The sequence below is a fragment of the Dipodomys merriami genome, unplaced genomic scaffold, assembly GCF_024711535.1.
Source record: "Dipodomys merriami isolate MVZ:Mamm:240054 unplaced genomic scaffold, mDipMer1.0.p SCAF_91, whole genome shotgun sequence".
NCBI lineage: Eukaryota > Metazoa > Chordata > Mammalia > Rodentia > Heteromyidae > Dipodomys > Dipodomys merriami.
The window spans coordinates 969,568-1,041,430 of record NW_027206524.1 but is presented as its reverse complement, the minus strand read 5'-3'; the positions used below and the strand labels follow the sequence as shown (position 1 = coordinate 1,041,430).

General features: G+C 39.7%; 2 protein-coding genes across 4 annotated transcripts in view; one reads left to right on the top strand and one right to left on the bottom strand.

Moving 5' to 3' along the window:
• The window catches only part of LOC138821311 (hepatic and glial cell adhesion molecule-like), a 15,698-nt gene extending 11,853 nt beyond the window's left edge, over positions 1–3,845 (bottom strand). The window contains exon 1 of the mRNA XM_070013453.1: positions 3,508–3,845. Within this exon, the coding sequence (XP_069869554.1) occupies positions 3,508–3,592 (85 nt within the window). The 5' untranslated portion in view covers positions 3,593–3,845. The remainder of the gene's footprint in view (positions 1–3,507) is intronic.
• An 11,305-nt stretch (positions 3,846–15,150) lies between these two features.
• On the top strand, positions 15,151–65,683 carry LOC138821295 (coiled-coil domain-containing protein 15-like). Of its 3 annotated transcripts, XM_070013423.1 has the most exons (15): positions 15,151–15,716; positions 19,847–19,996; positions 20,762–20,941; positions 30,069–30,119; positions 34,454–34,576; positions 37,165–37,284; positions 38,964–39,554; positions 40,478–40,597; positions 41,253–41,375; positions 43,028–43,150; positions 45,929–46,021; positions 47,910–48,013; positions 59,082–59,255; positions 60,016–60,164; positions 63,059–65,683. In XM_070013423.1, exons 1-15 carry the CDS (start codon positions 15,537–15,539, stop codon positions 63,232–63,234), a joined length of 2,457 nt encoding a protein of 818 aa, XP_069869524.1. In that variant the 5' UTR covers positions 15,151–15,536; the 3' UTR covers positions 63,235–65,683. The 3 variants fall into 3 exon arrangements, with proteins under 3 accessions (XP_069869524.1, XP_069869525.1, XP_069869526.1); XM_070013424.1 differs by lacking the exon at positions 41,253–41,375 and having other exon boundaries at positions 15,153–15,716; positions 63,059–65,681; XM_070013425.1 differs by lacking the exon at positions 15,151–15,716 and having other exon boundaries at positions 19,911–19,996; positions 20,759–20,941.
• The last annotated feature ends 6,180 nt before the right edge of the window (positions 65,684–71,863 follow it).

Here is a 71,863-nt window from a genome sequence, read left to right as displayed (position 1 = left end):
GAAAAGAGCTTTGGGCTCCCTTTATAGCTTTTTCATTTAAAAACAAACCATCCAACCACTATCTACTCATATTTGCTGGGCAAATATTTCCCTTTTATAATACTCACCACAAATTTACCTTTCAAAAGTGTCAATGGGATCTGGTTTCAGTATTCTAATGCCAAGAACTGTAGCTATATCCCCTTTTACCAGAAACATTTTCTTTCTCCTTAAAGAAACCCCTCCATTTCTTCATCCATCATGGACACCCTTCCCTGGGATTTCTCCAGTTACATTCTTTGTGCGGGGAACTTGACCCACACATAACAAAGGACAGCATACAGCAATGTCTTCTAAAAGGAAAGACACATTGTTTTCTGCTTTGGCTCTTAGTTATCATTCCTAATGATACAACAGCCTCAACCCGTGCTGTTGCTATCTAGATGCATTACTTATCGTATAAATGTAGGGGCTATTGTGTTGTATTGTTATCCTGTTGAGGCCTAAGACTGTGAAATCATTTAAAGTACCAATCATTCAGGAATGGGAGAGAAAAACATCAGGAAACAGAAACTGTGAAGAAGGCCCTTGGAATACAGAAAGAGAAGACTCTAGAGATTTTTATATGGTCACAGATACCTAGCTGTATGAATTAAAAATAGCATGTAGACAAGATGTTTGTGAATTGAAACATTCACTGTTGTTAAGCTCTCCCAACTGACCTTCAATTTAATACAATACCACTGAAGACCCAGGAGGTTTCCTTTTTGATATTGGTACAAAATTAGCTCAATAGAGTAAAACAGGACATCCCAAAAATATGTCAGTGGGAGTACAAATCAATACAACTACTTTTTTGGGGGGGAGGGGGCGGTCATGGGGCTTGAACTTAGGGCCTGGATGCTGTTTCTGAGCTTTTCTGCCTATAGCTAGTGCTCTACGCACTTTGAGCCACACTTTACTTCCAGTTTTCTGGTGACTAATTGGTGATAAGAGTCTCATAGACTTCGAAGCTGGCTTCGGTCCATAATCCTCAAATCTCAACCTCCTGAGTAGCTAGAATTATAGGCATGAGCCACCAGCACCCAGCTTGATTCAATTACTTTTGAAAACAGATCATATCAAGGAAAGCTCAACATGTTGTGACTTGGATATGGTTTACTTGTGTCCTCCAAGGATTTATGTTTCTGAAGCTTGGTTCTCAACGTAGTAATTTTTAGAGGTGGTATATAGAACTTTTAAAGGCTGGAGCCTAGCAGAACTGCTTAGCACATTGGAAATGTGCCCTGGCAAGGGGTAAATGTAGTTTTCCTGGGACCCTAGTTAGTTTCTAGTAATGTTTTACCTTCCGGTATCACCCTGTGATCTCTTCCTCCTCTTTTCCATCTGTGATCATGTCCTTCATAGCTTTATGGATTGTATATGAAGTATCCTTCCAAAAGGCTGAGTTTCCAGCATGGATCTAATTGTTGAGAGGTGATTAGATCATGAGGGTGCTAATTTCATGAATGGGCTAATTCACCAATGAGTTCATATAAGTGGGCTATTAAGAGGTGGAGTCTGATTAGAAGAAGTAGGTCACTGTGAGATGTGTATATCTTGAAGAGTTTATCTTGCCCCATCTTCTTCCTGTCTCTCTTCCTATTATCCATGACAAGGTGAGACAGTTTCTCAACCACATACTCCAACCATCATGATGTTCTGCCTCACCATGCATTGGTCCAGAAGCAATGGAGCCAACTGACAATGGACTGAAACCTCTCAAAGCCAAAATACAACTTTCCTCCTTTAGGTTGTTTTCTCAGGTGTTTTGCAATAGCAAAATCTACCAGGATCAGGCTGATACCAGCACCATACTCTTGAATCTTTAGAACCATGAGCTAAATTAACCTCTTTATTTTACAAAGATATCAGGCCTAGAATATTTTGTCATACTAAAGAAAAATATACTAAGAGAATCTATAACTCAGCAATTCTATTCCAAGATATATTCACAGATGAAATTTGTATATATTGTATATATTTACTAAAAGTCATATACCAGAATATTTCAACAACTCTGTTCATAAAGCCTGAGTTGAAGATTGGTTTAGAAACAACCAGAGTATCTACCAAAATGGGAGAGATAAACTGTGGAATACCAAGCAATGAGACCAAATGACAATTATAATAACAATATACATAAACCTGGCAAACTGTTCAGCAAAGGAAGCTAGATACAAAAATGCATGCACATAATTTCAACTATAGTGTTCACAGACAAGCAAAATTAATATGTATTATCAATTAGGATGCTCCAGAAATCCTCAAGAGAGGGCAGTAGTAACTGAAATACTAAGGGGCTGATTTTGAGGCACTAAATATTTGATTTCTTTATATGGGGGATTAATATTTGGAGTTACTTTTTATAGGTTCATCAAATTATGATTCCCATCCCCATCATTGTTTCCAGGCTATATTTTGGATCTTCTGAATGTAGTTTACACTCAACTTCACAAGCTGAATGTAGTTTGCCTAACGCAACTCATACTTTCCTCCCCACCAATGATGAACTGCTGGTTCTGCCTAAACACATGAAGCTATTTCAAGCTAATGACTTTTGCCTTTTTCCTCAACTGTAGTGCCCATATATACTCCTACCATTTTTCTCATCCTTTAAAATTCAATGCAAATGGAAGTGGTGCTGTGGCTCAAGTGGTAGAGTGCTAGCCTTGAGCATAAAGAGGCTCAGGGACAGTACCCAGGGCCCCAAGTTCAAGCCACAGGACCGGCAAAAAAAAAAATTAATTCAAATATTCCTACTACAGGAAAGCTAACCTGAGATACTACCCCCATCCCATTCTGCTCTGATTCCTATATATTATTTGTGTCTAACTCATGGTAGTTTCTGTGTTTGTTCAAATGATCTCTTCACTCTATCATGCATTCCTAGTCTCTCCGTAACCTTTGTGTGTTTATACACAGAAAATACATCTACTGTATTTAAAGTAAGATCAGTTCTCCAAGAGGTCAGTAGGGGGCGCTACAGGAGGTAGGTGTCTATGACATGGAATGAATTACAGCTAGGTTAGTGTTCCTACCCTAAACCAGGAGGCTGGTTATCTTCCAGCTATCCCATCTCCCATGCAGTTTACACTCAGAAAAGCAGAGGAGGGGTTTAGGGAGGTGCAAAATCAAGATTTTTCCCTCCCTCTCCCTCCTAGCCCCATCATAATCCTTTGGGAAGAATGCTGGACTGGCCCACGCCAACAAGTCATCCCATAAGAAGTGGCATAGTGCCCTCCATCTAATGTACTGAATGCCGTGGGAGCTCCTTTTGGGGGACCGGGCCTGAGGCGGGGTGGGGGGGGGCAGGAGACTCATGGAATGAAGAGATACATTCAACACCAATGCTTGAATTGTTGCTTCCCACAGCCTGAGCTCTCTCCCCTCCTCCCACCCCAAAGGCATTCTGGCCTTCAAATCTTCCCCTCCCTCTCCCTTGAAAGTCCTTTCTCCAGATCTTTTCTTACCCTTTGAGTCTCCTACCTGGCTGGATCAGAAGCAGGTAGACCAAAGGAGTGAGGTGCAGGGCCCTGGAGGCTCTGGACAGGGCTCCCCTTTCTCTCTTCATTTTGGGTGGCGTTCTCCAGCTCTGCTGCAGACAATTAGCATGATTTCTCCACTCTGGGCACGTCCCTTTGTACCACTCGGAGTTTCTCTGCCCGAACACAGCTCTGCCAACTTCCCTCTGAATACACAGAGCTCTGTGTATTGCTGGGCTTGTGCTTTCCCCTCACTCAGACCTGGCATTTTCTAGTATCCAAGCCCTGCATCCCCAGTTGGGATGCGATTCTGCTTAAGAGATCATCTCCAATGTAGGTTCCATTGTGAGGGGTTGCTGGTGGGGGTGGGGGGGTTCTTCACTTGTCTGAGCTGAGACCCACTCCCAGAGCAGATGACAATCTGGGCTCAGTGAAGGTACAGCGCAGGGACACACTGAAGGAGACCTTCTGTCCCAACCCACCCTGTCTCCACCTCATACTCCTTGTTCCTGAGAAGGAAGGTTCCTGCCAATAAGCTCTGGAAAGAGAGAGAAAGGAACTTTTGAAAAGCTAGGAAATGAGGAACTCCACAGAATTTCCATGGAATTTCTAAAGAAATGGGAAAACTCCTGTTTTACCTCACAGGAAGAAGATTGGAAGATAGCTCAAGTTCTGTTGTTTTTATACCTTTCCTCACCCTGGCTGGCATTCTCCTGTCATAGAATCACGTAGATGCTGGGTACATGCTCTGTTCACTCCCCTGCCTTCAGCCACTATTCGAGAACATGTCAGAGCAAAGATTAAGGTAAGGTCACCAGCCAGTATCCCAGCACAACAGTCTAGTCGTGGCATCCTGTGTCAAGGCTGTACATCTAAGCTCTACCCTGATGCAGCTTGTGACCATATCTCCTCATGGTGGCTGCTAGTAGGCATTCTTAGAAACTGAGTGGTACTGGGATGGCTCACTATGTCTCTTTGAGCCTCTGATTTCACATCTGTAAAATGGGGAGAACAATAGCCTCTTTGGAAGAATTGTTGGAAGGATTGGTGTAAATATGGCACATGAGAATGACTAGCACATTTTTTGTTAGTGAGATGATACTTAATGCTGAGTGTGACAGTACCTCCTGGGATCCCAGCACTCAAGAAGCTGAGGTGTAGGACAATCTGGAGTTCAAGGCTGGCCTGAACTACCTGGGGAGACCCTGTCTCTAAAAAAACAAGCAAGCAAGCAAACCAACAGAAATGATATTTAAACCATGTCATTAAAAGTGCCTTTTCTTCTTTTGTTTTTCATTCCTACAGGGATATTTTATTTAGTGAGACTAGAGTTCACAACTCTACTCAGTTGCCTCTCCCTGATCTGATATAAATGCACCAATGATCTTACCGCTTCCTCTTTTTTTTTTTTTCATATTGAACCAAGCCCTACTAGGCTGTTTTAGAACTGAAGCTTCATTGTATAGTTCATCTGAAAATACAGAAAGATAATATAGAGGAAGAAGAACTGGGAAGCATTGGTGTTGAATTTCACAGAGGAACTCCAAAAGATATTTAAAAACCCACTTTTTCTCTCTTTTTTGGAAGGGGGGTGGTACTAGGATTTTAACTCAGTGCTCCATGCTTGCTAAGCAAGCACTCTACCTATTGAGTCATGACCCTAGCCTTTTCCTCCTTTTGTAGCTCAGTACCTGTGACTTTTTCCTACGCAATGTAAAGCACCTGTTTTTCTCTAAAAAGCTCTTATTCCCGCAGGTTTGCAAAAGAGAAGACAAATTCAGCACTCAGCTTTTGACATTTAGAAATTCACATGGAGTTAGTAGCAAAATAAAAAGCTTAAAAGTCAGTAGCAAAATAAAAGGCTTAAAAGTCAGTCTTTGCAAAGAACAAAAGGATATTCTAATTTCTTTCTATCCATCCCTTTTACATATCTGTTTGGCAGGTGGTGGACCAAATCACTGAGTTCTTCTATGGTATAAATAAATAGGCCATTTTGCCTGTGATAGCTTGGCCTTGAGGCTTATTGGATGGGAGGTAGAGGAGCATATGAAGTTCGGGAAATAGCCTGAAATCTGCTGCTGCCTCCTCCTCCTCCTCCTCCTCCACCCCCTCACCTCCTCTTCCTACTCCTCCTTCTCTTTCTTTTTGCATGAAGAACTGTGGAAAATAAAATGTGTGAGAGAGAAACCAAAGAGGCATCTAAATCCTTAACAGAGGGATGAGACTAAGGCTACTCTACTTGCACAGAATTTTCAAGTACTGCAAAGTGCCTACAAGCCCTTGGGAGATTGAGAGGTGCTGGGAGGGTAAAGATCAGACAGAAGCCAGGTGCTGGTGGCTCACGTCTATAATCCTAGCTACCCAGGAAGCTGTCTGGGCAGAAAAGTCTGTGAGACTCTTATCTCCAATTCACCACCAGAAAACCAAAAGTGGTGCTGTGGCTCAAAGTGGTAGAGCGCTAGCCTTGCGCAAAAGAGCTCAGGGACAGTGCCCAGGTCCTGAGTTCAAACCCCAAGACCGACCAAAAAAAAATGTACAGACATGAAGCAGAAGATAGAGCAAAGAGGCCAGAGTGTATAGGGACTTTGATATCTCTTCACCAAGAGGTGATAACTATGGGACTAGCAAGGCTGTATTGGGAGCCAGCATGTAACTCATTAGACCTGGGAGCACCGTAGTAGGATTCTGAGACTATAAAATGAGTCCACTTCATTCTCTACCCCTGTTGCAACAAGGTCACCTTAGCTAGGCCACCTATACTTGCTGCACCCATTCTCAGAGAGGAGCTGGGGTTAGGGGAGGAAATGGGAAATCTTGTTTGCACAATTGTCAAGTTGCCCAAGCATGGACCTAGTTACCTGAAGAAATAGTTAATGTGGTTACACTAAAGTGTGCGTAACAGTAACCTGAAGGTTAGATGCTCACGTGAAGGTCACAGCAACTGCAAAGACATAAGGGCACTCCTTGGTATATCTGAATGTATAACATGCAAATTTGCAATCCTGGCTGAGAGGAGCAGACCTGGAGAAGCTTAAAATTGACAGTTTACATGTCTTTCTCTCCTAACAGACAGAGAACTTCTCCACCCTGCACCCTCTGGGTACTGGGAATTGAACTCAGGGTTTCACCACTTCCTAGGCAAGCACTCTGACATTTGGACTATGACCTCAGCGCTTTGGCTAACTCACTAGGCTCTCACTAATTTTGCCCATATCAGCTTTGGACTTCAACCTCCTGCCTCTGCCTTCTGCATTGCTGGAATTACAGCCATGCCTCACCATTCCCAGTCCAAGAGGACTCTTTAATTTAAGGCCTGTTTGTGTCCATTGTCTAGGCTTCCCTTTGTGCTGTCCTTCCACGAATGCTTTGGAGTTTCTTGCTGGGTGTGTTTGTCTAATTGTTGATATGGCTAATTGTTTTTGTTGTTGTTGTTAATGTTACATTTCTTTTTTTTAATCTCAAATATATGTCCATACTTGTTAACCTGCATGTCCATCCAATTCTTGAGTGAGATATTGTCATCATTGTGAAGGTTCTCCTAGGTAGTGACTGTAACTCTTCACTGCCCTGGGTCTTCTTCTCAGCCTAGCTCTGAGCACTGTAAATTTGGCTGCTTGCTGGGTGCTGATAGCTCTTGCCTATAATCCTAGCTAGTCAGGAGGCTGAGATCTGAAGCCAGCCCAGGGAGAAGAGTTTGAGAGATGCTTATCTCTAATTAACCACCAAAAAGCCAGAAGCAGAGGTATGGTTCAAGTGGTAGAGTGCCAGCCTTGAATAAAAAAAATAAGGGTGAGCACTCTGGTCCTGAGTTCAAGTACTTGCACAAAAATAAAATTAAAAAAAGTCTGCTCCAACAGTGGGGTAAACTGCCTGTCTGACTGATGGCAGTCCGGCCCTGCTTAACTAAGGTTCTCAACCCTAGGTTTTCTAAGCACCCCAGCAGATTCATTTCCAACTGCACTGTCCTCTTCTCAGCTGGCCCAGTTCTCTTGGCCCCTGCATTCTGCATAGTTGTTTCTGGTTCTTCCTCCTTTGGCACCGTCTTTGGGGCCCTGAGATCAGACTGCTCACTCTTGTGGCAAAGGCAGTCCAGATATGCTGTGTTCAGAGAGCCCCTGCAGTAAAAGAGTCCCCCCAACTCCACCCCATACCCACGCTCACACCCACCAGGCGAAAGTCAGAAGTGTACACCTCTGGATCAGGAGAAAGGAGCAAGCAAGAGGTGTTAACCGAGTCACAACCTGAAATGGAATAAAGAAATGGAAAAAATGGGAAATGGAATAAAGAAAAACCAAACTAAGAAGCAGGGTGGGGAATTGTAAAAGGGAGCCAGTCTTCCTGAAGGTCTTGCAAGAGTGACAGGACAGGGCTGTCACTAGCATGCTTGGCTAGCATGCATGAAGCCCTGGGTTTGATTCCTCCATCTCACATAAGCAGAAAAAGCCAGATGTGGTGCTGTGGCTCGTGGTAGAGTGCTAGCCTTGAGCAAAAGAAGCTCAAGGACAGGACAGTGCCCAGGCCCTGAGTTCAAGCTCCAGGACTGGCAAACAACCAAACAAAACAACAACAAAACAACTTGTGAGCTCCACAGGTTGAAACAGATGTTGAAGCATTTGGATTTGGAGATTTGAGATGGGCAGTCTGTATGTTAGGGCAATGAGACATGGAAGGGAAAGAAGCCAATACAGGTAGTATTTCAAGCACATGACTATCATAGACAACTAGAACTTAATCTTTCTGAGAAATCAGTGAGATAGGGAGTCATTCCTCCCAGTTACATCTGAAGGCATGGGAGCTGGGACACGCATCTACCAACTGCCAACAGATATGGGCTGCTGAGAGCTGTTTCTTTTTCTTTCTTTGTGAGACCAGGACTTGAACACGGTACCTGATGCTTTGCTCATCCTCTGTTACTCTACCAGTTGAGCCATGCCACCAAGCCCTGAGAGTTGTTTCTATGGAGTAGGAGAAAATTAATGACAGAGACTTCTAATCTATCACATCGAGGTATCCTGCCCAAAACTTCTGTGTGTGTGTGTGTGTGTGTGTGTGTGTGTGTGTGTGTGTGTGTGTGTGTAGATTTCAGTGTCATTTTTTACTTAATTCTCCCAGCACCCATTTTAGACTGAGACTAAAATCCCATTTTACAAACAAGGTAACCTGAACTAGCAAGAGGTTAGCAACTTGCTAAAGTCACATAGTTACTAACTGGCAGGCATTATTATTGTTATTATTATTATTATTATCTTTAAATAGTTGTACAAAGGGGTTTCAACCCAACATGTCAGTTTATGAGTGCAATGCATCTTGATCCATGTTATCCCTCACATGGTTCTCCCACCACGTTAATCCCAGAAATCAGGTGGATCACCCACAATACTTAGACTTTTGTCTGTCCCCAGTCTCATCGTGTGCAGGAAGTCCCTGCTCTGTGTACTTAATCCTCAGTCCTATCCAACTTTGTACCCCCAGCACCTACTCTCTGACGAGCTCAGGATGTGAGGTGGCTTTCTCTGCTCACTCCTTGTGTCTCTATTACTAACGGTATTTTTTGGTTTTGTTTCTAGGCTATACATGAAATGGTGCTGGAGTTGTCCCTACTCGAAGTTCAGTTTTGTTTTGTTTTGTTTCTGATGGAGAAAGGGCTCAGGAGGCAAACAGCAGCCAGAGAGCTTGTAAAGCTGCTGGACATTGCCTAGGAAACAAGGAATTTGTGTGTGGCTTTGTGTTGCAAGGAGGCAGGGCCCAGCTCCTCTGAACAAGAGGCAGATTAACTAGCCCCCTGCAGAACAAAGTCAGCTTTTCTTATGGCCTGGACAGTGAGGAATGGCCTATCCTAAGGACTTAATTTTTCTTTGTACTTGAAATCACTTCTGAGAAACATCAGATACAAAGTGGAGATGAAGCCAGGCACTGGTGGCCCATACCTATAATCCTAGCTACTCAGGAGGCTGAGATCTGAGAATCACATTTCAAAACCAGCATGGGCAAGACTCTTGTATCTAATTAACCACCGGAAAACCAGAAGTAGAGCGGTGGCTCAAAGTGGTAAGATGCTAGTGTTGAGTGAAAGAGCTAAGGTATAGCACCCAGGCCATGAGTTCAAGCCCTATGACTGACCAAATAATAATAATAATAAAATTTTTAAAATGGAGATGGGGTTAAAAAGGGACCTTCTCTAGCACCTTCAACCTGACCATCCATTTGGGGTCCTGCAGAGTTCTAGAAATATGGAGAGTCACTCAGAGTAAAGAGTTCTGTGGAGGGCTGGGAAGGTGGCTCAGTGGTAGAGCGCTTGCCTTGCATGCTCGAGGCCCTGGGTTCGATTCCTCAGCACCACATAAGCAAAAAGAAAAAAGCCGGAAGTGGCACTGTGGCTCAAGTGGTAGAGCGCTAGCCTTGAGCTGAAGAGCTGAGGGACAGCGCCCAGGCCCAGAGTTCAGGCCCCACGACCGGACCCAAAAAAAAAAAAAAGAGTTCTGTGGAGATAGTTGTCTCGAAAAAGTGCAGGTATGTTTGGAGAAATACATGATCCTGGGGGAAAGGGCTGGTGTAGGATATTGAGCACATTTTGAGGGGGTAAGGAAGAGGGGATCTCATTTTCATCCTGGAAAATGAAAAAAAAAAGGGGGGGGGGGAAGAAAACCAAACATCAAAGCCTTTTATTCTGAGAGTCAATATTTGATTTCTGAATAGAATTCCCGCCCCCTCAGAAACTGAGAGGAACTCAGGCTTGTGGCCATGGTTGCTAAACGTGCCCTATTCAGCAACTCTCCAGAGGAACAAAGAGAAGAAATTAATTGGTTTTAAAGGGTGGGAGAGATCCAGCTTTTGCTGACCTATTTAAGATGCTACAAGGACAGTTCTAAAGAGCATCTCTGGGGTTGTGTTCTTGTAAAGCCTTCTGTACTTGTCAATGCAAACAGGTTGGGGAATCACAAAGAAGCCACCAATGACGCCCTGATCCTGAAAGACCCTATTGTTTCCCTTTTCCTGCTTCCTCAGATCGTGTCCACCCACCAACCACGTCCTAAGGAAGGATTTGCCTCACCCCCCTCCCACCCCCTTTACCCTCCTCTCAAAGAGAGAAGCACAGAAATGCAAATCAGCTGGCCACCATCCAATCATTGCCTGCTGTGTGGGGAGTACTCTGTGTTCCAGCCTTCGAGAACGGTAGGGATGTGGTAGAGGGGGGCCAGTGGCCGTATTCAAAAGCAACAGTTAGGCTGGGACTGTAGCTCAGTGATATATAGCCCCTGCCTAGACTGCTTGAGGTTCTGGGTTCAATCCCCAGCACCCAGAGTTTTTTTTTTTTGTTATTGTTTTTTTTTTTTTTTTAAATCAATAGTCAACCACATCCCTGCGTAGGAGTTTAAATATATTAGAAAGCCATATTTAAATCTGGAAGCACAATTTTGCTTAGTACATTCACATTGCCCTTCTCAAATTATTTTAGAAAATATTTGATTTTGTTTTGAAGAAGGAACACAAAGCTGAGAGAAATTAACTGCTTAAAGTTAATTTTTGTTTTTTTTTTTTTAAGTTATCACAGTCCAAACTCAACCTGTGCTTCTTCGTCTAGGGTTTATAGTACAGTACCACACTTCTGAAAGAGGCTGCCTTTAGCCAGGCCTAGGAGTAAATATGGGCAGAAAAAAAAAAGGTCTCTTGAGTAGATGTAAAAGAAAGGAGGATAAAGAAAGGAAGAGATGGGACTTAACAAGCAAAGCAAAAACAGGGAATGGGAAGTGGCGTTGTCGCTCAAGCGGAAGAGTGCTGGCCTTGAGCTGAAGAGCTGAGGGATAGTGCCCAAGCCCAGAGTTCAAGCCCCACGACCGACTAAAAAAAAAAAAAAAATCATGGAATGGTGCTGTGGCTCATGCCTGTAATCCCAGCTATTAGGGAAGTAGAGACCAGAGGATATAGATTTGATACCAGCCTTGGCAAAATAAATAAAATAAAAATAGTGAGACCCTCATCTCAGACAACAAAAAACTGGGCATAATAGGACACACCTGTCATCCCAGATACTCAGGAGGCCATAGGAAGATTGTGGTTCAAGACAGGCCGTTGGCAAAAATGAGAGACCATACCTGAAAAGAAACTAAAGAAAAAAGGGCTGGGAGGCATGGCTCAAGTAAATAGCTGTCTAGCCTCTAGTGAAGCCCTGGGTTCAAACCTCAGTATTTCCACCAAAAACAATAAACAAAGTAAAAGCCCAATTAGTAAGAGAATGATGAGCCTCCAATGGTAAGACCTGGGACACCAGTAAGACAACTTTATAATAAGTGGATCAATATAAAAAAAATGGTTTCTGCCAGGCACAGGTGGTTCATACCTGTAATCCTAGCTACTCCAGAGGCTGAGATCTGACAATTGTGGTTTGAAGCCAGCCTGGGCAAGAAAGACTGTGAGGTTATTATATAAAATAAACTACTCAGAAAAAGCCAGAAGTGGCATTGTGGTTCAAGGGCTAGAGTACTAGCCTTGAGCTCAAAAAGACTCAAGGAGAGTGCCCAGGCCCTGAGTTCAAGCCCCGGGACAGGCAAAATAAGCAAGGTTTCTTAGAAATAGGCCCTAGCTAAGCTGGCAAGGAAGGTGGTTTTGAAGATACCTATCTGAGAAATAACCTAAGGCAAAAAGGCTGGAAGTATGGTTTAAGTATGGTTTAAGTATAGTGCTTGCCTAGCAAGTGTGAGGCCCTGAGTTCAAGGCTCCAATACCACTAAATATAAAAACTAAAAAGATACAATGGCAAAGCTTCCACTGGAGGAAAAGCATGTTGCATAGATACATAGTAGCTGGCTATGGAATTGGAGAACATAAACATAAGCAGCTCCTAAACCAACCTTTGTAGGTAGATCGGACCCATTCTTCTTGTCTCCTCCATGCTTCTATATGTACTGATGGATTCCTCCATCTTGCTCATATTAGGGATCTCTATGTCACAAATAGTGCAAAAAGAAATAAAAATTGTCATCACAGAGATTTTTTTTGGTTCCTATATTTAAAAAGTCTACAGGTATCCTGATGGTGATAGCTCAACATCTAATCTAGCTATTCACGAGGCTGAGATCTGAGGATCTCAGTTTGAAGTCAGCCCAGGCAGGAAAATCTATGAGACTTTCATATTCAATTATCCAACAGAAAGCAGAAGTGAAGCTCCAAGTCAAGTGGTAGGGCACCAGCCTGAGTGGAAAAAACTAAGGGACAATGCCCAGGCCCCAAATTCAAGCACTAGTATCAGAAAGAAGAAGAAGAAAAAGCCTTAATGGAGAGATTCCTTCCTTCCTTCCTTCCTTCCTTCCTGGTTCTTCCTATGTAGCCCATGAATATTTTTTTTAAAATTCAAGTCATATAGAATACTTTTGTGTAAAATCCTCTAGTGGTTCCCCAGCTCAGCCTTTAAGGATGGCTTATGATGTTCTATGATTGCTCAGGACTTCAAAATTTTAACTCCTGTCTCAGCTCTTTGCTTCTCGTTTTGTTCTGATTATTACTAGCTTCCTAACTCTTTTCTAACCAGGTAATGTTCCTATCTTGGGACATTTGTACTTGCTGTTGACTCTATGTGGAACACTTTTACAAAAAGCCCTCCCTTTCAGGTACAGTAGCTGCCAGGTGCTGGTGGCTCATGCCTATAATCCTAGCTACTCAGGAGGCTGAAATCTGAGGATTGTGGTTCCAAGCCAGCTCCGGCAAAAAAGTCTCCGTGAGACTCTTATCTCCAATTAACTATTTGAAAACCAGAACTGGCACTGAAGTTCAAGCGGTAGATGGCTAGCTTTGACCACAAAGAAGCTTAGGGACAGTGTTCAGGCCTTGAGTTCAAGCCCCACAAACCAACAACAACAAAAATTTACAGTAACTTATTATATCATCTAAGTTTTTGCTCAAGTGGCTCAAGTGGTAGAGTACTCGCCTTAAACTGAAGTGCTCAGCGACAGCAACCAGGCCCAGAGTTCAAGCCCCAGGATCAACCAAAAAAAAAAAGAAAAGAAAAAAGAAAAACAAGTTATCTTAATAAATCTTGCAACATTCAATTTAGTATTTCATCTCCACACACATTCCCTGTCCTCTTTGTGTTTATTACACAGTATCAGTATTAGACATATTCATTTGTCTTATGTATTTGTTTTTGCTCTTCCCTCCATCACTATTGCCCCAGCAAGGAGTATTTGTTTTGTTCTCTATGTATCTCCAGTGCCTAGAAAAGTAGAGGCGCAGGAACTCAGTGTATTATTATATGTCTATAACCCCAGCTACAGAGGAGGCAAAGGCAGGAGGATAAATTGTTCAAAGCTAGCACAGGCACTTAGCAAGATCCTATCTCAAAAAAAACCAACAAAAACAAAATAAAAGCCAAGGTGTTGGTGGCTCATGCCTGTAATCCTAGTTACTCAGGAGGCTGAGATCTAAGGAATGAGGTTCAAAGTCAGCCTTGGTGGGAAAGTCTCTGAGACTCTTATCTCTAATTAAGCACCAGAAAAATGGAAGTGGTCCTTGGCTCAAAGTAGTAGAGCACTAGCCTTGAGACAAAAGAGCTCAGGCCCCCAGTTCAAGCCCCAGGACCAACAAAACAAATAAAAACAAAAAACCAAAGGGGCTGAGGGTATAACTTTCATGGTAGAGCATTCCCCAGCTCAGAAAAAAAGAAAAAAACAACATACCATATGGGTATATAGAAAGCTGTTGTGTGTTGGCTCAATGAGTAACCCACAGGGCTAATAGAATCCAATCACAGCTCTGGATTAGAGCAGGGCTTAGTGTGAAAAGGGTAACTGCTAATTAGGCTGAGATGTTCAAACAGAAGAATAAGTTTGAAATATTGTTGTACAGATATTGAGCCGTATGAAGAACTAGAAGGACACGCTATTGTGCACCTTAATTATACAAAATAATTAGTTAATTATACAAATTTGTTTCTTGAGGAAGCACTTGCCAGGACCGTCTATCCTTTTTCCCAAGTTTTTCTCTTCTACAGTGAACCCTGGCCCTGTCGGTCCATCAGCCTTAGCATCCTGTTTTTTGTTTTTGTCAGTTGTGGGGTTTGAACTCTGGGCCTGGGCGCTCAAGTGGTTTTCTGGGGTTAATTGGAGATAAGAGTCTCAAGGACTTTCAGACTGTGATCCTTAGGTCCTGAATAGTAGTGGCCTTTCTTTCTTTTTTTTCTTCCTCCCCCTCCTCCTCCTCCTCCTTTTTTTCCTCTTTTTTTTTTTTAAGTATTTTTTGTTTTTGTTTTGTACTGGTCCTGGGGCTTGTACTCGTTGCCTGGGCACTGTCCCTGAGCTTTTGTGGTTAAGGCTAACGCTCTACCACTTCAGCCACAGCTCCACTTCTGCTTTTTGGTGATTAATTTGGAGATGAGTTGCGAGCCTCAGTCTCCTGATTATAGTAGAAATAAGGGATTTGGAAACCTCCGGTCTCAACGATGGTTGGCTGAACCTCAGCTCAATCATTACCCATCAGCCCACCCCTTCCTTTCGTACACCCAATCATCTCCCTCCTCCGTCAACAGGCTACAAAGCGGAAGTGCCAGGACCACGGGTGCCCCAAATCCCGCCCCTTACACCTTCCCAGCCCTAGCAGTAGACGCGAATCCCGGAAGGGGCGGGCACAAGGCTACGCAGTGGGCGACGCAGCGGGGCGGGGCGTCCCGCTGCAAAGTGGCGGTTTACTTGAGGTGGTTGCCTCGGTATCCCTGCGTTGTTTGCCAGCTGCCGCGTACACGGCCCGGGGTTTTGTCTGTCTGGGAGCGTCCGGAGGTCCAGGCCTTCTCCCAGTGTTGGACTCCGATCACGTCCATGTTCGGACGCTGCCACACGGCCAGGTTTCCCCCCGCCCCGGCAGGCCTGCGCCCGTTCCTTCGGCCCCGGTTCTCTCCCGGTCCCCTCTCCCTCCAGAGCCGGGTCACCCTCTCCGGCCGCGCCGCTGCCTCCCCGGGGAGGCGGGGGCTTTGGCCGCGGTGGTTGGGGAGGTGTTAGGCGTTTCGGTTTTTGTTTTTGTTGTTTTCGCCCTCACCAGGAGCCACCGATGCCGGGACGTGTGGCCCCGCTCAAGAAGCCTCGGAGTGCCACAGCTTTGCCCCTGGCCCTAAACCCCAGGAAGAGCCAGGACGTGCTGGCCGTGTTGGCCGAGAGGAGCGAGGTCGTAGCGCCGGTTGGGGCGTGGGTGGAGCCGGCCTCCCCGCAGTGCAAGGAGATCCCGGCGCACGTGAGTGTCGGCCTGCCCCGGCTCCCCGGCCACTGCCTTCCCGATCAACTTACTTTGAACGTGATGCAGGAGTTTGAACTCAGTGTCTCCTGCTTCCAAGCGACATCCCCAGCCCCTCCCTCCCTCCCTTCCTCCCTTCCTCCCTTCCTCCCTTCCTTCCTTCCTTCCTTCCTTCCTTCCTTCCTTCCTTCCTGTCTTTCTGCTTTAGTTAATTTTCAGACTGGGCCTTGCATTTTTTCCCCTGCAGGGGCAAGTTTTTAGCAGTTGCCCTCTTGTGTAGCTGAGATCATAGGCGTGCACCATTATTACACTCAGTTTCTTGATTGAGATGAGGTTTTTGTGGAAAAAACTCCTCAAGCCACAGTCAATTGAAACTAAGAGTACAGGCAAGAGTGTCGTCATCCCGTTCCCCTCCACACCCCGCCCCGTCCCCCGTCCCCCATCTCACGTCCCACGTTCCCCCCCTCCACTGCAACACCTCTAGTGTTGTTTTTTTTTTTTTTGTCGGTCGTGGGGCTTGAACTCTGGGCCTGGGCATTGTCCCTTAGCTCTTCAGCTCAAGGCAAGCGCTCTACCACTTGAGCCACAGCGCCACTTCCGGTTTTCTGGTGGTTTTATTGGAGATAGGAGTCTCACGGTCTCTCCTGCCTGGGCTGGCTTTGAACCGCGATCCTCAGATCTCAGCCTCCTGAGTAGCTAGGATTACAGGCGTGAGCCACCAGCGCCCGGCTAGTGTTCTTTTTTTTTTTTTTTTTTTGTTTTGTGTTTTTATGTCAGTCGTGGGGCCTGCATGCTCTAGGCTACCTCTAGGCTAGCTATCACTTGAGCCACAGTGCCACTTCTGGCTTTTTCTGCTTATGTGGGTTGAGGAATCAAACCCAGTTCCCCCCCTCCACCGCAACACCTCTAGTGTTTTTTTGTTTCGTTTTGTGTTTTTCTGTCAGTGGTGGGGCCTGCATACTGCCCTAGGCTAGCGCTCTATCACTTGAGCCACAGCGCCACTTCTGGCTTTTTCTGCTTATGTGGGCTGAGGAATCAAACCCAGGGCCTCATGCATGCAAGGCAAGCACTCTACCACTGAGCCACCTTCTCAGCCCTGGCACCTCTAGTTTTTGATGCTTAATAATGGTTGGAAGATACTTGTTTCACCTTAGTCCTGCCCCCCCCCCCCCCCCCCCCCCCCCCCCCCCGCCGCCGCCAATCAATAGTATTGCAATACAATTATCTTCAGGCTTCTAAAAGTAGATTTGATCGGTTGATGTGAAAGGTTTAGTAGCGGCATAGTGGTTGACAGGATTATGAAAAATCAGGGTGGTGGGAAATTATAGGAAGTTTTGAAGAAAAGATTGACTTTATTGTTTTAATTTTTACAGGTAATTTCATGATCAAACTGCTTTTTACTTAGATTTTTTTGCTTCAACGTTTCAAAAAGGGAGAGGGCTGGGAAGGTGGCTCAGTGGCAGAGTGCTTGCCTTGCATGCATGAGGCCCTGGGTTCGATTCCTCAGCACCACATAAGCAGAAAAAGCTGGAAGTGGCGCTGTGGCTCAAGTGGTAGAGCGCTAGCCTTGAGCTGAAGAGCTGAGGGACAGAGCCCAGGCCCACAGTTCAGGCCCCATGTCCAGCAAAAAAAAAAAGTTAGGGAGAGATTGGATCCAAAGGTACAAGCTGGAATATAATTGTAACAATTAAGGCAGGAAGGATATTATTAAAATTTCTTTAGGTAAGAAATAGAGAGGAAAAACCTTGCAAAAGGGGGATCAAGAATCAGTAAGATTTGATACAAAAAGATATTTTCACATTTCAGTTATACATCTTTTTAAATCCTCAGATTTTGACATCTCTGTAATGTCAGTAGTATCAAACTGCCTACAATTTGACCCTGATCGTCATATTTTTTCTGTGCTGAATCTTAAATTGAATCTTAAGTTCCCACACATTAATTTAGAACATGTACAAACATTTCTCCTTTAACTTGTTTAAATCATTCTAGAACGCTTGCTTTAGCTTATTTACTCTGGATATCCACCTTTATTGACAGTTGTAGCACTGTCAAAGGAGATGTAAATAGTTACTTCTAAAGTTTGGCTAAGAATTATATTTATCCTAAAAGGGGACTCCTATTAATTTTTCTCCACAAAATACTGAGAGGCCATCAGGATTCCTAAAAATGCCATAGAGCCCCACTCCCTGACAGTTGAAAGCCTAGCATCAGAATCACTTATGTCTTATATTGCATATGGCTATTACCTTATTTTATTTTTTGTTCTGGTTGTCTTTTTTTTTTTTTTGGTCGTGGGGCTTGAACTCTGGGCCTGGGCGCTGTCCCTCAGCTTTTCAGCTCAAGGCGAGCGCTGTACCACTTGAGCTACAGCGCCACTTCCGGTTTTCTGGTGGTTTATTGGAGATAGAAGTCTCACAGTCTCTCCTGCCCGGGCTGGCTTTGAACCGCGATCCTCAGATCTCAGCCTCCTGAGTAGCTAGGATTACAGGCGTGAGCCACCAGCGCCCGGCTTGTTCTGGTTGTCTTGTTCTGTATAACAAATGACTCCAGAACCTAGGGGCATAAGGCAAATAATACTGTGTGTTAGGAATTTAAGAGGCTACAGTGGGAAGCTTTGCCTTTGCTCAACTTGGGTGTCTTAAATAGTTGGACATGACGTCTGGACAGCTTGAGTGGGTTTTAGCTATTGGTTGAATTCCTTGGTTCTTTGTCATATGGCACTATATAGGCTGTAGTGTCCAAGATGGCTTTCTTACTCACGTATCTGGCATTGAGTCTAGGATGATTAAAATGGCTGAGGGCTGGCTGGTATCTTTTTTTTTTTTTAATTGGTCATGGGTCTTGAACTTAGGGGCTGGGTGCTATCACTGAGCTTTCTGCTGAAGGCCAGCACTCTACCACTTGAGCCACCACTCCACTTCCCTTTTTCTAGTGGTTCATTGGAGGAGAGTCTTACAGATGTTCCTGCCTGTACTGGCTTTGAACTGAGATCCTCAGATCTCAGCCTTCTTAGTAGCTAGGATTACAGGTGTGAGCCACCAGTACTCAGCTGGCTGGTGTTTTTTTGTATTCCACATGGCCTGTTTGACTAGCCTGTGCTTCCTTGAAACATGGTAGTTGCAGAATAATCAGAATTCTTGTATGTTGTTGACTTCATCCAGAGAACATTCTAAGACCTCCAGGTAGACCTCCAGGTAGAAGTTGCTTCATGACCTTGCTTGAGAAGTCTCAGAGCCAACACCGTGCCTCATTCCTTTGGGCATACAAATTGAGATCACATTCATGTGTTCTTTCAATATTATATAAACACTCCATTCTGTTAATAGTATGTATAGTGTAGGAAGGCAATGAGGAGTTAGGTGTAGAATCAAAACATTAATATTGCCAACTGCTTTTATTTTGTTTACTATTAATATTCAGAGCACTTAGAGGAGATGACTGCAGACCAGGGACTGACATTGAAAGGTGTTCTAAGTCATTTAGAATACTTTGTGGAATTGCCCTCAGAGTTCATAATCTAGTGGGGCATTAATAAGTAATGTGTACAGTAACTTTAGTAAAATGAGAGGTTCCATAGCATAAAAGCTCAGAGGAAGTCAGTGTTTTAGGAGGTAGTGGGTGTGAATATTAGTCTTGTAAAGACTGTGTAGGCTATTACTGTGTGGAATTAAAAATAGATCATAATTCTGAGTGTGAAGACATTTTATAATAAGACGAATTTGGTAAGTAGTGAGCAGTCTGGTCTATTAATACTGTTCATTAATTTTAGACAATATGCAACCCAAGTGGATTTAATTGACTCACTAATGAAATCATGTTTAGTTTTAGTTTAATAAAAGAAAAAAAAAACACTAGGATTTGAATGTTCACACAGTTCCTATTTAGCTTGTGATTGGGTTGTGCTCTGCTTCTTGGCCCTTGCTTTCAGGCCTGGCCTAACTTCTTGATACTGACTAGCTATGTCTAGATCATTGGTTCTGAAGTTGATATCCTTACTTATAGTTTATAGTTTAAATTCTTCTGGGAGGTTTGGATTATAGGCTGAATTATTTTTTTAGGTCTGTGTTTATAGTAGCATTAATAAATAAAACTGCCCATTAAGTTCATTTTCTCTTTCATCTTTAAAGACTTCAGCATATATAATTGAAGAAGAACTAAAGGAACAACAAAGAAGAAAACAAGAAGCTTTGAAACATTTTCAGAGACAAGTCAAATCCCGAGTAAATCAACAAGTCAGGCTTAGAAAAAAGCAACAGCTTCAGAAGTCTTATGAAGCAGTAAGTGCAAAAGAAAACTGAGCCTTAATAGACTGAATGGCAAGTCTTATGAGCTAAGTTATTAGGCAGTAACAGTAACAGAATTGATTTTCTTTTGATTGCATGCTTTATATAATCAGTTTTCTAGTGGGCACAAGAGATTTTCATATTGAAAATTCATATTGAAAATTCATATTCCCATGTTCTGATTTGTTTTTTTGCTTTCACCAAATGAGTTAGTAACAATTTCAGAATTTTAAATTTAGACTTGTTTGAATTCTAACTTTGCTACTTGCTATGTGATTGTAGGTTACTTAATTTATTAGCATCTTGTCAATAAAAAATATGATACCTGCCAGGCGCTGGTGGCTCACACCTGCAATCCTAGCTACTCAGGAGGCTGAGATCTGAGGATCACAGTACAAAGCTAGCCCAGGCAAGGAAAGTCCAAGAGACTCTTATCTCCAATTAACTACCAGAAAATGGGAAGTAGCGTTATGGCTCTAGTGGTAGAGCTCTCTCCTTGAACTGAAGAGCTGAGGGACAGCACCCAGGCGGAGTTCAAGCCCCACAACTGACCAAAAAAACAAAAACAAAAACCTTATCTCACAGGATTATAATAACCTAAATAATTTATTAGCACATAGTAGTTGCTGGTAAATGTTAGTTTCTCTTGAAGCTAAAGCCTTATGTCCCCATCCTCTGCTCTAAATGAAAATCTTGGCTGCTTAAAGGGAGCACTGAATTGGAATGGAAACTCATTATCCCATTTTTTCCTTTGAGTAGGTAGAAAAAGAAGGCTCTATAGCCATGCAGTCTTCAGATCGAACTCTTAAAAGGACAAGTGTTTTTCCAAGTACTTTGAATGCTGCTATTGGAAGTTCTGTGTTACCTCCTTCCCAGATGCTTGGGGATACAGTAGATAATGGAGAGAATCACAGTGAATTATTCCAGCAAGCCCAGGCTGTAAGTATACATTCATTTTATTTTCAGTCTAGTTTTTTTTTTTTTCTTTTCAACCTCCAAATCTAGGATATGGAACAAAGATCCCATTCAACTTCACTTTTTATTATCTTTTTTTTTCCTGGAGACAGGATTTTGCTCTGCAGCCCAGGTGCCAACCTTACATCCCTATAGCAGCATGAGTTAGGTAGGAAGTCAGGTTATAAAAGCTTTAAGTGTTACAAAATAACTGGGAAGGTAGCTCAGTGGTAGAGCGCTTGCCTTGCATGCATGAGGCCCTGGGTTCGATTCCTCAGCACCACATAAGCAGAAAAAGCCGGAAGTGGCGCTGTGGCTCAAGTGGTAGAGGGCTAGCCTTGAGCTGAAAAGCTGAGGGACAGCACCCGGGCCCAGAGTTCAGGCCCCACAACTGACCAAAAAAAAAATAAATAAATAAAAAAGTGTTACAAAATACTAAAAAGTTTTGGAGTCCTGTTTTGCTACCTTTTTTCCTTGAAAAGAAGGTGTATGCCGGGTACTGATGGCTCACACCTGTAATCCTAGCTCTGAGGATCATGGTTCAAAGCCAGCCCAGGCAGGAAAGTCCATGAGACTATCTCCAATAAATCACTAGAAAAACCAAAAGTGGCACTGTGGCTCAAGTGGTAGAGCACTCCCCTTGAGCTGAAGAGCGCAGGGGTAGAACCCAAGCCCAGAGTTCAAGCCTCACGACTGACCAAAAAAAGAAAAGAAAAGAAAAGGTGTATTAATAAAGTATATTAATATTAAGTATATTAATTAATTGGAAGAAAGCATACTAATAAAGCATATTCAATTAACTATTTTACACCTTGAACTTTTGCCTTTACAACTCTGTGACAATGAGTGTTTTAAAATTTTACCATTTCTTTTACAATTTTTATCCACTAGATGTCATTATGGAACTAAAAAATGAAATTGTTTAAGGACTAGCTTTTTTAGTTTCCTAGAATAGACTAAATAAATGATAAACATAACTCATTATCTAAATGCTAATGGTCTTTTCAGTTTCCTTGTGTCTTGAAACTATATAAATATAGAATCATTGAGTTGCAAGGATTTTAAAGTTAATTGAACTATTTAAGGATGCAATGGTTTGATGTCTGGAATATACTTCAAAATAATATTAGAGTGAGATGAACTAAGGACTTATATTTCAGGATTGAGTTTCTATGGTGTCCCTTGATTACTGTGCATTAGTAGAGAATTGAAGGACATCTTATTTTTTCATTCTCACCATATAATAATTTAAAAAAATATAAACTGTTCACTATTATTTCTTTTCTAGCATGGTTTATGTCAGCTTTTTGTTTCTTACTAAACTTTTTACTATCTTATACTTTATTTTCAAACTTTATGTATATGAGCCACCATACTTGGCTCCTTATTTTCATTTTTAGTTTTCCATTACAATTCCAGTTTTCTAGCTTTTTAACCTGAAAATCATTACCTTTTGTAGATAAGTAAAGATTCCAATGATAGGAAATAACCTACTAAGTTTCTGTCACTCGTAATTGAAAACACTAATATTTTAGTTAGGCTCTTTTTGCTCCAAGAATTCAGGCTAATTCAAGCAAGAAAAAGTTTCAAGAGTATACATTACATAAAGGTTGCAGAAATACCTCAAGTGGTAGAACATGCCTGTCTTGGAAAGTCATTGAATTCAATCCCAAATAGTGAAGAACAAAAAGATAAAAAGACACTGGGTCTCTATTAAGAAAATTTTGGTCTGTGCCGAGGAGAACTTGGTTTTCTCCTATTTGGTCCTGTAATGTTTTCAGGGGTCTGCTTTGACTCCGAGGTCTTTGATCCATTTGGAGTTGATTCTGGTGCAGGGTGATACATAAGGATCTAGCTTTAGTTTTCTCTACAAGTGATTAACCAGTTTTGCCAGCACCATTTACTGAAGAGGCTGTCTTTCTTCATTCTATTTTTTTAGCTCCCTTATCGAAGATTAGGTGGCCATAGGTCTGCGGGTTCATTTCTGGGTTTCAAATTCTATTCCATTGGTCCTGAGGTCTCTTCTTGTGCCAGTACCAAGCTATTTTGAATACTCAACACAGATGCCCCTCAGTAGGTGAATGGATCAAGAAAATGTGGTATATCTATGGAAGTGGAAGTCTATGCCTCTGTCAGAAAGAATGACACTGCCCCATTTGTTAGGAAATGGAAAGACTTGGAAAAAATTATATTAAAGTAAGCCAGGCCCAAAGAAACATAAGTCCCATGGTTTCTCTCTCTCTCTCTTTTTTTTTTTTTTTGGTCTGTCATGGAGCTTGAACTCTGGGCTTGGGTTCTGTCCCTGCACTCTTCAGCTCAAGATGAGTGCTCTACTGCTTGAGCCACAGCGCCACCTCGGTTTTCTGGTGGTTTATTGGAGATAAGAGTTTCACTGACTTTCCTGCCCGGGCTGGCTTTGAACCGAGATCCTCAGATCTCAGCCTCCTCAGTAGCTAGGGTTACAGGTGTGAGCCACTGGTGCCTGGCTCCATGGTTTCTCTTATAACTAGTATGTGTCTGAGACAAGTAGAAAACATCAGATAAGATGATATTAGGCTAAATGAACCCCAAGGACACAAGTGGTTTTCTTCTTTTTTGCTATTGTTTCTGACGTATTTATAAGGTGATTTTTTTTTGGTTGCTTTGTGTGTTCTTCCCCCATAGTATAACCTGTTTTCACTGTATTTGATGTTGGTATAATTTGGGGTAGGGAAGGGAAAAAAACAAATTGTTTAAATAGGGATACAACAATGAGATGTACAAGATGCTATGTTGAAAAACAAACTTTACAACTTTGGGGGTGGGGGAGTGTAGTCATGGAGATAGGAGGGCAGGGATGGTAGAGGAAAAACCGGAGGAGGCAACAATGCTTGATAAGAAATGTACTCATTACCTTGCTCATGTAATTGTAACCCCTCTGTATGGTATTTTCACAATAAAAAACTTATTAAAAAAAAAAGACACTGGGACTTGGGTTAATCAAAATACAATTTGAACCTCACACAAATTCAAACTTCCTTTAAAGGTCTTCAAGTGAATGTTTTTCTGCATGTAAGATCTAGTGATGATAAGAGAATGATATAATTGAATTTATACTAGCATTTAGTCATTAACTTGATTTGTCTCAAGAGTGAGGGATTTCCTAGGAAATGAGTCTTCCAGTCCTAAAACCTGGACATTTTCAGGCCAGCCAGTTTTTTGATCTTCCTGTCTCTACATAGATGATTCTTTCTCATTGACTTACTTTCCCACTCTTAGCTGGTATTCGTTTCACTTCATCACAACTGTAACTTTGGTATACTTAAGGCTCCTTTTGTGTCTTTTCTTCAGTTTGGGACCTTTTGGGCTCAAGTTCTGTCTGATTTTCTTTGAATATTTCCTAGTTCCTTATCTCTGATAAAGAATCTTATTATTTATTTATTTTTTTTGGTTGGTTGTGGGGCTTGAACTCTGCGCTTGGGCTCTGTCCCTGCACTCTTTAGCTCAAGGGGAGCGCTCTACCGCTCCTTAGATCTCAGCTTCCTGAGTAGCTGGGATTACAGGTGTGAGCCACTGGCGCCCAGCTGATAAAGAATCTTTATTGGCCTTTTTTTGTTGTTGTTGTTGTTGCATTAGGTTCTGGCTTACAGGCTATCCTATAGAGAGGTATGGACAGTGAAAGAGAAAGCTTATGTAACTCTGATGCCTTACATTGGGATTTATGGACTATAATAAGAGACTTGTATGAGTTTCAGCTTTTTGTGGCTATTGAAAAGTGGAACATTTAAAAATAACTAGCTTGCAAATAAGCCACATTGCTCTTGAATAAAATTCAGCTTTGAGTAGATCTTTATGGTATCACATGCTTTTAAAATTGGTATAGATAGGGCTGGGAAGGTGACTCAGTGGTAGAATTCTTGCCTTGCATGTGTGAGGCCCTGGAGTCGATTCCTCAGCACCACATAAATAGAAAAGGCCGGAAATGGTGCTATAGCTCAAGTGGTAGAGTACTAGCCTTGAGGTGAAGAGCTGAGGGGATAGCACCCAGGCCCAGAGTTCAGGCCCCAGGACCAGGAAAAAAAAAAAAATGGTATAGGTAAACTGCAGGTGCCAGTGGCTCATGCCTGAAATTCTAGTTATTCAGGAGGCTGAGATGTAAGGATCATGGTTCAAAGCCATTCTGGGCAGAAAATTCAGTGACTCTTATCTCTAATTAACTACCAGAAAACTGGAAGTGGCACTGTGGCTCAAAGTGGTAGAGCATTAGCCTTGAGCACAAGACCCATGACCACTACCACCAACAACAATGGTATAGGCTTACGACAATAAAGTAGCTGAAAAGCCGGGCGCTGGTGGCTCACGCCTGTAATCCTAGCTACTCAGGAGGCTGAGATCTGAGGATCGCGGTTCAAAGCCAGACCGGGCAGGAGAGACCGTGAGACTCCTATCTCCAATAAACCACCAGAAAACCGGAAGTGGCGCTGTAGCTCAAGTGGTAGAGTGCTCGCCTTGAGCTGAAGAGCTGAGGGACAGCGCCCAGGCCCAGAGTTCAAGCCCCACGACCGACAAAAAAAAAAAAAAAATAAAGTAGCTGAAATACTATAAATGTCAGATCTTATCTGTTATCTTGTTGTGTGACCTAAGTAACTGTTTAATATGATAAATTCTCTCTAATCTTTAATTAAGTAAAAATTTATATGAACAATTACTTAAAAAACTGAAGAAAATATGAACAAAAAAGTGTCATAGTAGGCATACATATTTGTCAAACTTTATCCTGTATACTTAGCTTGATGTTTTAATTTTTAATATAGGACTATACCTTCTTTAGATTTTAAGATATAAATCTCAAAATTTGTTATGTCGTATAGCTTTTGTTACATCAGATAAAATCCTCTTGCTAATAGTTAGGTTTCTGTGTGTGAAATAGACCGTTTTATTATTTAATATAGAAAACACTGTTAAGATCTACATTACTTGATATACCAACCTGGTTCCAGTCAGCTACAGCTGCTGGGAAAGAGGCTGCCATACAGGCTGTCTCCCTATATTAGTGTTTGTGGGGTTGTCAGTTTCCCTTAGAAGGCACAACAATTGGTTGTGTGGTACCTCTGGAATATGTCTTTACCAGTCAATAAGAACCAAACTTTCTTGGCATTGATTTTTTTTTTTTTTTTTTTACTAGATGCCAGAAAATCTAGACCAGTGTTTTCTAGCATATTCCTGAGAGAGAGAGAGAGAGAGAGAGAGAGTAAGAGTGTGTGTGTATTGCATATCTGCAGTATATATCTGCAATATGAGAACCTAAAATGAAGCTGCATACTTACATTGCTCATGGAATGATGGCTTTGTGAGGGAAATTGTCAAATATTTTCTTTTTTTTCCATTTTTAGTTTTATTGAGATTACATATGCACATAGTTTAAAACAAGTAAAAGAAGATGGGCACAATATTGCACCGAAGTACTTTGTCCATTCATTCCCCTGGCCAAAGCAGCTATTTGACTATTTAAAACAGGTTTTTTTCTTTTGGTGCTAGCATTCATATTTCTAAGTAATGTACTTATAGTGGTTTTATTTTAGTGTTTTTTTAAAGGCATTTTTATTGATGTCCCACTAGAAAAGATGAGGATTTAGCTTTCGTTCTACCTATTCCTGCCATTATGCATGTACTTTTCCATCCCTCATCCTCTACAGTTTTATTGTAATTTTGCTTAGATGATACCATTTACAGTGTTATGACTTTGTAAACATTACAGTTAATCCAGGTAGTAAACTGATTACTTTTCCTTCTTTGGCTTTTTGTTTTATCTGGAGTTGTACTGATTATTCCATTTCTTAGGTTTTCTGTGCAGTTGTGAACAGTATACTTTGTCAGAGAATCTTTTTTTTTTTCTTTTGTCAGTTGTGGGGCTGGAACTCTGGGCCTGAGTGCTGTCCCTCAGCTCTTCAGCTCAAGGCTAGTGCTCTACCACTTGAGCTACAGCGCCACTTCCGGTTTTCTAGTGGTTTATTGGAGATAAGAGTTTCACGGACTTTCCTGCCTAGGCTGGCTTTGAACCGTGATCCTCAGATCTCAGCCTCCTGAGTAACTAGGATTACAGATGTGAGCCACCGATACCCGGCTTCTTATTTTAAGTCTTGATCTGAGATTTGGTGTTAATGTATATTAATTATAGTTAACAGTTACAGGTGAATGAATGGTTTAGTTCTATTATAAAATATAATTGGAATAAGTTTTGTATTTGAGTGTTCATACACAGATTATAGGTACACATGTATAAATTTTTTTTGTTGTTGTTGTTGTGGTGCTGAACTCTGGGCCTGGGTACTGTCTCTAAGCTCTTCAACTCAAGGAGAGTGCTCTACCACTTGAGCCACAGGGCCATTTCTGGTTTTCTGGTGGTTAATTGGAGTTAGAGTCTCACAGGTGGACTTTCCTGCCTGTTTCCTGCCTGATTGAACCACAGTCCTCAGATCTCAGCCTCCTGAGTAGCTAGGATTATAGGCGTGAGCCACTGGCACTCGGCCCGGGTGGTATAAATGTTCTTTTAAGCATCTACAGTTGTAATGATCACTATTGTCTTGCAGCAAGAGGAGTGTACTTACATACTTGTTTGCTGTAATTATCACAATTTTATAGTTACAGTCCCCTATTTTCTGTTTTTACATAATGCTTACAAATATTAACTTTGGTTCTTTTATCAGTTACATTTCTGGTGGCTGCTATGATAGCCTCAGATTTTATTTCCTTAAACTGAATGGCTTAAAATGTCAAAAGTGGATTTTCTCACAATTCGGAAGACCAGAACTCCAAAATCAGTTTCATTGAACCAAAATTAAGGTGTCATTGTAGTCGTGCTGCCTCCACAGATTTTTAGGGGAAAATTTGTTCCTTGATATTCCCAGAAATGCCTACTGTCTTTCTTTGCTTGTGACCACATTGTGCTGCTCTGCCTGTACCTTTTCTTTTGTCTTACAAATACACTTAGGACAGCATCTAATGCCTATCTGGATACTCCAGGATTGTTACCTAATCTCAAGATCCTTAACTTCATCATGTCTACAAAAGTTCTTTTTCCTTATATTAAAAAAGTGACATTTTAATTTCAGGGATTAGGCCCTTGTACCTTTAGTTGTCCATTATTCAGCCTCCTGTAGCCTCAGCCACAATTACAAGGATGAGATTTAGTGAAGATTTTGGGCAACAAAAAAGAAACTCAACAAATGTCATGCCAAACGTAATTGGTAGCAGTTAAGATTTGAAGGGAAATGAAGATTCAGAAGTCCTTTTAATGGTTACAAAAGAGCTTTTGATCTTCCATTACATGATGCGGGCCAGTAGCACCCACAGTACCTGACAGTGTTTAAAAGCAGGCATATTGTAGCTTTGTATTTTGTTTATAACTTCAACTGCATGTATATCTCTTTGCATTGTGAATAGCTATGTTTTGGCCTTTTTAGCCAACTCTGTAACTAATCAGATCTAGAAGGTTTTCTCTTGATAGAACAAAGCAAGGTTAATGTTTCAAGGTTATTTATTTATGGATCTGTAGAAGCAGCTCTAAAATGGAAATGAAATGCTGTAGTAAAACAAGACTGGTAGTGAAAAATAGTGTTTTTATCCCTATCTTTATTAGTGAAAATCGGTATGTGTTCCTTATACCTATAAATCCTAGTCCTCATTTTCCTACAAGGGAGACCTGATACCATTAAACTTTTAATTAATGGGTTAGAAATAGTCCTGACCTTGCCATAATTTTCTTACTATGGAAGTATTTGTATAGGGCCTAATGCTGTACTTATCCTACATGATGATACATAATTCATTTCTTTTTCCTAAAGGGACTTTTGATTTTTGAGATGTAGCTCTGGCTTTCTTGGAACTTGTGATCCTCCTACTTTAGCCTCCCAAATTTTAGGATGATAAGCATGCACCACCAAACCTGGCTTCTGAGTAGACATTTTTGTAGATAAGATAGGATGTGGTCCTGAAAAAAATCAAAGTAAGTATATATTGAATTACTAGAGTTAAGGAATGAACACAACTTTAATATAGTTATTTATCAGATGTTACATAACTTTAATATAAATAGTCATTTATCAGATGTTACTTAGAGTAGTTGAAACACATTAATTCTTTTTTTTTTGGCGGGGAGGGAAGATGGCAATGGTCTTGAGGCATGAACTCAGGGCTTGGACACTGTTCCTGAGCTTTCTTGCTTAAGTCTAGTGTTGTACCACTTGAGCCACAGCTCCACTTCTGGCTTTTGATGGTTAATTAGAGGTAAGAGTCCACCTGCCTGGGCTAACTTTGAACTGTGATCTTCAGATCTCAAGTCTCCTGAGTAGCTAGTACAGGTATGAACCACCAGTGTTTGGCAACACCTTGATTCTTTAAGGATTTTTGTGCTCTACAGTAACTTCTTCACACAGATGGAGATCAAACATTGGGGGAAGTGAAGAGAGTCCCATAAATAAAAAACAAAGTTTTTAGAACTAGAGTTCTGAGTTTCTAGCAAGGAATAATGAAGGCAAATGAAGGTCAGTTAGAGAAATAACTCCTAATTAAAAGATAACTCCTAGTTAAAAGATAACTAAAAAGTAAGGAAGATGTCTATTTGCAAGTGTAATAGCTCATATTTTAAGTTTGGAATTTTGTGTACAAGGTTAATATAAAGTATATACTGTTTAAAAATCCATTTCAGTAGCAATTCTTTTTTTTTTTTTTCCCGGTTGGTCATGGGGCCTGAACTCTGGGCCTGGGTGCTGTCTCTCAGCTCTTCAGCTCAAGGCTAGCACTCTACCACTTGAGCCACAGCACCACTTCTGGCTTTTTCTGCTTATGTGGTGCTGAGGAATCGAACCCAGCGTCTCATGCATGCAAGGCAAACACTCTACCACTGAGCCACCTTCCCAGCCCCAGTAGCAATTCTTAAGTTATGAAATTATCAAGTTATTTTAGAATAATAATAAGGCAAAACATTATCAGCAGATCAAAGTCTCTTTTGCAAATAATTTTCTTAGATCTGGCTTTTTTAAATAATAGGGATTTATTTTCTGGTGCTTAGTCCATTTGGTATTAAGACTTTAACTTGTTTCTGTTTTTTTTTCCCCCCAACTTTCCCTGACAGCTTAGTCATACCATGAAACAGGCACGATATCAGCTGGCATCCTTTAAAACGGTGAGTGAAAAAAAGATGTTAGCCCCAATGGCTAACGCCTGCAATCCTAGCTACTTGGGAAGCTGAGATGTGAGGATCACAATTCAAAGCCAGCCTGGGAAGGAAAATTCATGAGATCCTTATCTCCAATTAACTACTAAAAAGCCAAAATGGAGCTGTGGCTCAAGTGGTAGAGCACTAGTCTTCAGCAAAAAGAAACTCAGGGACAGCATCCAGGTCCTGAGTTCAACCCCCCCAGGGCTGGCAAAAAGAAAAAAAAAGATATTAGACTGGGTATGATGGCTCAAGCCTGTAATCCTAGCTGTTTATGAGATCCAAAGGGTAACAGTTTGAGGCCAACATGGGCAAACAAAATTTTCAGAGACTTTATCTCAATACAGTGATATGTATGTATCTGTCATCCTAGCTATGCAGGGAAGTATAATCCAGCCAGTTTGGGCATAAAAGGAGCCCTGTCTTAAAAAGAACCAGTTCAAAAAAGAGCTGGCAGAGTAACTTAAGTTCCTGCAAGTATAAGGCAGGGACTAGCAAACATAAAAGCAACCTCAGTATTTTCAAAAGGAAGAAGATAGAAAGAAAAATCTCCTATTGAAGAAGTAAATTAGGGCTGGGAAGATGGCTCAGTGGTAGAGTGCTTGCCTTGCATGCCTGAGGCCCTGGGTTTGATTCCTCAGCACCACATAAACAAAAAAAAAAAAGGAAAAAGGAAAAAAAAAGCCGGAAGTGGCGCTGTGGCTCAAGTGGTAGAGCACTAGCCTTGAGCTGAAGAGCTGAGGGACAGCGCCCAAGCCCAGAGTTCAGGCCCCACGACCGGACCCAAAAAAAAAAAATTAATTTCCAATACACTGTTTTTAAATACAGGTAAAAAATACAGGTAACTATTTGCACCATAGTATAATATAAAATGGAAATAACCTTCCCCAGGGTTGGGGAAACTCGAGTAAATTATAATATATCTGCATAGAGCAGTTGCAAAAAAGGATCATGTTCAAAGACAATCTGAAATTAGGGGAAAGTACAACATAGTTAAATGAGAATAGATATAAAATTATAGATAAGTGATATCTACATATCTAATATTTGTACACATCTAATATTTGTCTTATATATATATTTGTAGAATGTTTACTTGCTAGATTTTGTTCCAGAAATAGCACTTTATATTGATGAAAATACAGACAATGATCTCATAGGGAATTTCTTTCTTCTGTACAGTACAGGTGTATGTTATATACATGCAAGTAAATGCTGGCTTTCAAGTGAGTAGTGTTATAAAGAAAAAGCAAAATAAAGAGCTAGGGAGAGGATGCTATGTAGATAGACAAAAGTCTGGATATAAATTACATGAGAGGCTAAGTGCTGGTGACTCATCCTGTAATTCTAGCTACTCAGGAGGCTAAGATCTGCGGATCACAAGTCAAAACCAGTCCAGGCAGCAAAGTTGGTGAGACTCTTATCTCCAATTAACCCCAAAAAGCTGGATGTAGAGCTGTAGTTCAAGTGATAAAGTGCTAACTTTGAGCCGAAAAGCTCCGGGATAGCACCTCGGCCCTTAGTTTAAGCCTCGGAATCTGCTCACACACACAAATAAAAAATAAAGTTTATTAAATAAAAGTCATTTCATAAATAGATAAATGACATGAAAGGTTAATGCTGATTTTTCTTTAAGAAATATCTGTGGTGCTAGGTATTGAACCCAGCGCCTCATACATGCTATGCAAGTGCTCTACTACTAAACTGTATCACTGGCAATACTGATTATATCAGTTTATTGTTATTATAGGTGACCTTAATTTTCTTCTCTTTGTCTTTTATTTTTAATTTCTTTTTCTCTTTTTTTTTTTTTTTTTGTCAGTTGTGGGGCTTGAACTCTGGGCTTGGGTGCTATCCCTCAGCTTTTCAGCTCAAGGCAAGCGCTCTACCGCTTGAACCACAGCGACACTTCTAGTTTTCTAGTGGTTTATTGAAGATCAGAGTCTCATGGTCTTTCCTGCCTGGGCTGGCTTTTCATGATCCTCAGATCTCAGCCTCCTGAGTAACTAGGATTACAGGAGTGAGCCACCGGTGCCTTTTTTTTTTTTTTTGGTCAGTCATGGGGCCTGAACTCTGGGCCTGGGCGCTGTCCCTCAGCTCTTCAGCTCAAGGCTAGTGCTCTACCGCTTGAGCCACAGAGCCACTTCCGGTTTTTTTGTTTATGTGGTGCTGAGAAATTGAACCCAGGGCCTCATGCATGCAAGGCACGCACTCTACCACTGGGCCACCTTCCCAGCCCCTCACTATTTATTTTTTTGTTTGTTTTGGTTGGTTGTGGGGCTTGAACTCTGGGCTTGGGCGTTCTCCCTGCGCTCTTCAGCTCAAGGCAAGCGCTCTACTACTTGAGCCACAGTGCCACTTGCGGTTTTCTAGTGGTTTATTGGAGATAAGAGTCTCATAGACTTTCCAGCCTGGGCTGGCTTTGAACCATGATTCTCAGATCTCAGCCTCCTGAGTAGCTAGGATTACAGGCATGAGCCACTGGCGCCCAGCTCACTAATTTTTTTTTTTTAATAAAGGAATTCTTTTGACTTCAGTTCTAGAGTAAATAATTGGAATCTAAATATGGAGGTGACTTAAAAGGCTATTTAAACCTTTACTTGTAAATGACATTGTTTTGGTGCCTGTTTATTCAGAGTTCACAAAAGTGGTGTTCAATTCAGATGTGTTCTGTGGTTACTTAGTTTTAGCATTCAGGTTTCTTTTTTCTGTTTGTTTTTGTCGGTCCTGGGGCTTGAACTCTGACCCTGGGCTGTCCTTAAGCTCTTTAGCTCAAGGTGAGCACTCTACCACTTGAGCCACAGCACCACTTCTAGTCTTCTGGTGGCTAATTGGAGATAAAAGTCTTACAGGCTGACTTTCCTGCCCAGGATGGCTTTGAACTGAGATCCTCAGTTCTCAGCCTCTTACGTAGCTAGGATTACAGGCATGAGTCACTGGCACCCGGGTTGGCATTCAAGTTTGATAGTAAGCATTTCGTAAAATAGACAAGTATTCTTTTTTAGTCTGTTTATTTTTGTCACTATCTCTTAATTCTTTCCCAATTTCACTTTCTAATTGGTTTATTTTAGGTTACAAGCAGTTATGTATCACTTAGTGACAGGGACATGGCCTAGAGAAATATGTGCCAACTGGTTTTGTTATTGTGTAAATAAAATGCAAACTAAGGGCTTTGTCATTAGGTGACAATCTTAGGGGACCACTCTTACATAATGTTGTGTTTTCCTTAAGTATCTCAGCACAGTCACCAAATATTTTGTCTTTATGTTTGCAGTTAGTTTACCAAACTATAAATACATCCCTCCTTAATAATAATTTAAAAATTTATGATTTAAATAGCAAAAAGAAAATATATATAGATGTATATTCTCATTTGGCAATTAATCTTACCTGTAGTCAGTAAAGCTACATTTTTCTAGTGTTATCTTGTTGTGAGTATGGAAATACCCTTTCTTTGTACCTCAGTTGTTCTCAGAGGCTTAACAGTTCTCATGCCTATCATGTTTGGGCTATTAAGCTCACTCCAGGATACTGTTAGGAAGACAGGATTGGTACTAGAGATTGCTATTTTATAGCAGTATTTTGATTGGTGCTTTTTCAGAAAGAATAGGATTAATTCTGAAATAACATCCTTGTACAAACCAGTTTTATATGTCAGGGATGCCATTTAAGTGTATTCATTATGATGATAATGATTTCAGACTTGATTCCAAAGAATACATGTTTGTTTGTTTATAGGAGCAAAACAACAGAAACAGATCCACTTCATATAATTGGGAATGAGCTAAGAAGTTAGTGAAATTTTTCTTATCACTGACAAGTCTTTTCCTTCAAGCTGAAATTTTTTAAATGATCTTATTTTTTGTGTGAAGTGGGAATCTGCCAACCAGAAAGAACAATGTAGAACCCCGTTTAGTCCTGCTTTCATTTCCTTGTTATACTTCAGTGATATTACTCTGGTTGTTCCAGATTTGAGGATATGAGTAGAACATAATACTTGCTTGTCCTCTGTCAGATTGCCAAGTCTAAAGTCATAAGTCTTCTAAATGGCTATTAGCTAGAATGGTGGCAATGGTCATTAATAAAGTATACATGTTTTCTTCCTAGTCTTGTTTTGTTCCATATGTTGATTTGTGATTTGCTTGTACATTTGAAGTAGAACTGTATTTTTCCTTTATTCTATATAAGCCTATAATAACCTATTAAGATCATTCCAGATTATTTACAAAGTTTCAGTTACTATCATGAGGATATTGTTTTCCCTAGATCATTTATGTTATATATTGGTTTTCTTTTTCCAGACAACACCTTCTAAGAAGCCAGAAAACATCAAGATAAATACAGAAACAAGAAGAGAGTTCCCCCTAAACAATCATCAAGATCTTCTAACTACTGTACATTACCAAAACTTTATGGATAATCAGGTAGAGAAATGTAGTTAAAAAATGTATACTGCCAGCTGGGTGCCGGTGGCTCACACCTATAATCTTAGCTACTCAGGATGCTGAGATCTAAGGACATAGTTCAAAGCTAGCCTGGGCAAGGAAAGTCCAATTAACCACCGGAAAACCAGATGTGGTGCTGTGGCTCAAGCAGAGCACTTGCCTTGAGCTGAAAAGCTAAGGGACAGCTACCAGGCCCAGAGTTCAAGCCCCACGTCTGGAAAAAAAAAAATGTGTACTGCCTATATTGGTCCTTGTTGTGGAGAAGATATCTATGCAAATGCTATGGCTATTTGTTTAATTTTTTAAAATTGTTATTATGAATGTAATGTACAGAGGGGCTATGGTTACATAATTCAAGTAAAGAGTACATTTCTTTTTTGGACATTGTCACCCCTTCCCTTGCTTCCTTGCAGTATTTTTAATTGATTTATTTGTTTTTATTATCAAGGTGTTTTTTTTTTGTTGTTGTTGTTGGTTGTGAGTCTTGAACTGTCACCAAGCTTTTTCACTCAAGATTAGTACTCTACCACCACTTAGAGCCACACACTTCTTGTTTTCTGGTGGTTAGATGGAAATAAGAGTCTCACAGCCTTTCCTTCCAGGGCTGGATTCAACTAAGATCCTCAGTGCCACTTTTGGCTTTTTCTTCTTATGTGGTACTGAGGTATCAAGCCCAGGGCTTCTTCATGCTAGGCAAGCACTCTACCACTAAGCCACATTTCCAGCCCCATGGTGCCTGGCTTTTATTACCAAGTTTTAAGTGTCCTTTTTATACTTTACTCATAAATCCCTTATTATAAACATAAATGTCTCTGTGGGGTATTATCACTTGCAGGACAAATTTTTTATTTTAATTGTAGTCTAATCCAGTTCTTTTTCTTTTTTTTTTGGTTGGTTGTGGGGCTTGAACTCTGGGCCTGGCACTGTCCCTCAGCTCTTCAGTTCAAGGCTAGCGCTCTACCACTAGAGCTACAGCATCACTTCCAGCTTTTTCTACTTATGTGGTGCTGAGGAATCGAACCCAGGGCCTCATGCATGTGAGGCAAGTATTTTACTACTGAGCCACATTTCCAGTCCTCTTGTTATTTATGCTTTAAGTATAGTATCTAACCTTTTTTTTTTTCCGGTCGGTCATGGGGCCTAAACTCTGGGTCTGAGCACTGTCCCTCAGCTCTTCAGCTCAAGATTAGTGCTCTGCCACTTGAGCCATAGCACCACTTCGGCTTTTTCTGCTTATGTGGTACTGAGGAATCGAACCCAGGGCCTCATGCCTGCAAGGCAAGCATTCTACCGATGAGCCACCTTCTCTGCCTTCCCCTCCCCCCAACCATTTCTTAATCCAAGGTCAGGAAGTATCATTCTTTTGTGTTCCAAGAATTTTATAGTTTTAGCCTATACTTTTAGGTATGTAAGCCATTTGAGTTTGTTTTTATGTATAGTGTAAGAAATGGTCTGCATTTTGATATCTAATTGTCTTCACAATGATAGTTGACAATATTATTCTTCACCATTGGATTGTCTTTATATCCTTTTCAAAATCAACTGCCTATAAATATAAGGATTGTTTCTGATCCTCAGTTCTGTATTATATGTGTATTCACATGCCAGTGTCACACTGTCTTGATTAATATAGCTTTATGGTAGGTTTTAAAGCCTCCAACTTTATTCTTCTTTGAGCATATTCTGCTATTAAGAGTGTCTTGTATTTCCATATGAATTTTACAATTTGCTTTTAGTTATTTCTTAAAAGAAAAAAAGCCAGTTAACATTTTGAAAGAAATATTTGACTCAATATATCAATTTTGAAATATGCTTTTCTTTTTTTTTTCTTTTTTTATTGTAAAGATAGTGTACAGAGGGGTTACAGTTACATGAATAAGGTAATGACATTTCCTGTTGAGCATTGTTGCCTCCTCCTTTGTTTTTCCTCTACTTGAAATAAGCTTTTTTTTTGGTCAGTTGTAGGGCTTGAACTCTGGGTCTGGGCGCTGTCCCTCAGCTCTTCAGCTCAAGGCGAGTGTTCTACCACTTTAGCCATAGTGCCACTTCTGGTTTTCTAGTGGTTTATTGTAGATAGGAGTCTCACGGTCTTTCCTGCCCAGGCTGGCTTTGAACCACGATCCTCAGATCTCAGCCTCCTGAGTAGCTAAGATTACAGGTGTGAGCCACCGGCACCTGGCAAAATAAGCTTTTTTAAATTGAGATGAGGTCTCTATGTTGTTCAGGCTGGTTTTGAGCTCTGGGATTTGTACTTCAGCCTACCAAGGATTGGGACTGCGGGCATGCACCAGAACATCCACCAATATTGCCATGATTACAATCCCAGTCCATAAATATGGATGTCTTTCTGTGTATTTAGATCTTTAACTTTTCAACAGTATTTTATAGTTTTATTGTATAATTTTGTGTCATAAGCATTTCATGCAGTTTGAATATGCTGTCCCACTAAAACCATGTTAGCAGTATTCTGAAACATAGGATTTTGATTTTAATTTTAATTTCTGCCAGTAATAGCTACCTTTAGTGTATTAAAAATTTTTAATTGTTTTTGTTTGCTCTTTCTTTAGGAATCTGACCATGATGACATTTCTTCTGTTATGACAGATGAGAAACAGAGAGCTTTGATTTGTGGAAACCAGCAAGATCACCTTTCTGAAGATAAAGATAAATCTTTCAGCAGAGCTCAGGTAAAGCAGTAAGTATACTAATTGTAATTTAGACTAAGTTTAGAATTCACATTTTACCTCAGTAATCTCACTGAAAAATCTAAATTTTCCAAGTCTTCCCATTTCCTTCCAAATGGTGCAGTGTCATTCTTTCTGATGGAAGCATAGAATTCCACTGTGTGTGTGTGTGTGTGTGCGCATATATATATATGTATATATATATATATATATACACACACATATATATATATATGTATGTATGTATGTATATATTCCACATTTTCTTGATCCATTCATCTACTGAGGGGCATCTGGGTTGGTTTCAAATCTTAGCTATGGTGAATAATACTGCAGTAAATATAGTTGTGCTGGGAGCTGAGTATGGCCTTGTTTGTAGTTATTTGGGTTAATGCCCAGAAGTGGGATTGCTGGGTCATAGGGGAGCTCTATGTGTTGTCTTTTTTAAATTTTTTTTTTATTTTTTGGGTCCCGTCATGGGGCCTGAACTATGGGCCTGGGCGCTGTCCCTCAGCTCTTCAGCTCAAAGCTAGCACTCTACCACTTGAGCCACAGCGCCACTTCCGGCTTTTTTCTTTTTGCTTATGTGGTGCTGAGGAATCAAACCCAGGGCCTCAGGCATGCAAGGCAAGCGCTCTACCACTGAGCCAACTTCCCAGCTCTCTATGTGTAGTCTTTTGAGGAACCTCCATACTGCTTTCCTGAGTGGTGGAACAAGTTTACACTCCCATCAACAATGCAGTAGCATTCCCTTCTGGCCACATCCCCTTCCAGCATCTCGTTATTATTATTGATTATAGCCATTCTAACTTGGGTGAGATGGAATCTCAATGTTGTTTTGATTTTATTTCTTTTATGGCCAGAGATGTTGAGCATTTCTTCATGTGTCTATAGGCCATTCTTATTTCCTCTTCAGAGAAATCTCTTTAAGTCTTTAGCCTACTTATTAATGAGGTGGTTGTTTCTTTGAAGATTTGTTTTTGGGGGATTTAATTTTTTGAGTTCTAAGTATATTTTAGATATGAAGTCCTTGTATGGCTAGTGAAATAAGCCAGATCCAAAGAAACATAGGTTCCATGGTTTCCCTTAGTATATGGCTAGGATAATCTTAGCAGATGAGCAGAATAGCTCAATAGCTGTATATATATATGACCATATAAGATGATGTTCTAAGCAAAATGAACTCCAAGACTTGGACACAAGAGGTTTTCCTTCATTGTTGTTTTTATGTACCATGTTATTTCTTGTTTCTTTTGTATATTCTTCTCCCAGTGGTATATCCCTTGTTGTCACCATATTTGATTTTGGTACCCTGGTATTGTATATACATGTATTTGAATTAGGGAAGGGAAAGGGAACAACAAAATGGTGAGACAAAGGACAAGGGGGGAACCAATGCAATATTCACAAGACAATAAGTTGGAAATGATCTGTACAACTTGAGGGAGGTTGGGGGGGAGGGAAAGTAGGAGAAAAATGAGGGGACAAGAATGTACTTATTACCTTACTTATGTAACTAACCCCTCTGTACATCATCTTGGCCATAAAAAAGAGAAAAAAAAGAAAAATTTAAATTTTTGTTATTAATATTTTATATCTGGTGCTTAATTTTAGAAAGTAAAATTCAAAAATCCACTATTTGTTCTGATGGAAGAGGATAACAAAAACAGTTGTACTTTCAGGACCTTCAGGATATTCTGACAGAAGCTCAAGATTGTCTGACAGAAGCTCAAGATTGTCTTCCAGAAGCTCAAGGTGATCTCTCAGAAACTCAGAATTATTCAGCAGAAATTCAAAGTGTAGCGCTCAAATCTCCAACCATCGAGCCAGATTCTCAGGCCCCTGGGCCAGAAGGAAAGGTTATAAAAACAGAAACTGTGAGTACTGAGCTAGAAGATGGGAATATTGAGATGGTTGTCCAAGATTTGCTCTCCAATTGTCATCACCAGCATTCTATACCCAAAGACCACTGTGTTCTCCATGAAGACCAGAATATCTTACCTAAATATCAGGTCCAGAATTTTCTACCTAGAAATTGTCATATCCTCCCCAAAAGTCAGGACCAAGACTTTCTACAAACAGACCAGAATTTTCTACTCAAAGACCAGTGCGTTCTTCCCAAAAGCCAGAGTATTCCATCTAAATATCAGAACCAGGGTTTTCTCTCTACAGACCAGAATATTCCACCCAAATGTGAAGTCCAAGATTTTCTCCTCAAAGATCAGAATATTCTACACCAATATCAGGAGCATGATTTTCAATCTAAAAATCAGGTAAAATCAAGTTGAAAAAAATTTAATACCAAGAAATAATCGGGTTTGGTATGGGACTTGAAAGCATTATATTGCCACTGACTTGGAGATTTGTAGGTGGTAATTAAGGATTTCCTGATTGGTTTCCCAAAACTTCAGGGTTCATAACAAGTGTTCCAGTATTACTCCTATCTAGATAATTTATTGTTTTTAAAAATCTTACTAATTAAGAAAATGTTTCTGGCAGCCATTATCTGCTTTGGCAGGTGAAAAATGGATAAAAGAGTGGCCCACAGTATTCTCAAAGTTTATTCAGCTTCTGAGGCCAGCTCTCTACCACAGATAGAGTAGACAGAAGAAGGGAATCAATAGGAAGTAAATTTGATATAATTGTGCTTTTGTAGGAAGGAAATAATTTTTGTTTTACTCCAAAAATTGTCCAGTTATACTCTGACCTTAAGTCTATATCTAAATTAACTTATCATTCTTTTTAAAATTATTATTATTAAGTAGTTGTACATGCTTCTTGGTCAATGTCACCCCTTTCTTTGTTCTCCCCGCTTTTCCCATTCACTGAACTGTTCATATTTTTTGTTTATTCTGTTTTAGAATGTAAATTTAAATCAGCCAGCATCAATTTTGATAGGTAGATGAGGGAGAGAGGAGCCTCCTCTGCATGTCCACCGGGATTTTCTATGCAGGCATCATCTGGGCTCCCAGGGATAAGCTAGAACAGAAACATGACAGAAACCAGCAGGAACTAGATGGTTTAGGGTTTAGTTTGGAGCTTGCAAAGATTATTCTCTATTACAAGAAGTATGTTTTTCAGTTTTATTCATAATATTTCATCATTCACCCTTAAGACTCCCAACAAATCCTCGAAAATTACTGCTATACTATTATTCCTATTAAACAATATATAGTTGTGTTTTTTTCTCTTTCAGAAAGTACGCTTTCAGGAGCCATTCTCTGATAGGACAGATGAAAAAGGGAGAGAAGTCCCTTCTGTGGATCATCAGTATCTGCCATCTAAATTCAGGTTCCAGGACTTCATAGGAGACCAGGTAGAGCAGAAAGAGATAAAGAAATGGGACATAAAGTATCTGAATATTAGTATACAAGGAATAGAATCAGGAACTTTGAAGCTAATCTAAGCATATATTATTTTTAATTACTTCCCACATTACTAGTATTCCTAAATCCTATTAGAGCAGTGCCCTTGCTTTGAGAAGGATGGGCATAGAGTGTTTGCATTTCAGTTCCTGATGGTCTCTTTGTCCCCCCCCCCCATACACACACATTTACTTTTTATTTGACATAAATGTACAAGGAGATCTCATTCTGACATATCCATTTGTTCATACTATATACCTTAATTAGATTCACTTATGTCTGGTTCCTTCTACCTTGCACCTTATAGTACAAGAGACTAGTCTAGTGAACCATACAAATCAAATCATTTCTTCCATCTGAAGACTGATAACATTAAACTAGTTGATAAGGATTAGTCACAGTATTTTCACAAACATAGTTTCCTTACATGAACAATATAGGATCTAGAATTAAAGTCTACAAGGTTGGATTGAAAGTAAAACATCCTCACTGATGACAAAATATCAAATATTCTTCCTGATATTTTTTCCCTAAAGTTTTCACTGGAACCTAAGGAGTAGCATATTACCCTTGTTTTATTTTTTTCTATTCTTGTCATTCTCTTAGAACATATTTCTCCAACAACCCTCGTCTTTTATGAGAGACAAAAGAGAGGGGGAAGAGTTGCTTCCGGAGTATCATCAGTATGTTCCACCTAAAATCCAGGACCAAGTCTCCTCTAGAGAAGAGGTAGAGTAGCATCTAGAGAAGGAGGAATATATACTTCTTTTCTTTTTGGTACTGGTACTGGACTCTTAAACTCAGGTCTTGGGCATTGTCCCTTAGCTTTTTCACTCAAGATTGGTACTCTTCCACTTGTGCTACAGCTCCACTTCCAGCTTTTTTTGGTGGATAATTGAGGATAAAAGTTCCATGGACTTTTTTGCCATAGCTGGCTTCAACCTATGATGATCAGATCTCAGCCTCCTAAGTAGGATTGCAGGCAGGAGCTACTAGTACCTGACTATATACTTTTTAAAACAGAGAAACAAGACTACTTGTTCTTGGACTTAATGTATCAGCTAGCTTGTATGTGTACTCTGTAGACTTTGTAGACCTCCACAATTAGGCTAAGAGTAAAATATCTTCAGTTTCACATGTACCAGAATAATCCATATTTGATTCAAACTCCTGGAAAAAGTTGGAGGGGAGAGAGAAGAGGAAGGAAGGGAGGGAGAAAAAGGAAGAGAGAGAGGGAAAGAGAAAGGAAGAGCAAAGGGTGGGGAGAGAGGAAGAGGGAGGAAGAAAAGCTTTGTTTAAAAATTATATGTTAAACACAAATACACGCACAAATCACACACACACATCTCTCTAGCTGTATTCTATTCTTACCTTGTATCATTACTTTAGTATTGTCACTGAAGTCTGTGGTATTGTGATTAGCCCATCATATGTTTAGACTTGCCTATTTTATGTTCCTATAAAACAAGTATGGCAAACAGCCTTCATCTTTGGAAAAACAGGAGACTGCAAGAAGACTTGCCTCTGGAGCGCTATCATGACATTTTACCTAACATTTGAGACTTAGCTTCTCTCATAGAATAAATAGAACCTGATAATAGCAAAGAGTAGGGAACAGAGGAAAAACTGCTTAGGTTTCTGCTCAACATTGACAGGGCAATCTTTAATAATGGGGAAAAATATAATGTTTTGTGATATATCAACCATTCTTACTGATACCACTTCAGTCCTCTCCTCTGAAGCTTTTTGTATTGCTGCAGGTGTAATGCTCCTGCTTAGATGATTTATATCAACATTTATATGTCTTTTAGCACAGGAATAACAGGCATCATATGATGTGACAGATGACTGATGGAAAAAGAAGTTATTTCCAGAGTGCCAGGAATATGGTTTACATGAATTCCAGGATCCAGGCTCTTGCCAGAGAGCAAGTAGGGCAGAGTACACTAAAGAGCTAGCAGCAGAAAAAAGAATTATAAGAGTTTGGGCTCAGCTTGTCAGAGCTGTGTTAGATGTTCACAGAGATGATGATAATATTATCTCTTATTAATATTAGTGATGTTATTATCTGAAATAATTGCTTATTTTATGATGTACCTACCATAGCCATAATGGTTTATAAGTTTCTATGTGTTATTTTAACTTCCACAATAACCCTGGCAGATAGATACTAATACTATTTTTTGCTTTATAGATGAAATTTAAGATTGTTTTATGCAGTTGTGATCCATAAGAGTAACAAGAAGTATGTCTACTTTTATGCCATAATATATCAGAATATTCTGACCTATTTAGATTCCTTCAGGCCTATTAGTGAAGCCATAGTATTTTCTCAATTAATTTCACTACTCCCATTTGATAAGTGCTGTTGTGTCTTTTAGAGCCCATACTTTAGGCACAAGCTGTCTGTTGGGACAGCTGAAAGACGTCAGAAGGATTTCCCTCTGCAGGGTCATCAGCATCTTCCATATAGGCATCAGAGAAATACCTGCAGAAGACGACAGGTAGGGCAAACTACAAAGTAACTGGATTGAACTCTTTGAAATTGAGCTATTTATGAATGATTGTCATTGCCCGACACTGACTGGTCTTAGCCTTGAATACTCTTTTAAGCTTCTTGCTGTACCTCCACACTCTCAGCCTTTTGTAAAGAAAATACAAGCTGTAAACATTTATCTGGTTTTTTTTTTTTTTTTGCCTGTCCTGGGGCTTGAACTCAGGGCCTGGACACTGTCCCTGAGCTTCTTTGACTCAAGGCTAGCACTCTACTACTTGAGCCACAGTGCCACTTCTAGCTTTTTCTGTTTATGTGGCACTGAGGAATCAAACCCAGGGCCTCATGTATGCTAGGCAAGCACTCTACCACTGAGCCACATTCCCAACTCCTTTTTTTTCTTTTTTACATTATTGCCTATTCTATTTCAGAGGAAGAGTTGTTCGTTTTTGGAACTACATTGGAATCCTTTGTCATCTTTCCCCCAACCCCTTATATCCTTGCTCTATTAATTATCCTTTGTTATAAATATATCTTTCACCACTTTCATCTTCTTAGCTCTTTCCTCTTGGCAATATTCCCAAGTCATCTGGGCATGTTGGTACACACTTATAATGCCAGTTACGCAGCAGGTAGAGACAGAAGGATCTCAAGTTAAAGGTCAGCCTGGGCAAAGTTAGTGAGAGCTTGTCTAAAAACAAAATACAAACCAGCACAAAAAGGAAGGAAATCTCTTCAAAGTTAATCACTGTCAAGAGATGAATGTATTCTTTTTGTCTCCTTATAAGCATTTATATACATGTGAATGTAGGTACGTTTAAAAAATTGTGGTAAAAATATACCTAACATGAAATTTACCACTTTATGATTTCATATTTGTTTGTTTGTTTATTGTCGGTCATGGGGCTTGAACTCAGGGCTTGGTCACTATTCCTGAACTTCTCTGCTCAAGGCTAGCACTCTATCACTTTGAGCCACAGCTCTACTTCTGGTTTTCTGGTGGTTAATTGGAGATAAGAGTCTTCCTGCCCAGGCTAGCTTCGAACTGTGATCCTCAGATCTCAGGCTCCTGGGTAGCTAGGATTACAGGTGTGAGCCATGCTTGAATTCATGATCCTCTTCATCAAGCCTCCTGAGTGTTAAGATTATTGGCATGTACCACCACATATAGCTCATTTTAACCATCTTCAAGTGTACAAAAACATTGGCATTAAATGCATTCACATTGTTACACAACCATCACTACCATCTGTCTACAGAACTTTTTCATCTTGTAAAGCTGAACCTCTATGCCCATTAAACAATAATTTCCATTTCTTCTTCCCTCAGCTCCTAGAAACCACCATTCTATTTTCTGTCCCTATGAGTTTGATTACTCTAAATATCTCATAAAGTGGAATCAGACAGTATTTATCCTTTTGTGCCTATCTTGTTTCATTCATCATACTGCTGTTATATCGGACAGTATTTCCTTTTTAACCTGAATAATATTCCATGTGTACATATACTGCATTTTGCTCCTCCACTCTTCCACTGATGGACACTTGGATTGTTTTCACCTCCTGTTTGTTACACATAACAATGTAATGAACATGGGTATGTAACCATGAAATGTCCAGTTCTGCTGTTTCCTGAGAAGTCAATAACTCAAGAAATAGAGTAATGAAAGAAGAAAGAGATTTATTGGCAACATGTCAGCAGGTCGAAGTTACTAACCAGGAGATAGTATGACTAGTACTGCTCTGTGATGTTTACCCTTACTATTTTCAGGCAAGGCTGACTTTATTGGCTAATTGTTTGGGAAGTGAGACATAGGAAAGTGAGATAAAACATAAAAGTAGAAAACAGGCTGGGAATGTGTCTTAATGGTAGAGTGCTTGTCTAGTATTCATGAAGCCCTGTGTTCAATTCCTCAGTACCACATAAACTGAGACCCTGACCTGGTAAAACCAAACAAAACACACACACACACACACACAACACACACACACACACACACACACACAACCCCCCCCCCCCACACACACACCCTTCCTTACTAACACTTGTCATTTTTGTCATTTAAAGGACTGAGAATTGAACCTAGGGCCTTACTCTTGCCAGGCAAACACACTGGCATTGAGCTCTAATCCCAGACACCATATTTTTATTTTAAATTATTTTCTATCAAAGTAGGTGTGAAGTGCTGGCTGTATTTTTCTATTTAGTGGTTTCTTGAAGCTAGGGGTATGTTTTTTGTTTTTTTTTTTTGTCGGTCGTGGGGCTTGAACTCTGGGCCTGGGCGCTGTCCCTCAGCTCTTCAGCTCAAGGCGAGCGCTCTACCACTTGAGCTACAGCACCACTTTAGGGGTATGTTTTTTTTAATTCTTTGTCCATTTAGAAATTGGCTTGTTTTTATTTTGGTTATTGAGTTACGGAATTTCTTAGTATTTTCTATGTACAGGCTGTGTTAATGTGTATATATATATATATATAATATATCTCTGTCTATATGTGTATATGTATATATCTCCATATATATGTGTGTATATGTATATAGATAGTATATCTCCAGATAGATGCAAATGTCTTCTCATTTTATGGGTTTCTTTTTCATGTTTGTGATCAGTGTAATTCCTTCTGAAATTGCCTCTTTTTATCTATTTTGCTTTTATTTTATATGTGTTTTGTTTATCTAGTTGACTTCAAAGTTGTAGGAAAATAGAATCAATAGATAAAAAAATCGAGAGGATTCACAGGGCTAGCTTGTGGTAATTTTGTTACTTTGTGTGACTGGACTTTCTGACAGGTTTCTGATGAAGATCAGTCAGGATTGAGCACTGAATTCCAAGTTCCACTGTCATTTCAGTCTGGAGTAGATCAAGAAGAAGACAAGAAAGAGGTATATAATAATATGGTACATGTGAAGTTAGAGCTAATAACTTTTCTATAAGCTCTTAGGACTTAAGCTACATAGATGTGACATAAGAGCACTGATTCAAGTGAATTTCTCCAGCCAGTATGAATTGGTCACTGATTCAGAGGGAAAATGTACATTTATAACTTCCTTTTGTTTCCCCTTTCAAGTTAGTTTAAATTTCCATTTCTAACAATGGCCATCCACCAATTAGATGTGGAGCCTTATTTTTAATTTTCAAAATACAGATGCCTAGAGAAAGCCAGATATACTGAATTACTATTTGAAAATAGGTTTAAGGCATTTATCTTTTTAAAAACTATCAGTGCTGATTCGGATGCATTCCAAATATTGAGAACTACAAATTTGATTTAATAATTTTGCCAAAAAGCTTCATACTGTCCTAGTGTATGCATATAGATATACTTATATACTTTAGCCTTTGGAGTAGGCTGTGTCCTTAAGAGAGAATTTATAGGTCGAGAGGTGTGAACAGGTCACACATAGTATAGTAGCACTTGCTTTTTATTGTACTTGTTCCATTTATGAGTGTGATACTGTGATGTACTTCAGCCCTACTGCTCTCCTCCCTGCCATGTTAGTCTAGGTGTAGAGTATAATTCTAATTTTGGAAAGTTGGATGAATATTGTTCTGTCTTAAAATTCCTCCTACATTCTTTCCATGGCCCTATTTTTATGGCATTTACTACTTGGAAATATGTTCCATATCTTACTATATCAAGTACGATCACTTCCTTAGGTTCTATTGACATGGCACTATATACTAAGGGAGAACTAGATTAATGCTTCTTTTTTCAGCCTATTATTGTATCTGTGTGTTTGGAAATATGTGTGATTATCCTGAGTCATGGGAGACAGGTTTCATGTTTCTTCTTTAAAAATACTTTAAAAACTTTCAGAAATTGTTATTATAAAGGTGATATACAGAGAGGTTAACAGTTATATAAATCAGGTAAAGAATACATTTCTTTTTGGACACTGTCACCCCTTCCCTTGCTCTCTTCCAGTTCGTCCCTCCTGTCCCTACCATAAGTTGTATAGTTCATTTTCAACACAGTTTCTAGTGATACCACAGCTATATTTGTTTACCCTTTCTCCCTCCATTTCTGTGACTCTTATATTCCCAAAGACTATATAAATGATCAAACAAGACAAAAAAGAAACAAAAACAGCAACAAAGAAAAAAAATCTCTTGTTTCCATTATGTGGAGTTCATTTTGATAAATGTTATTTTGTATGATGAGATGCACATAATTTTTTTTTTTTTTTTTTTTTGGGTCCGGTTGTGGGGCCTGAACTCTGAGCCTGGGCGCTGTCCCTCAGCTCTTCAGCTCAAGGCTAGCGCTCTACCACTTTGACCCACAGCGCCACTTCCGGCTTTTCTCTTTTTGCTTATGTGGTGCTGAGGAATCGAACCCAAGGCCTCATGCATGCAAGGCAAGCGCTCTACCACTGAGCCACCTTCCCAGCCCAAATTTAAAAAAAATTTTTTTTGGGGGGGGTCCAGTTGTGGGGCCTGAACTCTGGGCCTGGATGCTGTCCCTCATCTCTTCAGCTCAAGGCTAGTGCTCTACCACTTGAGCCACAGCACCACTTCCGGTTTTTGTCTTTTTGCTTATGTGGTGCTAAGGAATCGAACCCAGGGCCTCAGGTATGCAAGGCCAGCGCTCTACCACTGAGCCACCTTCCCAACCCAAAATTTTTAAAATTTTTAAGTAGTTGTACAAAAGGGTTTCAACTCTGTGTTACTTCTACTTCATATAGTTTTCTTGTCTATATGGTAAGATTACCTTCTTTCCTTGTGAAGTTCTCTGAGAACAGAATCTTACTAATTTTTACTTCTTGCTTTTAGCGCCAAAAGCAGTATCTGAGATACAGAAGACTGTTCATGGATATTGAGAGAGAGCAAGTGAAGGAACAAAAAAGAGAAAGAGAACAAAAGAAAAAAATTGAAAAGTAAGTTCTTTGATTCTCATTCTGAGGCTTAATTTACTAGTTGTGTTTAGAGGCTAAGTCTTAGAAGTTATCAGGTGTTGACTGGGTGTGTGGCTTAGTGATAGAGCATATGCATAGCGCTGATTTCGTCTCAAAAAGTAAAAAAGGAAGAGGGGCGGGAAAGAAGAAGGAAGGGAGGAGAGGAGAGGAGGACTTAAAAGGAATTAGGATATGATTTACCTTCTGACATATATTGGAAACAGTTATTTTTTTATTTATTTTTTTTGTCAGTCATGGGGCTTGAACTCTGGGCCTGGGTGCTGTCTCTGAGCTGAATCTTCAGCTCAAAGTGAGCTCTCTACCACTTGAGCCACAGTGCTACTTCCAGTTTTCTGGTGGTTAATTGGAGATAAGTGTATAACAGGCACGGCACCTGTGGCTCACGCTTGTAATCCTAGCTACTCAGTAGGCTGAGGATTATGGTTCAAAGCCAGCCCAGGCAGGAAAGTCTGTGAGACACTTTTTTTTTTTTTTTGATCTAGGTAGTTTATTGAAAGTAGTGAACAACTAGTTGTTCCAATAAAATTAGTTGACTAATAAAATAAATTTATTTATTTACTTATGCAGCATTGAATTTGAACTCAGGGCCTTGTGTTTGGTAGGAAAGTTCTATACCACTTGAGCCACACACTCAGTCTTTTTTGTTTTAGTTATTTTTCCAATAAGGTTTTGCATTTATGCTTTGGCTGGCCTGTACTCCAATCCTTCTATTTACCCTTCTTACATAGTTGGTATTACAGGCCGGCACCACCATGCCCCACTTTTTTTATTGATGGAGATAGTTTCACCAGCTTCTGCCTGGGCTTGCCTAGAATCATGACCCTCTTGGTCTTCACTTTCTGAGCACCTTTGTTTTTAAAAGCATGAATTACTGTGTCTAGCTTTCAACCAATTTTAGATGCACATCTAAATTGTGCAAAGTGACCCATTTTTGTATTCCCACCAAATGTGAATGAAACTTCTTTTGAGGAAGGAAAGAGCAGGACTGGGCCTTGACTCCAGGCCTTTATATTCTTGCTTAGCTTTTCTGCTCATGGCTAGCGCTCTACCACTTGAGCCATACTTCTCTGCTTTTTGATGGCTAACTGCAGTGAGAATTCTTATTGCTCTACATCCTTGCCAACATTTGGTATGGACAGTATTTCCTAGGTGGATAAATATGTTTTGGGATAAGGGAATATGAGTGCTCCATTAGAAACTAACATTATCCAAATGAGAGTGAAAGGAAGTAACGGTATTTCTATAGAGTCTGTTTTATTTTCACTTTTCAGTAGCAAAGCCCATTTACTAAGAACTTGTTATCTGGCAAGCACTATACTATATGCTAAGAATATAAAATTTGAATATGTGGTATTATGAATATGTGGCAAGATAATGCTGTTCATAGCGTGGATAAGAATAAAATTGACTTAAGTTTGGATGTACCACTCATTGGTTATGTAACTTTAAGTCTCAGTATCTGTAATTATAATATGAGGATTATAATACCTAGTTTCCAGTGGCTCATGCCTATCTGCAGGCCTAGCTTACTCAAGAGACTGAGATCTGAGGTTCAAGGCCAGTCTGGACAGACAAATCTGAGGGACTCTTATTTCCAATTAACCACTAAAAAGCTAGAAATAGGTCTGTGGCTCAAGTAGTAGAGCACTAGCCTTGAGTGAAAATGCGAAGAGATAATGCCCAGGTCTTGAGTGATTTCAAGCCCTAGTACTGGTACCATAAAAAAAGTTATTATCCCCACCTTGATGATAGTAGTGTTGGTGTTGATGGTGAAAAAATGAGCACCAAGCAAGGAGGGAGAAAAAATTATAAAAAAAAAAATTATAGTACTCAAAGTGAGGCAAGGATCATCTAGATGAAAGTTAAGGAGGCTTTTTAAATCAGTTAATACTCAAGCTTGATGAATTAGAATTTGCCAAATAGTCAAAGCACTGTAGTTGAAGACATTGGTTATGTTTGAGGAATTTTTGAAACAGTGGCTAAATTTTGGTAAAAGTGAAGTGGCACATGGCTGTAATATAGGTGTTGAAAATCTTAAGGCAAAAGTCTTATGATCTGATTTGTATTTTACAAAGATCTCTGGCAGTGTGAAGAAAAGCAAGGCAGAGAGTAGAGATAAGAGGTTATTAGAGTAATTGCATTGAGAGATGATGGCAACAGAATGATTTATTTATAATACTTTAAGAAATAGAATCTATGCAACTTGATGGCCAGTTAGGCTTCACATAGAGAGAGGAGTTCAAAAGTAATTTAAATTTTCCAACCACTGATACCTATAATCCTGAGGCTGAGATCTGAGGATCATGGTTCAAAGGTATACTGGGAACATAAAGCCCACAAGATTCTTATCTCTATTTAACCAGTAAAAAGCCAGAACTGGACATGTGTTTCAGGGTGGAGTGCTAGCCATAGCAAAAAAGTCAAATGAGAGCATGAAGCCCTGAATTCAAGCCTCAGTACTGGTATACACACAAAAATTTTTCTCAGTTGGTTTTAGGTTCTGGGACAAAATGACAGATTAGAACCTTCTTCCATGTGACTGTCATGAATAAGGTGAGTCAGGGCAGTAAAGGATGGACTATAAAGGGAAGACAGGAAGAGCATCACTAATCAATAATGACAGAACAGGACAGCTGAAAAGCACTGAGAAACAGGAGACAATGTAGAAACAAGTAGGAAACAGACAAGAGCACCAACCCTGGGTCCCGGGGAGGACAGGAGAAGCTGAAGCCACATCACAAGGCATGCCAGGTAACCCTGGTGACAACAGATTGGCAGTCCTGGCTGCAGAATACCTGACACTTCTCACAAGCTTTCAGACTAGTCTATGGATTTGGTGGGACAGTCCCATACTGGATAGGAAAGCCATTTTGTCAGTCCAGTATCTCACGAGAGCTATTGTTCATAGTTTTCTGTTTACCAGATACTATCTCGGGTAAGGGAGTACAATAAGAAGCAATTACAAGTTGGGGAATCTTGGGCCACCCTCTCATGTATCATGAGAGGTAGTTATGGAGAAGGCATGCTTCAGACACAGACCCACTGTGAGAAAGTTGTGGAGGGCACAGTAGTCAGTGCTTTTCCTCTGTTGCAAGAGGTGGGAAGCCCTATTTCCCCTGAATCACCACAAAGACTTAAGAGTGTTAAGCCGAAGCCCATTGCCCGTGGATTGGTTGGCCTCCAGAACTGCCTCTTCAGACCCATAGTATACCTCTTGCAGATGAGAGGGTCAGCTGAGAGAGAACTCTGAGCAGGTTATGCAGTTTCCCCAGCCTCCTCCCTCCCACAGGTGGTTTAATTGGTGGTTTAACTGGAAAACATTGAGGCTGGCAGAGTGCTAGTTTCCTTCCATTCTCCTGTAGCACAGAGCTCAGTGTACTGTTTGTTTTCCCCAGTCTCTAACGTACTGTTGGGAACCTCTAGACTTGGACATTTGTTTCCTCTGGGTGCACACATGGGGTGGGGTGGGGGTGTCTCTAGAACAAGTGGGACTTTCTCCGTGCACAGATCAGACCAGCAGCGACTGATTATGCAAAGAAAGGAAGCATCTCTAAAGTAAATGCAGCTCTGAAGCTGACAACTGACCGGTGACTGGCAACATGTTAAAAGATAGACACAAACAAATACTGTTAAGTTTTCTCTCATATATATAAGGTAGATTTTTAAGACATGAAAGTAGAATGAGTACTATTTGGGAGGAGTAGGGGAGCAGCAGGAGTGCACAAGGAGAGAAAGTGTAATTAGGGGTGAATATGATGAAAGTACTTACATAAACATATATGCATGAAAATGTCATTATAAATCCATTTCTTTACAATAATAAAAAATACCATACTACTAAGGAGATGGCCGAACTAGCTACAGAATAAGCTTTAACTAAACTATAATTATAGCCTTCTTGATTTTTGTTAACTTCTGGACCAGATCAAGGTGATGAGTGTTGGACTAGCAGAGAGCTCTTTGTATATTTTGGATATTAATCTTTTAGCTAAATTTTGATCCAGTCTGCATTAAAATTTTTCAGTTATGTAGAGCCAATATATAAACATTTTACAGCTCATTGGGTTGAAGGTAGAATGGAAATGTATTTTGTTCAGTTCATTTAGCTGAAATCAATACACTCTTGCTATAGGTATTTTACGTCTAATGTAGATCTTCGTATGGCATGCCTCCCACGTGGCGCAGGCAGGGAGAAGTGTTTTTAGCAGCATTACTGCTGACCTTCTTTGAAAGGTTTTTTGCTTTAGGCTTTTACTTAATTCTCATTTCCTGCTGGATAATTTTTTTTTTCTTTTCTTGGATTTATAGTCTTGATCTCAGAAAAAATACGTCTCTGCTTTACAGATGGCACAAAATACTTGAAACTATCTAGTGGATAGTTGGCAGATACTTAGAAGTTATTTTTGCCTTTTTCTTCTTGGAGAAGCTAAGCCATTTATGCTGTCTTTGCATGAATGATTATATGAGTGAATTTGGAGACAAAAACTGTTAGTAGCATTCTAAAGTAAACATTTTTTTCTGCTTTGTAAATATGAGTTTGATAACTACCTCAACCAGTTGTATAAGAATTAATGATTTGGTTTTATTAGTAGCTATTTATTAAGCTTCTACTAATTGGTATTAATTTGTAGACTTGCTAGATTTAGGGGATGTATGACACAGAAGGCTTGAGCTTCGTTTTAAAAGAACCTACTAGATAGATTTGACTGAGGAATGGAGAAGCATATAACCAATTGGATTATTATAATACCTAATACTGTTACAAGACTACAGTAGGTAGGTAGGAACTTGATATGTGGAAGTTCTAGCTTCACTATCCACTATTTGTGTGACTTTGGGAAAGTTAACCTATGCTACTCTTTGTAAAATGAGTGTCCTCTTTACAAAATAAGGATAATAATGTTATATATGTCATAAAGGTGCTGTGAGGATTAAGTAAGTTAATCTGTAAATGTGCTTGACAAAGAATCTGGCATATAGCATTTGGTCAATAAATGTTAGTTGCTCCTGTTACCATTAGAAGACAGACAAAGCACAAGAATGATGCAGAAGCACAGAAAACATTTTGAAATCAAATTGGGAAGTTTGAGATAAGAGAAGGAAAAGGAAGACTTCCTGGACTGAAGAGTTAATAGGAATGGTATAATACAAAGAAGATGGGAAAGAGTGGACAGGAATATTAGATAAGAGAGCGAACATTGCAAAAGCTATTCATGAGAAAATATGACACTTCTAAGCTTGATGTGAGCTACAAGATCATAAAGAGCTTAGTATGTTAGAAAATGGAAGTTGTTGGACTTTACCCTGAAAACAGTTAGGAGCACCATTAGAGGCATTCTGGGAATAGCTAAGACTAAATGTTAGCAGGCTATGAAGTAGCACACTTAGAGAAGAGAATGAAATTAATATAAAAATAAAAATAAATATCTAGGATTTACTATATTTCAAGAGCTTTACGCTGATAACATCTCATTTAATCCATACAGCAATTCCACAGGTAGCAATGCTACTACCATCCATTGAGTGCTTACAATGTGCTGAGCATAATATTGAGTGCTTTAGAGGTACTAGCCCATTCACTCATTTCAGTAACTTATGAAGTAGATTTGATTATTCTTTTCCTTTTAAAGAAGAGAAAATGAACCCTATGGATGTTAAGCGATATGACTGATATAAAGTCCACACTTAGAGATGGAAGAACTGGGGTTTAAATCTACATTTGACGCCATCACCTTACCTTTTAAAGACTGTAGTGTGGTCTGTCACGTAAGATAATGCAAAGGTAGCAATGAGTAAAAGGCACCTTTAAAAGCTGTTTTAAGTAAGTTAACTGAGTTCTGTCAAGGGGAATTTAAAAATAAGTCTCAGATTGCAGGTCACCAGTGGATCATGCCTGTAATCCTAGCTACTCAGGAGACTGAGATTTGAGGATTGTGATTCAAAGCCAGTCCAGGCAGGGAAGTCTGTGATCATTCTTACTATTTGTGATTTCTGAAATCACTGAGGGACTGAAATCACCTGGCATCAGGGTCTGATAGAGAAAGAGTTTGAACAGAAAATAAGATCAGCAAGCAAAGATTTAGACTGCTAGATTATACCTTAATCCTGTTGTGTCAGAGCGGTAGATTTCATCCACCTCCTTAAAAAGTTATTTTTTTCTAACTTCACTTCTGAAATAAATGTTTCTTTCTCTTAGAAGCAAATTTTTTTTTATTTAAAAATGTTGGTGGTGTCAAGTTTCTGTGACTGCTCAGAAAGATTCCAAAGAGTCAAAGCCCTCAGTTGAGTTTTAGGTCTTTATTTTAGTTTAATTTTGTAAAGGATGAAGTATGACTTTATGATGTAGAAGAGAACTGAGTGACAAGAATTCATGTGTTATTGTTGATATACTAAGAATATATTTTCATATTGTTTACCATAGTTTTCCAGTGTTTCCAGGATATGCTTAAAATGTAAATATTGATGTCTTCTTGTTGTTTATTTCTGCACACATCCAGTATATTAAGTTCATACATCAATTTGCAACCTCTTACATTGTTACTTCTCTTGCTGAAAATCTGATGCTGGTTTCAGAATACCTTTTAGCATAAGCAGCAGAACTGCTATAATAGTATTCACATCATTGTGAGAAAACAGAGGTATTGATATTGATTTTTGACCTCTTTAGTTTCTGTTGTATATAAGTAAAAGGCATGTTTACATAGAGGACTTGAAGACATTGGAAGAGAAGCTTGTTTAGAAAGTAATTATTCAACAAGAAAATACATCCAATGGAGATGTCAAATGGACAGCTAAGTTAAGTAGGTTTCGATCATAGGGACATGATTTGTAATAGATCTTTATGTAGCTTTCTGAATTACAGGTGGTTGTAGTGGTAACATAACAGGGGACGTACATTCTGTAACTTGGGGAGATGGTATAATGTAAGAAGAGGAGAGTGTATAGGATCTAGAACTTTGCAAGATGGGCTTGCAAAGGAGGCAGAGAAGGTTGGTCCAGATTGTTACAGAGACTGATAGAAGAAAATTTCAAGAAAGAAGGAATAGTCAGCTATGCGAGTGCAGAGTACAACTTGAAAGAAAGTGAGTAATGATCCATCAGTGTGTCTCAGCCTTCACTATTTTTCACTTTTTTTTTTTTTTTGTTCAGTCATGGGGCCTGAACTCTGGGCCTGGGCACTGTCCCTCAGCTCTTCAGCTCAAGGCTAGCGCTCTACCACTTGAGCCACAGCACCTCTTCCGGCTGTTTTTTCTTTCTTTTTGTTTATGTGGTGCTGAGGAATCAAACCCAGGGCCTCATGCATGCAAGGCAAGCGCTGTACCACTGAGCCACCTTCCCAGCCCCACTATTTTTCCCTTTGTGGAGCATTTTTAACATTTTTTTTTTTCCACACTTGCCTCCCACTCTCAGTTTTAATACATAGATATAATGTGTTTCTGTTCAATGTACTTTGGCTTTTTGGAGGGCCACAGACTATTGTAATATCTAAAAATTCTTTGTCACTTTAGGGACAATATTGTTCTTGTGAGAATATATGTGCTAAATGGATTGTGAATTTAGAGCTGTTTGGTGGAATGATCTTAAAGCTCTTTTGGAGTGGATAAGGAAGTGTGGAACTAAAGACAGAAAGTCTAGATAATTTTTTCCTTGTGAGGAGAGGAGTAGCTATGGAGTAGAAGACATCATTTCTAGGAACTGTCCTATTACCAAGACCTAAGATATACCTTGAAAAACAATGCTTGTATGTTTGCTTAGGTTTTACTGGTAGAGATAATAATTCTTGTAAGAACTTTATATAAAATTGTTTATGCTAGCCAGTGGCTCATGCCTGTAATCCTAGCTACTCAGGAGGTGGAGATCTAAGGATCTTGGTTCAAAGCCAGTCTGGGCAGGAAAGTCAGTGAGACTTTCTCCAATTAACCACTCAAAAACCAGAAGTGGCGCTGTGGCTCTAGTGGTAGAGCACTAGCCTTGAGCTGAAGAGCTCAGGGAAAGCACGTAAGCCCCATGACCACCACCACACCACCAACAAATGTTTATGCTACTTCTTTTAGTACTTGAGCTAACACATTATGAATTTGCGTTTATCTTTTTTGTTATTCATTTTACTCTTTGCATTTCATCATTGAAAAATTCAATTTGATTCATTACATTTGATTTTTATTTATTTATGTTGAGAAGTCTGACGTTATTGAACTTAACAAATTATCAGTGTCCTAAGTACCTCTGTGTGTGTGTGTGTGTGTACCAGTTCTAGGGGGTTTGAACTCGGGGTCTCCCGCTCTCGCTTGTCATTTTCACTCAAGGCTGGCATTATACCACTTTAGTTACACCTCCACTTCCAGCTTTGCCGGTTTATTGAAGTTAAGAGTCTCAGGGAATTGTCTTTCCTGGACTGGCTTCAAAACGCAACCCTTAGACCTCAGCCTCCTGAGTAGCTAGAATTGCAGATATGAGCCATTGAACTAGGCTCTGAGAATACTTTTCTTTTCTTTTCTTTTTTGTCGGTCGCGGGGCCTGAACTCAGCCTGAGCGCTGCCCCTTAGCGCTCTACCACTAGAGCCACAGAGCCACTTCTGGCTTTTTCTGCTTATGTGGTACTGAAGAATCGAACCCAAGGCCTCATGCATGTGAGGCAAGCACTCTAGCACTGAGCACAGCCCTTCAGAGTACTTTTCTTTACTCTGTTTAGAATAAGATCTCTATGTTGGTAGATCTGTAACTGATAGCTATGATTTTAGGATTATCCTCTAAAGTTTGAATTTAAAGCCAAGTGCCAGTGGCTCTTGCCTATAATCCTAGATTCTCAGGATGCTGAGATCTGAGGAACACAGTTCAAAGCCAGCCTGGACTGGAAAGTCTCTTAGCCTCTTATCTCCAATTAAACCACCCATAAAAGCTGGAAATGTAGCTGTGGCTCAAGTGCTGGCCTGCTAACCTTAAGCCAAAAAACTCAGGGACAGTGCCTGGGTTCAAGTCCAAGGATTGGCATGGCCTCACACACACGCACCCACACACACACAATCACACACACACTTTTTAAAAAATTCCATCTTTTCCTTAATTCTCTAGCTTATTTGAAGAGAACAATACAAGCATATGTTTTGAAGTCAATTCTGATATATGTATGTGTCTGGTTTTCCTTTTGCCACATTCCTAGTGTGCTGCCTTATATTCCTCTAAATCTTAATATTCAGTCATATAAAAAGATTTCCCTCTGCCCGGGTTGCAATAATGAGATTTCTTACCTCTACCCTATTACAACTTTATGTAACATTTGAGTTTCACTCATACCATAAAAACTATTTTATGCTCTTTGAGAAATACTCAATTTAGATTTACAATTGTTGCTCAGGAAATACTAGCAAGTGTGAGAGGGCAATTGAAAGAAAACGCTTGTTAAAAGTAACCTTATCTCTCTCCTGGGGCAGCCTGAATATGGATGAATTTAGTCCCACATCTACCATATCCTGCCTGTTTTTCTAGTGCCTGATCTTTCAGCCTTTGTAGATTGGCTTCTAGATTTTAACATTTCCCTGTGTTAATCTAACAGCATGAAAGGTTTAATGCCCCTAGAGTCTGATAGCCTGTCACAAATGGGTAAAAGCCTAGAGTTTTTATCAGACCATGCTTTCTTGAAGAAGTAGGAGTGTGAATTGGCCTCATATTACTCTTCAGAAAAAATAGCTAATTTGTTTTGAGTATGTGTTTCTATGTTCTAGGCTCAAATCAGTCGTATTCTTTTCTTTTCTTTTTGGTGAGTGGTGGATTTAATTTAGGGCCTTGAAGATGCTAAGCATGCCTCTCACTACTGAGCTACACATGAATCATGAATGTTACTAATAGCATCTGCAATGGAGAATCCTTTCCAGAAGATTTATAATTCACTTTGCCTAGATCCATCAGAGGAATAGCTATGGCAGATATAGTCTTAAAAATGTATTTTAGCTAGGCATGATAGCTCATGTCTATAATCCTTAGCTACTCTGGCTGAGGAGATCAGGAGATCAGATCATGGTTTGAGACTAGCTTGGGCAGAAAGCTTATGAGATCCCCATCTCAACCAATAAAGCTGGGCACATACTGTGTACTTGTCATCTCAGCTATGCAGGAAGCATAAGTAGGTGGATCATGGTGCAGGCTAGCCCAGATAAAAACACAAGACCCTATATGAAAAATAAAGCAGAAAGGGCTAGAGCCATAGTTCAAGTGGAAGTGCACCTGCCTCGCAGGTCTAAGACTCCCGTTCAAAACCATAGTAAGGCAAATAAATAGATAAGCAGATTAAACATATGTATGTGTGTTATTTCTTATTGTCTTGAATGGTCCTTCCCCTTGCATATGTGTGCATGTTCTCTGCTATATACTAGGAGAGATGCTGTCTGGGTTCTCTCTCTGGCATTCTGATATGTTAAGCGCTAGTTGTCCTCTCTGCACTCTTAGCTTCCTCTCTAATTCAGAATCCACCAGGCTCCACTGGAGCTCTCCCACCTGTGCCACCACCTATAAACTTTAAAGACAGCAATATCTGGAAGTTATGGGACTTGGCTTTGTTTCCCATCTGTCAGGGACCACTGTCTTTTGTTGGTTCATGTACAGTGTCTTGAAAACCATTGTTTCTTGTATTTTATCTGATTTAATTTTTTATTATTTTTAAGTTTGGGGATTTTTTTTTTTTTTGGTTGGTTAAGGTTGTTTTGTTGTTGGGATGGTGGATCTGTTCCTGTTAACTCCATTTTAGAAGCAGAAATCCTAATTACTAGTAGTTTTAACTTGAGAGGGTTCTTGTGCTAGAATTCTTACAGAAAAATCTCTTAAATAGTCACTACTGATTTCTTCTTCAGAAGCTATGTATATAGATAATCATAAGATTAACTCAAATCTGCACGAATTTTTGAAGACATTCTTGGGGTATTAAACTGACTTCCTGATTTCCTTGCTTTATGCATTTCTTGTTATTTGATCTAGAAGCTAATTTTAAAGAACAATTTAATGAAATTCCTCATCATGTTATGATTTTTATCCTCAGAATTAAGAAAAGGAAAGAGCAACAACGTTATGCTGAAGAGCAGAGGATCCTGAGAATGAAATGTCATAAAGAACCACACTCTGTGGAGATGAGTGACCTTTTAGCTCAGTTACAACTTGAAGAAATAAAAGGAGCCAGAGAAAAACAGCAACAGAAAGAAAAAGAATACATCAGGTAATTTGAAACACATTGCATAAAGTTCTGGCTGACTGTAGAGGAGAATTATAGGAAGTTGTTCTTAATTTTCTTAAAAGATTGATTGATTGTCTGGGCACCAGTGGCTCATGTTGTAATCCTAGTTACTCAGGAGGCTGAGATTTGAAGAGGGGCAAGAAAGTCTGTGGACTCTTACCTCCAATTAACCACAAAAAAAGCCAGAAGAGGAGGTGTGGCTCAAGTGCTAGCCTCGAGCCCAAAAGCTCAGAGACTACCCAGGCCCTAAGTTCAAGCTCCAGGACCAGCCCCCCCCCCCCAAATGGGGGGGGGGAGGGCTGGGAATGTGGCTTGGTGGAATACTTGCCTAGCATGCATGAAGCCCTGGGTTCAATTCCTCAGTACCACATAAACAGAAAAAGCCAGAAGTGGCACTATGGCTCAAGTGGTAGAATGCTAGCTTTGAGCAAAAGCAGCTCAGAGACAGTGCCCAGGCCCTGAGTTCAAGCCCCAGGACTGGCAAAAAAAAAAAAAAAAAAGATTGACTTGTGTCATATTGTTCCTCCTTTGGGGACATACAACTTTGACAAATGTACTGATTGGCTAATACCTCTTGGGAATAGCGTTGCATGTTCCTTCGTGCCGTTTCCAAGTGCAAAGAGGAGGAATCAAGGTGCAGGGATGAACTAGTTTTAACAGTTAAAGCTGGTTTAAAGCAAGATTCATGTTTACTTTTTGCCTGTTCATGTTCACTTTACCTCAACATAGTCTATTTTTCTAGATATGTGGAAGCTTTACGAGCCCAGGTCGAGGAGAAAATGAAGCTGTACAATATCACTTTACCTCCGTTATGCTGTTGTGGTCCTGATTTTTGGGATGCTCATCCTGATACCTGTGCCAACAATTGTATTTTCTATAAAAATCACAAAGGTAAGTTTCTTGAAAGAATAGATGGGATCCAATAGCAATGTAGAAAAAAAATTAGAGTAGTGACTGTGGTAATTTAATATTTACAAAGTACTTAATATATATTAGTGAATTTACTGATAATCTGTTTACAAAATAATTATTTGCTTTGTAATCCTAGCTACTCAGGAAGCTGAGATCTGAGGATCACAGTTCAAAGCCAGCCCAGACAGAAAAGTCCTTGTGAGATTCTTTTTTTTTTTTTTTTTTTTTTTTTTTGTGGGTCGTGGGGCTTGAACTCTGGACCTGGGCACTGTCTCTCAGCTCTTCAGGGTTAGCGCTATACAACTTGAGCCACAGCACCTCTTCCTGTTTTCTGAGTGGTTTATTGGAGATAACAGTCTCTCAGACTTTCCTTCCCGGGCTGGCTTTGAACCACGATACTCAGATCTCAACCTTCTGAGTACCTAGGATTACAGGTGTGAGCCACCAGCACCTGGCTTCCCTCTGAGACTCTTATCTCCAATTAACCACTCAAAAACCAGAAGTGGCTCTATGGCTCAAGTGGTAGAGCCCTAGCCTTGAGCAAAAAAGCTCAGGGACAGTGCCCAGGCCCTGAGTTCAAGCCCCACAACCGACAAAAACAAGCAATTTTTTGAGTGATACTTATTACAGTGAATTTTCTTTTCTCCTTGAGTCTTGTCATCATCTTGTCCCCATTTAGAGTGGAAAAATAGTTCCAACTCATTCCATTGTAATTGTTGTTTTTTAACTCGAGTACAAAAGAGTTTTTTTGGGTGGTTCTTTTGTGCTGGTACTGGGGCTTGAGCTCAGGGCCTGAGAGCTGTCCCTGAGCTTCTTTTTTGCTCAAGGCTCACACTCTACCACTTGAGCCACAGCTCCACTTCCAGCTTTTTCTATGATTAATTAGGGATAAGAGTCTCATGGATGTTTCTGTCCAGGCTGGTATCAAATCTGGATTCTCAGATCTCAATTTCCTCAATAGCTAGGATTACAGATATGAACTACTGACACCAAGCTTAGAGGATAAAAGTTTGATTCTTGTGTTCATCTAAGTTAGCACTCTGTCTTCTAATTGAATCCTCTGATTTCTACATACTTTATGTTACCTAATATAGACTCATTATCATATACATTCATATTAGACTGCTAACCAGTTCTGCTGGGACAGTGAGGCAAATGAGGAAGTCTGTTAGAAGTCGCAGTAGGACCAAATAAGAGTCCTTCCTATTGTCACTAATGTTTCTTGCTCATCTACTGACTTATAGAGTGCACAGGTTCAGTAAGCACATGTAGGCCTCATGTACATACTGAAAATACTGCCAGTATTTAAATTCCTAGTATTCCTCACCTGTATGGAATGAGTTTCTGTCAGTCCTGTAAGTTATTTTAAAAGCACAAAGCTCACATTAATTTCCCTATTCTAAAGCCTCTAAGCTCTTATGACAGTATAAAATGCATAGCGTGTTTTCTGTGTCCTTAGGCCATACTTTAGCTTTACTGTTTCCATTTGTCATACTTTTTTTTTTAATTGTAAAGATACTATACAGAGGGTTACAGTTACATGAGTGAGGTAATGAGTACACTTCCTCTTGAACATTGTTACCCCCTCCATTGTTTTCCCCCTACCATCCCTTCCCTCCCTACCTTCCCCGAGGTTCTTTCTTTTTTTTTTAATTTTATTTTATTTGTGAACATACTGTACAGAGGAGTTACAATTACATGGGCAAGATAATGCATACATTTCTTACCAAGCATTGCAGCCTCCTCCTTTGTTTACCCTTCACCTCCCTTCCCAGCCTCCCCCCTCCCCCCCATCCAAATCCTTCCCCCCCCCCCCCGCTCCCCCCCCCACTGACATTGTAAAGCTCCTTTTTGACATGACAATTTGTACTTCTCATTGTTGCAACAAGTCCACCTGAATCCTTAAATGACTTGTTTTTCCCCATCTCCTCCATAAGTTGTACTGACATCAAATATATTGAAAGCGGGGGTTATACTGTGGGGGAGGGACATACAAAGCAACAAAGAAATAAACTTATAAATGCGTTAGAAACACATGCATGAAAGAAAAAAAAACATTAAAATACCTATCTAAGGATTCATTTTCCTAATATCACATTATCTGACTTTTTCCGCTTGACTCATACATATACTAGATATTGCAAATCAGTGAAACCATGGGACCTGTGTTTCTTTGTGCCTGGCTTACTTCACTCTTTTTTTTTTTTATTGTGATTAAGTGACTACATAATTTCCGGAATTTCACAGTATTGTGGAATAATGATGCTCATTTAAAGTCACAAGTTCATTCTAACTTTCCTGGAGCAAATTGTCTATCACAGTCTATAACATATAACGGTGTTCACATGTTATACACCATACATGTGATCAGCAGCATGGGGATATTTAGTAGTGGTTCGACCAGATGAGTGGGAGTTCTTTGTTTCTTAAGTCCTGTTAGTTTTGTCATATCACCTAACATTTTGGATTTAGCATCCACTTATCAGGGAGCATTTGTCATACTTTTGAACATCCTTTATACCTCATATATACCTAGGCCTTCTTTAGGACCATTAATCCTTCAGGGCCCACCTTAAATGGCACTGCTGAGAATGTATGCTCCCTCCTCAGTTACTCTGTTCGTTTCTGACATCACTCTGATGACATGGTGTATATGCCTGGAGGCTGGAAGTACTATACTAAGACTTAATTTTTTTGTGTGTCTCTGCTCTCCGTTCTCTTGTCATGTTGTAAGTACTGGATGAATATTTATTCACTGGTTAAAGTTAATACCTATGAAATTCTGGGTAGAGAAGTAGTACTAATAGACAAGTGGGTGATCGAGTTTATTAGAATTTGACTTTATTCATCACTGTGGAAACCTTTATTTGCAGCATATAATCGGGCATTATATTCAGTCATCAATTCCGCAGATATCTCTGAGGGGAACTCAACTCTTCGAAGTGCCATTCGTAATTTTGCTTCTGCAAACAGACGGACTTTGAAAAGAATCTCTAATAAGAATCTGAAGTCAGCTGAAACATCAAGTAGTATTTCAGCCTCCTCCTAAATTCATCTCTGAGAAATTACCAAGAAAAACTGTAAAGTGTATTAGGTGTTGTATCTGGAAAGAAATACTGTTGTACATAGTAATTATCTTTATAATTAGATATCTGCTTTGGGACCAAGACTGAAAATTGACTCAAACTTGTCTCTTTTTTGATCAGACAGGTAAGGTTTCTCTTATCTTGCTCTGATCAGAGGACCTTATGAGAAATCTTTCTAAAACTGTCTTGAGCCTTGACCATGTTGAAAATGTCTGGCTAAAGCAAAAAAAAAATAATGATGAAATGGGTTTCTGAGCTGTTGGCTTTCCCAATTTTATATAACAGTTTGAATTTGGTATATATTTCCTTCTCAAAAATTTCTCTTCTTTTTTTTATTTTTTAATTTATTGACTCTTTCCCCTTTCAATGAAGTGAACCTCAGGGTCTTTTTTTTAATATATATTTTTTTAATTGTAAAAAGTCAAATAAATCCTCTATCTTTTACATATCTTTTATGTGAAATAAAAAAAAAATCTGGTGAACTTGGATCAAATCAAGTAAGAATTGCCACAGTTAGTATGGATTTGTTATTTTTTCAACCATTTCCAGACACAGAATGTGTAAAGGTGTTTAATATTATAAATTAAAGATAGGTACTAACAGTTTCTTCTTTCTATTTTCTCTAATATACAGTGCTAAAGAAGTACTTAAGTTGTGGGCTAGGAAGGTGGCTCAGTGGAAGAGCGCTCGCCTTGCATGCTTGAGGCCCTGGGTTTGATTCATCAGCACCACATAAGCAAAAAGCCGGAAGTGGCACTGTGGCTCAAGTGGTAGGGCGCTAGCCTTGAACTGAAGAGCTGAAGGACAGCGCCCAGGCCCAGAGTTCAGGCCCCACAACCGGACCCCCCCCCCCCAAAAAAAAAAAAAAGTACTCAAAAAATGCCTACCTGGGCACCGGTGGCTCAGGACTACAATCCTAGCTTCTCAGGCAGCTGAGCTCAGAGGATTGCAGTTCAAAGCCAGCCCTGGCAAGAAAGTCCTTGAGACTCTTATCTCCAGTAAACTACCAGAAAACCAGAAGTGGTACTGTGGCTCAAGTGGTAGAGTGCTAGCTTTGAGCTGAAGAGCTGAGTGACAGCACTCAGGCCCAGAGTTCAAGCCCCACAACCCGGGGGAAAAAAAAGCCTAAACTTCTACACAGGTCATTGAACGAATCAAAATTACCTGAATGGCAAGATTGTCTGGTTATTAACTGTATTATCTTGTGAGGTCAAATCTTTAAAGTAATTATAAATTTAATACATCTTTTAGAGAGTTGTATTTTTAGTGTTCTATTGAAATAATTCACATATGACACAGTTCACCCATTTAAAATGAGTGAGTAGTTTTTAGTATATTCACAGGGTTGTACAACCTTTACCACTATTACATTTTCACTACTAAAAAAAAAGCTCCATTATCTAGCAAGATTTGAAGCAGATACTGTGTGGCCATATTCATAATAGCATTCTTCATAATAGCTAAAAGGTAGACATACCCCAAGTATCCATCAGTAAATAAATGGATAAACAAAATATGGAGCATACTTACAAGAGAATAGTTTTCAGACTTAAAAAGGAAGGAAATCTTATTGTATGTTAAAACATTATGCTAAGTGAAATCTGTTAGTTCCAAGAACAAAAATATTGTATGATTCCACTCATTTAAACTGCAAAAAGTAGACTTAGAGAGAAAACAAAATGCTGGTTGCCAGGAGCTGGAGTTAGGAGGAAATAAGGCGTTATCATTTAATGTGTGTAGAGGTCCATTTTATTGGATGAAACAGTGTGAATATTTAACACTAGGGACTGAACTGTACACTTGAAAATTGTTAAAATGGCAAATTTTTGGTTATGTGTTTTTCACCATAGTCAAACCTTTTTTAATAATTAAGAATACAGGGGCTGGGAAGTTGGCTCAGTGGTAGAGTGCTTGCCTCATATGCATGAGGCCCTGGGTTCAATTCCTCGGCACCACATATGCAGAAAAAGCTGGAAGTGGCGCTGTGGCTCAAGTGGTAGAGCGCTAACCTTGAACTGAAGAGCTAAGGGACAGCGCCCAGGCCCAGACCAACAAAAACAAAAACAAAAACAAAAAAAATTAAGAATACAATGAATGTATCAGTAGCCATTCTACCCCTGAAACTCACTTCCAGGTCTTAACACCCACTAAACTATTTTCTGTATCTATATATATATATAGGTTGGCCAGATCTTGTAAATGGAATGTGAAAATGTGATCTCTTGTGACTTTTTTATTTTCATACAGCCTCATGTTAAGATTCAACCATGTTACAGCATGTATCAATATAACATTCTATGGATAGACATTTTATCTATTCATCAGGTAGTGGACATTTGAGTTGCTTCTATTACTTGGTATTATGAGTATTGCTATGAACAATTGTTTGGGATTTTCTGTAGATACATAGCTTGATTTCTTGGGCATATACCTAGGAATAGAATTGCTGGGTTATATAGTAGTTCAATGCTTAGTGTCCTCCTGAGAAAATGCAAACTTTTTCAAACACCAAAATTTAGAGTAAAGATTCAAATTCACATCTTCACCAATACTGGTTTATTTCCTGTCTCTGACTGTAGCCATCCTAGTAGTTGTGACCTTATTGTGCTTTGAATTTGCATTTTTTTGATGGCTTTTGATGTTGAACATTTTTTCAGGTGATTGCATGAGTACTTGCCTAATAAGTACAAGACCCTGAGTTCAATCTTCAGTACACTAAAAATTAGATAGATAGATAGATAGATAGATAGATAGATAGATAGATAGATAGATAGATAGATAGATAGAACAGATAAAAATTAAAAGAAATAGGCCAAGTGGAAACCCTTGTGATTTTTTTTTTTTTTTTAAGGAGCAATCATTGAGTCTATGCCCTTTCTCAGGTTGATGAAATTGCCTTCGTTTACTAGTTTATTTTTTATTTTTATTGTTGTTGTTGTTTTTGTTTGTGCCTTTGTGGTAATAAGGCTTGTACTCAGAGCCTGGTGTCTGTCCCTTAGGTTTTTTGCTCAAGGCTAGTGCTCTACCACTTGAGTCATAGCTCCACTTGTCTTTTTGGTGGTTAATTGGATATGAATCTCAGGGACTGCTAAGTTCGAAATGAGAGGAACAATTAAATTTGGATCTAGAATTTGCTTGCCTAGCATATGTGAAACCTTGGGTCCAATGCCCAGCAAGAAAAGCAAGGAGGGAGAGAGGAGGAAGGGCATTTTAACCAAATAAGAATGGAAACTTTCTTTAAGGACTGATTTGTTTACTCTCCTCAGATTTCCTATTGGCTTTTCCTTTTTCTCACTCTCAGATGGTGATGTGGCCTTCATCAATAAGACAACAAATAGACAAACTGGACCTCGCACAAGTTCCTACCATCATCCCTATCACCTATTTATATCTGTTCAGTGGTATTACTATAGAAGAACTCTTTGTTCTGTCTTGGCCTACTTTAACTGATGGTTAGATTCAATTCCCTCCTACCTACTTAAGAATGTTGCCTCAGCATTTCTCTTTTCTGCATCATTAATTATTCCCTACTAGACTGTCTCTATCATTATACCAACCTGTGGTAACAACTTCTCTACCTTTATAATCAAATAACCCACCACCCCCCAAATGAAAACATTACCTTTCTTTACCACACACCCTTTCAGCTATCACTAAATGTCTTTGCTTCCTTTTTATAACAAAACTCCTTGAGTTTTCTGTACTTACTACTTCTGTTCATTCTCTTGACTGCATTTTAGTAAGACCATTGGTCTTCACATCTCTATTGAAAATACTCTTTTCAAGCGAGGCATGCTGCCACACACCTGTAATCTCAGCACTTGGGATTCGTGAAGACCAAGAGCTCTAATATGATTAAACAACAAAACATGATCAAACCAAAAGACTACTTAAGGTGACTTCAACATCGCTAAATCCAGTTGTCATTCTCAGACTTCATCTTACTTCGATGATAAAATTAAACACACTTGATCTGTCTTTTCCCTTGAAAGTATACTAGCACTTAGCTTCTGCACTACCAGAGCTTTTGATCTCCCTCCCAACTTCAACTGGCCATTACTTCCCAGTTTCTTCTCCTTACCCCCATCTCTGATCTCAATATAGTGTCCCACAGCTTAGTCCTTGGATTTCTTTCCCATCTTTTCTTTTGCTCTTTTTCTAGTCTCATGGCTTTAAATATCATCTGTATAAGGATAACTCAAATTTATTTCTCGGACTTTGACCTTTACTCTGTACTCCAGATTTATAACTCATAGAGCCTAGTTGACATTTCTGCAAAGTTAGTTTCCTTCACATTTGTACTTTCTACAGTCTTGCCCATGTCAGTTAGCCCAGCAGTTCCAGCTGTTAGTGAGACCCAAAACCTTGTATGGACCAGTGATTCTTCTTTGTCTTGTCCTTCATCACTCCATCAGCAAATTTTGAGTGTCCCTACATTTCACATCTTCACTGCCAGATACCTGATCCAAATTACCTCTTTTCTCATAGATTATTAGGTTTTCTAAGTAATCACTCTGCTTACACCTGGCATATTTTCTCAGAAGCTGAATTTAACATCCAGACCAATCTTATGCTCTCTATTCCTTCATCTAATAATCCAGTAAATAATTCATTTATTGGCCGGGCACCAGTGGCTCATGCCTGTAAACCTATCTACTCAGGAGACTGAGATCTAAGGATCATGGTTCAAAGCCAGCCCAGGCAAGAAAGTGTGAGACTCTTATCTCCCATAAACTACACAGAAAACCAGAAGAGGCACTATGGCTCAAGTGGTAGAGCACTAGCCTTGAGCTAGTTCAAGCCCCACAACCAACAAAAGAAACAACAGCAACAACAAAAAATTCATTTATTGAATGAACAATAAATGTCCCTTATTGTAGTCATCTTCATGTCAGTAAAAGACAACTCAGTCCTCTACTTTTTGGACCATTAAAGTATGGATTCTGAGTGGGGCGCTGGTGTCTCACGCTTGTAATCCTAGCTACTCAAGAGGCTGAGATCTGAGGATCGCTATTCAAAGCCAGCCCAGGCACAAAAGTCCTTGAGACTCTTCTCTCCAGTTAATCACCAGAAAACTGGAAGTGGTACTATGGCTCAAGTGATAGACCTCTTACCTTTAGCTGAAGACCTAAGGGACGTATATATGTATATATACATATATATACATATATACATGTATACGATATACATATATATATATACGTATATATACACACACACATATACATACATATATATATATATATATATATATATGCGGAGTCTGTTGACTTTTCCTTGAAAGTACAATCAAAATGAATCTGCTTTTCATGACTAACCCTGCTACAACCATGATCTAAATTGTGTGTCTCACCTAAGTTACTGCATTAGCTCCCTTCTGATTTTCTTTCTTCTATATTTGCCCATTATAGATTGTTCTTAGCACAGCACTCAGAGAGCAGTCCTTCAGAATAAGATCACATGCCACTCTGCCTCAAACTTCCTTTTTGCTACTCATTTTACTCAGGAAAAGCTGGAGTCCTTACAAAATTTGATCCTGGGGGCTGGGAATGTGGCTTAGTAGTAGTAGTAGTAGTAGTAGTAGAGTGCTTGCCTAGCTTGCATGAAGCTCAGGGTTCCAGAAGTGGCACTGTGGCTCAAGTGGTAGAGTACTTAGCCTTAAACAAAAAGAAGCTCAGGACAATGCCCAGCCCCCGAGTTCAAGCCCCAGGACTGGGGAAAAAAAACAAAATCTGATCCTGATTTCTTTTGAAGCCTTATGTTCTGCAATTTCTTGCAGAACTCTTGCTCATTCTTTTTTTTTTTTTTTTTGGTCGGTCATGGGGCTTGAACTCTGGGCTTGGGTGCTGTCCCTGTGCTCTTCAGCTCAAGGTGAGTGCTCTATCACTTGAGCCACAGCACCACTTCCAGTTTTGCAGTGGTTAATTGGAGATAAGAGTCTCACAGACTTTTCTGCCCGGGTTGGCTTTGAACCGTGATCCTCAGATCTCAGCCTCAGTAGCTACGATTACAGGCATGAGCCATGGTGCCCAGTTTCTTGCTCATTCTTATCTGCCACTTTGACCTGGAATAGTTTCACTTTAAGACCTTTCCATATATTACTTGTGCATATGTGTAGTATATGTGTGCGTGCGTGCATGTGCTGTTACTGGAGCTTGAACTCAGGATCTCGCTCTCCCTTAGCTTTTTCAACTAAAGGCTGGTGCTCTACCACTTTAGCCACACCTCCATTTTCCAGCATTTTGTTGGTTAATTGGAGATATTCTCATGGACTTTTCTGCTTGGGCTTGCTTTGAACCTCAGTCCTCAGATCTCAGCCTGAATAGCTTGGATTACAGGTGTGAGCTGCCAGTGTCTGGCTCCATTGTATTTGAAAAATGTGATCTTCCCACTCACTCCCCAATGCAAGCAATCCCTATCTCCTTTTCCACTTTTTGTTCATGGCATTCATTTATATCTGTAGAGCATACATATTTAATTAGTGACTATTTTTTTTTCTTCCTAAATTGCCTAGTCCCTAAAGGGATTTTTTTGTCTGGTTCTGTTCAGTGCATATTCAGTGTGAAGGCTATGCCTCACAATCAATGACATATGATTCCTTTTCCCAATAATCAATTCACAGAATCAAAATGATAATAGATACGATCTAGAGCCTTCCCCAGCTTTCTATAGATAATATGTGATCAGGACAGTTGGGACCTCTCTAAAATCAGTAGTAATTCTATATAATTAGTTGTGTTCCCTAATGGTTGTAATCTTTCTTCAGAAAGGCTGTTAGGAATCATTTTGCTTTGCTTTCTATTCTCTCATTGCCACTGTTGATTTAGGGCAAATAATGTCTTTGGGCAATACTTTTCTCATCTGTAAAATAAGAGAGGTTTATACCTCTTAACAGTCTATGAATTTTTAATTATGTTTTATACTTTTGACTCACATTTTTCAGTTTATTTCTCTTCTTGGACTAGTGGTAGGTTTCCTTGTGTTCTTTCTCCTCTTCTGTGACTCCAACACTGATCGTATCAGAGTAGATCAACTTCTATGGGTTCAGCTAGAACAGGAAGGCAGAACAGAAGGGCATGGAGAGCATAGGCAAGAGTTAAGAGGGGCACAACTCCTTGAAAACTCAGATTTACCTCTTACCCACAAGGGAACTTATTCATTTCCAGAACCCATATCAGGTGACAGAGTCATGTATATGATGGAGACAGATTTAGGATTGTGACAGTAGCCAGAATACCAGTTTTCTGTACTAACAACCATCAAAACCATGTAGGATCTGTTTGCCAATCCAGTCCAACCTGAGTCATGTTGTTTTAGTTGCTTTGATTTGGGAAACTTGTGCGTCCTCTCCCTTGGGTTGTTTCAGTATATTACTTAATTATCTAGGCCTCACCCTTACCTTGTCTTAGGTGTTTTATAATAGGCAGAAGTGAGACTGTGAACAATTAGGTGCAGACTAGAAGCTTCTACTTATCATCTTATCATTTAAGGTGTAATAAAGGGTAGATAAGATTTTTCTCTATTTACTTATATTCCACTTTTGGCAGTAAGATATTTCCTATGATTTCTCTTTTAAGTGTAATGAGTATAATGTGCTTGGTGGCCAATCACTGATATTTTTGAGACTTTTTTTTTTTAAGACAAAAAGCATTTGAGCAATTTGGAAATAAAGAGGTCAAAAACAAGTGTCCCCAGGGCATCCTGAATCCTTTCTGGTGGTGAAAGATTATAAATATGTTGATTTAAGTCTTTAAAGCTTTGTTGAGGTGGGAATGAACTGTTAAGGGAAGGCGTCAAGGAGAACACATCCAATTAGTTCTTTTTGATTAAGGCAATTCAGTGTTGTATCTCATGAGTCATCTCTTCCAACGTCTCAAGATGACATCGCTCTTGTTAAAAGTTTTCATTCAGTTCTTGTCATAGACACACACGAAAACAGCTATCACATGGCTAAACCTACTAGATAAGGTCATTCTCTGAACTCACTAATCCATCCTAGCATCACTAAAAAAGAAGCAGTTACTGTGTACCTCCTGCCTTCAATAAACTGGTTTTGCCCCCCAAAAAGGTTGCAACTGAATATGCTCAACCCTTTAAGCTAACTTTCCTTTTTTCCTTCCTTTTTCTTGATGGTACTGGAATTTGAACTCAGGGCCTTGCCTGCTACCAGCGCTTTTTTGGTTTAGTTAATTTTTGAATAGGGTCTTGTGTTTTGCCTGGCCAGTTGGGATTATAATCCTTTTATTTACACCACCTGAGTCACTGGGATGGCATACATGTATGCTGCTTTATTGGTTGAGATAAAGCCTCACTAACTTCTTGCCTGAGCGGGTCTTGAACCATGATCCTCCCAAACTCAGGCCCCCGAAGTAACTGGGAATTCAGATATAAGCTACTATGCCTGGTTTTTCAGCCTTTTAAAAATAGATTCTGGAAGAAAATTAAGCCCTAATGCTCTCAGGAGTCCATTGTATTTAGTAAGTTAATTTCTATTTGTTTAGAATGGTACTTATTATACCATCATGAGAGGATTGAGAAATAGATCATTTTCTAGTCTAGATGATGAGTATATAAAAAAGAAAAGCCTTGCAA

Bases quoted from the DNA above. Each gene is read 5' to 3' on its own strand.
- LOC138821295 (XM_070013423.1), top strand. From the start codon at position 15,537: ATGCCGGGACGTGTGGCCCCGCTCAAGAAGCCTCGGAGTGCCACAGCT. The intron at 48,014-59,081 runs GTAAGTTCTTTG...TTTTATCCTCAG, and splicing joins CAAAAGAAAAAAATTGAAAA to AATTAAGAAAAGGAAAGAGC. The intron at 60,165-63,058 runs GTAAGTTTCTTG...CTTTATTTGCAG, and splicing joins TTTCTATAAAAATCACAAAG to CATATAATCGGGCATTATAT.